This window comes from Apodemus sylvaticus, chromosome 14 (genome assembly GCF_947179515.1).
Source record: "Apodemus sylvaticus chromosome 14, mApoSyl1.1, whole genome shotgun sequence".
NCBI lineage: Eukaryota > Metazoa > Chordata > Mammalia > Rodentia > Muridae > Apodemus > Apodemus sylvaticus.
This window is the reverse complement of record NC_067485.1, coordinates 67,248,302-67,311,416: the sequence shown is the minus strand read 5'-3', so window position 1 is coordinate 67,311,416 and position 63,115 is coordinate 67,248,302. Positions and strand designations below refer to the sequence as shown.

At 38.5% G+C, this 63,115-nt stretch overlaps 1 protein-coding gene across 1 annotated transcript; it reads left to right on the top strand.

The window, feature by feature from the left end:
- Positions 1-4,963: 4,963 nt before the first annotated feature.
- Positions 4,964-57,925, top strand: Stam (signal transducing adaptor molecule). Its single transcript, XM_052156874.1, has 14 exons — positions 4,964-5,193; positions 20,540-20,624; positions 33,993-34,068; positions 34,154-34,249; positions 35,524-35,670; positions 39,992-40,082; positions 40,441-40,633; positions 42,992-43,086; positions 46,685-46,773; positions 48,520-48,607; positions 48,998-49,052; positions 49,816-49,969; positions 51,735-51,910; positions 56,589-57,925. Exons 1-14 carry the CDS (start codon positions 5,154-5,156, stop codon positions 56,863-56,865), a joined length of 1,662 nt encoding a protein of 553 aa, XP_052012834.1. The 5' UTR covers positions 4,964-5,153; the 3' UTR covers positions 56,866-57,925.
- Positions 57,926-63,115: the final 5,190 nt, after the last annotated feature.

The window sequence follows — 63,115 nt, the reverse complement described above, 5'->3', positions numbered from 1 at the left end:
ACTCCAGATACTTCTTGTCTTTTGCTATCTTACCATTGAATGTGTGATTCTGTTTTGCCACTGGCTCTTGTAAAGATATGTTATGTTAAAAGAAGATGAATGAATGGGCTGAATCTTCTAAACTGTGCACTAGTCTTTTGGCTTCCCCCAATTCTGATTTTTTTCCCTCTCTTCAGTATTACCTTAGGGTTTTAATGCTGTGAACAGACACTGTGACCAAGGCAACTCTTATAAGGATACCATTTAATTGGGGCTGACTTACAGGTTCAGAGGTTCAGTCCATTATCAAGGTGGGATCATGGCAGCATCCAAGCAGGTGTGATGCTGGAGGAACTGAGAGTTCTACATCTTTATGTGAAGTCTGCTAGGACAAGGGTATTGAAGCCCACACCCACAATGACACACCCACTCCAAGAAGGCCACATCTACTCCAACAAGGCCACTCCTCCTAATAGTGCCACTCCCCTGGTCAAGCATATTTAAACCGACCGTTTGGGCCATTTTTTGGGTTCTATGCTACAATTCAGAAACAAGCTGTGGGCCGGCCAGCAGGAAGCTCTTGGCCATTATGTGGCTCTGCATGTTTCCTGCTTTCTTGACACGTTTTATACTGCTATTGGCTCATGCTGGAAATCAATCAGACCTTGTTGTCTGACTTTTTCAACCCTAAAGGGGAAAATGTTAGTTTTAACTCATACTCTCAGAGGCCTCAGTCCATGGCTGGCTGTCTCTATGGTTTCTGGGCTGGGAGCAGCAGAGCCCAAACCTGTGCCCATGAAGCGGAGCTAGAGAGCTAAAGAAGGGATTTAGAAGATACGCTTTCTCCAACCAGACCTCACTTCCCATTCCACTATGAACATTATCCTTCGATGTTAGCATCCTCATGATCTGATCATCTTCAATATCATCACCAGTAAGGGGACCCATGAGCCTTCAAGGCAATTCTCAATCTAATCCATAACACATGAATTTCCACCGGTTTTCTTTTGCTTACAATAAAGGACAGATTTTGGTATCTCCTTATGTCCAGTAATGATAAAATGCTATTTTAATCATAGCAGACTGCATTTATTCCATTTAATAAACATCATGGAGCAAACAATGATGAAGAGCCAATACATAGAAATAATTCAAAATAAAATGTTTAAACAGAGGGTCCAACATTGTGGTAGCTTTTAAGCATGCCCCATACCCCAATTCACTGAAAGCCATTTTACCAAAAGGTAAATTTTGTTCTCTGTCCTTGACAGTAGACACTGTGGCTGAAATAGAGTTATGACTGAAGTGATGCTATCCTCACTTCCTGGTCCACATCTTAAGAATGGAATCATTCAGTATACTGGGAGAAGCCAAGCGATACATAGCATGTTCTGTGCAGTTGGTGCGGCAGACAGCCCCAGTGACTCAGCCAACTTTCAGCATCCACTGCCAGACACACTCTGAGCAACTTTGTTAAATATTGAAAACGAGCTGTAGTGATCCCAGTCACTGTAGCAGTCCTGTTGATGCTGAATGGAGGGGAGGCAAGCTGTGTGTGGTGAGGTCTGACAAAACTTTTCATTCATAAGCAAAATAAACTATTGTTCATACACTAAAAGGCTACACTAAGAACGTGTTAGGTAGAAATCAATATCTAGAACAAATGTCACCACATTGAGTAATGTGATAGAAGTGACCGATCCATTAATTAGCAAAAACGTATGATGTGTCGTTATTCATAACGTACTGAGTTAGGAAAGGCGTTTGTTGGTGTCTCCTGAGTGGAGATTGAGAGAAGGTCCAGAGATTTCTAAATACAACAAGAGTGGCAAAAGCTGTCTGTTTTAGGATATGGAAGGCATGGGACATCTGGACTGCTGTCAAAGTTCAGAAAAGAAGCTAGAGTTTATGAAGTGAAGGGGCGATCGGGGCCAATGCATTAAGGATGTAATAGTAGTATTAAGGTTAAGTATTCCTCCTTTGGAATGCCTCCCATTCTTAAACATTCTTTCTCACTTTTTCTTAATAATTCTACATTTGCTCTATTTTTAAAAATGAGTTAACTTGGAAGGCAGGAGACTCTCTCTGCACTTAAGGACTCTCTTCCTGATATGTATCCTATATTATTTCCAACATCTAGATAACTCAAAGATATAAGGAGGTAATAAATAATTGTCGAATTCTTGGCTTGCTGAGGAATCATGTAAGAGTTGTGAAGGAATGATATCACATTTATATGTTAGAAAAATCACTGACTGTAATATAGGGTGGTTTACAGATAGGTAGGTTGAGTGTGGGTTACTAGCACTAGTGTGGGTTACTTGGGTTACTAGAACAACAGAAAAATTTCCTGGAGCTACTTCATTTTACACACAGGGGTCTTTGTTTATAATATAGAACAGTTTTAAAAATAAAATTGATTAAAGGGATATAGCATTTCAAAATTAACCATGGAATTTATTAAACACATTACACAAATATTTTAATGTGAAATCAAGTCTCTAAAATGTTTTAAGAAACTGCTATTAAAAATAAAATGAGTAATTTCAGTGTTTTAGGTAATATGACAAGTTAACCCCAAACTACAAAGCCATGCCACCTTTTATATTTGGCTTTTCTTATACATATAACATTTATTTTTAAAACCTCGATTTCATAGCATATTACATCATGAGGATCCCTAATAGCAAAGGCATTCTTCTAGGTCAGAACACATGGTTAGTTTTATCCATACTAATGTATGCTATTCCTGATTTTCACATATTGATGATTACAACTTGAAAAGTAGCGTTTTGCTAGCAACATAACAATTTAATTTCATTACTGGATTATAAGCATGCCCAAATATGTTTTCATAACCATCTGGCTCTGAGTCAGGGCAATTATGATAAGGCACCTAAGGCACAGGCTCCCATCATTTTCAATGAATAAGTTGACACTTAATTCTGTCAGTGCAGTAATCAAGAGAAAGTCTATTAGGAGACAATGCTCTGCTTCCCATACCAATAGTGGGAAGACTTTATACTTGTCATAATGGCACAAAAGCACTTCAAAATGTTAAGAAAATGGTGGCTTTAATGGATGCCATTTGTTACATTTTTATATTTTAACCCCACTCTTTTGAAAGAAAAATCATGCTCATCATTCAATTACTTGAAAAATATAAAATGCAGAAACAAAACATCCAGAGAGACCCTGTCCAGAGATAAACATGTTATTCATATTTTTGTTCAGATTGTTAAAAATTGCGGAATTTATTTCACATGTATTTGTAGGCTTTTTTTTTCAGTGCTGAGGTCAGAACCCAGAACCTCTTACATTCTAAACGAGTACTCTGTCACTGACGCACATCCTTAGTCAGTCTTTACAACCTTTTAAATTCTTATGTACTCAGATGCCTATGCAAATGCAGATCTATACCGTTAGCTATTTTCAATGGCTAAATATTCTTTTTATATCACAGACACTATTTGAGCAGTATGATTTTAACTATTGATTGCAGTTGAGTGCTTACTATATGCTAGACACTATTACAGGGAATTTGCTTCTACTAATGTATTTAATCTTCAATATTTTGTCATTTCTGTTTCTTATAAATGAGGAAACAAGACACTCAGAGGAGTTTGTCCCATCTCTTTATTGTCAGACATTTTAGTGGTCATCAATGCTTTGATATTGTAAACAACGCTGCCATTAATATCTTGGTTCATGTTTTTAAAGACAGTCTTTATGTAAATTTTAAAAACCAGAATTACTGGAACCAAAGGCACATTTCCAAAAGCTCGCTATATACTCCCCATCGTTTCTCTTAAGAATGCTATGTTAATTTATACCCTATCAGGCAACTTTGTTTCCCATCCCTTGGATTCTTTTATTTTTAAGTGACTGAAAACATTGACCGATGCTTTAAGTTTGCTCCTCTCTCTTCAAAATTCGACTTTAACTGATAAGGCAGCTGTTTGTACTGTTATACAAATCTTGTTGACACGTATCTGTTTATGTGCTTCATTTTTAAGTGTCCCTAGTTGGGCACATTTTACATAATCTCACTGTGTGTGCAAGACCGGCTTGCTAACTTGACATAATATTCCCAAGAGATGATTCTTTAGATTCCACATGTTTTAGAGGGCAATGTATGTGTGTGTGTGTGTGTGTGTGTGTGTGTGAGGGGGCGTGCGTTACGCGTTACACACACATGTACACATTAAATCACCAAGTCAACATTTTAAGTCGCCAAGAGTCCTCATCAATGTCTGGCTCCATTTTTCATGGTGTTTTGTTGTATTGTTTCTGCTGCTGGGTGTGCGTGCTTATCTCAGGCTGCGAAGGTCTAACCTTACCAGTCACTCCAGGGACTCAGTGACTGCACGTTTAGTCAGTCGGAGCCGACACCCAGAAAGCTTCCCTCTGATCTCAGGCTGGGGAAGAAGCCAGCTTTACCTCAGCTTCTCCAGAGGCTGCGCGCCTCGACACTCCCCTCCGAGGGATTCAGGCCAGCTCCACCAGCTCACATGACTCCCATCCCAGCCACTTCCTTGGCACCCCCCTCCCTACCCCCTCCGCGCCCGACCAGCGCGCTCAACATTTCACTCGGATAACCCAAAGGACTGTCTGCTCTTCTAGAGGGCTCACACCATCACAACAACCCGTCGAATAAACTCAAGGAGTTAAAAATTAAGGGCTTGGTTGGACCCAAACTGAACCCTCTCCCTTTCCCAGTCTCTGATTCACTTCAGAGGCTCTTAGGCGGCCTCGGTGCGCCTGAAGGACCTCGTCCTCCCGAGACGCCTGGGGAATGGAAAAGCCGAGAACACAGCCGCTAACCCCACGGGCACGCGGGAACTTGGCAGAGGAAGCGACAGATGCGGCTCCTCGCGTGGGTCTCGGCGGAGGCGGCGGGTTCTGGTCAGACCCGGAGCAGGCAGCGTTCAGGCAGCGCTCAAGTCGCCTAGATTCCCGACACGCCCCGCGCGGGGGTCCTATTCAGCTTCTCCGCTGTTGCCGCCGCCGCCGCCTCTGTTGCTGGGGGTGGGTGAGAGGAGGGGCTGAGAAGGACCTTGCACCGGCCCTCTCCCTTGCTGTTTTTGTACCTGAGGGGCCTCCTTTCCCCGTCACTCCTAGAGTGCCGCGGTGTCGAGGGGCAGTCCCTGGGGACACCTCGGCACGCAGCGGACATGCCTCTCTTTGCCACCAACCCCTTCGACCAAGATGTTGGTAAGTGTTTTCACCGTGTCCCTTGGGGTCCCCCCGAGTCTGCGAGCCCCCGCCGCCCACCCACCCGCTACGTTCGTTCATTCTGGGTTCCCAAGGCCGAGCCCACGTTCTTCTCTCCCGGGGCCCCTTCGTTCAGAGTTGGGAGACGGCTGAGCGCTTGGCGCATCCTCTTTGAAAGAAATGGGACTTAGAACCTCTCTAATGGGCCTTGGTGAGGGACTTGGGGAGGTCGGGGGGCGGGGGGCATTGTAGGAATCGCTTAAGGGATTTGGGGTGATAGGGTTGCCTGGGGAGGAGCGGACGACGAAGCCATCTGCTGTGATGGGGCTTGGCGTCTGGGAGAAGAGCGAAGGACTGAGACTGTATCTTGGCTTGAGCAGATTGGTTATAAGCTCTATCGCCAAAGTATTAGCCTGGCCCAATGGAGAGCATCAGGAACTGACAAAATGTTTTCGGTAAGGTTACTTAAAGGTTTTTTTTTTTTTTTTTTTTTTTTTTTTTTTTTTTTTTTAATAGCCCTTATAACGGTCCCTAGAGTAGGTTACATACGTAGAGGTCTGGTTACATACGAATAGGTTGAAATGTTGGAAGAGATGAAGATGGATTACTTGGCAAGAACTGAAACGCCATTGAAGACTTGAGCCTTTGGGATGGCTTTTTCGGACTGGGCCTCTCTGCCTTTGGGGAAGTGTGGAAGAGGATTTTGATTCTAGGATGGGGTCTGACATGCTAAATTTTTGTTGTTGTCTAAATCATTGATATTAGCTACCGATAGTATCAATTTAGCAGGCTAACTCTATTTTTCTGGCCTGATTTGAATTTCTTGAAAGAATTTTGGGATGTTTTGAATGCGCTACCCTGAACTACACTGGTACCATAGTACAGAATGAAAGCGAACCAATACTATCCAGTCCCACAGGCTGGGTTTATCAGTAACTGTAGTAAAAGAATGTAAGGATAACTTGTGAGAGTTACTTTATGAATTTTGTTTATTAGAGGTGAATTTCAAGTCTTGCCAACTGGAAATCCTATTACTGCCACTTCCTGTCCGGTTCATAGTGATTTAATTGAATGTCCTGAATCTGAGCTGTGGATGGAACTTTAGAAATCATCAATAGTGCTAAATAAGTAATGAATTGGGAAATTGTGTTGAATAAGTGCTTAACACCAGCACTTCTGAACTTGGTGTTCATTGACAAGAGATGCAACCATGAAGACCATCTCATTGCGGTCCTTTGGCAGTTTTACAATTTGTTACATCAGTCTTTAGGAAAATGCTTACAATAAAACAATATTTGCTGCTTCTGTTCCCAGCACCTGTAGTGATCCTATATAATCTTGCTTTCTGCTAATCAATCACACTTATATTCTCTTGGCTTGTTCGATTTTTGTGGTGTTGGGAATGGAACCCAGGACCTGATTTTTTTGAACCCACATTTGCAGTGGATTCAGACAGATTTCTTAATGTTAAACCTGTTCTTGCTACCGACGCCACCCAGTCCAAACACAGGCCCCTTCTTGCCTTTATACTTTTGTTTCTGTTATTTCATGTGTCTTTCTTCACGTATGTCCTCATGCTTTAAGGTCAATTTAGAGTCCAACTTGTTGTACCTGAATTATTTGCTGATTCCTGCAACTCGGGGTTTATAAGTAGTAGTGTTATTGACAGTTTGGAATAGATAAAATCCTTAAAGAGGTTATGCTGTATACAGTGAAAGGTGTTAACTTTGTATTTGCTCTTCACTCACCAGATACCAATAACATCTCACAGCCAGTGATGACTTTAAAAGTCTTCAGACATGATTTAGTGTCTTGGCGGCTATTTAAATATGGTGATTTTCATCTTCTCCCATCTCCTACAAATTTTTGTCTTTACTAAATTAAACATTACATATCCATGTGTTCTTTATTTTGCTCCTTGTTTGATGGCTGCTATATAGTTAGCTTTGAATAAATGCTTGTTGAGTTGAAAATATATTAAGCCTGTTAGACATGTTTTTTTTTAATTCAATTTGAATTATAAAGATAATTTGTACCATCAAGCTCCCTACTGATTTGTATTTACCAATTCCAACAGTTCCTCATCCAGTTTTTTCTTGATGTCTTAAATTTTTCTTCTGTGCTTTATCCATAGGTTTTTAGGTCACGAGCCCTTTTCTGGTTTTCTGCTTAGCTTTTTAGTACCCCCCCCCCCTTCAGTGTCTAAATGTTGAGCAGTAATAAAATCTCTTCTCCATTGACTCTGTTCGGTTAGAGTCTTATGAGACTTAGCGTTTAGTAGAATTTGGAGTGATTTGCTTAAAATCAGGTTTCGGGCTTCCTGCTTATCAGCAATGTGGCTTTAAGCTAGTTGGTTAGATAGTCTGTGCCTTTATTTCTTTGTCTTTAAATCTTTATTTATTTATTTATTTATTTATTTATTTATTTATTTATTTAATGTATATGCATACACTGTCGCTGTCTTCGGAAACACCAGAAGATGGCATCGAATCCCATTACAGATGGTTGTGAGCCACCATGTGGGTGCTGTGAATTGAACTCAGGACCTCTGGAAGAGCAGTCAGTGATTTTAACTGCTGAGCCATCTCTTATGGAGTATAAGACTTAAAATGTTCCCTTGAAAATATATTTGCAAAAGCAAAAAAACAAAACAATTTACACTGTTTCTTAGCTTGCAGGGTTGGTAAGAGAATTGAGTCAGTGTTTTAAAAGCACTTAGAAAAATTTGTTTTATATTTGTGAAGTAAGATTTAAAACAGCTAGTCTCTTAGCTTTAAACACTGTGTATTCCAATTACTCAAAAATAGTCTCAGTCAGTACTGGAGATTTAGGCATCCATCTACTGAATATTTCCACTGGATTTTGATAGGAGTCTAGGAACAAGCATGTCAGAAACTCATTTATTCCCCTCCTACTTCTCATCTGTCCTCTTAGCTCATCTCAGGATTGAGTCATCAATCTTCCTGTTAGTCATTTCTGATGTCTTAAGAGTCGTGTTGGTTCTTTCATGCTTCTCACCCATTCATTTTTTTTTTTTAAAGATTCATTTATTTTATTTATATGAGTGTACTGTAACTATCTTCAGACTTACCAGAAGAGGGTATCTGATCCCATTACAGATGGTAGTGAGCCACCATATGGTTGCTGGAATTGAACTCAGGACCTCTGGAAGAGCAGTCAGTGTTCTTAACCACTAAGCCATCTCTCCAGCCCCCTTCCTGTCAGTAAGATCTTTTGGCTCCACCTACCTTGTATCTACCTCAGTATATACTCAGCCTTCTCAGCCCTCTCAGAGACTATGGCGGGGGCTTTGTGATAGGATTTTTTATTACTCTTTTGACCCTCTAATAAGTTTTCACTTATAAAAGCCATTAATCTTAAAAAAAATACTGGATAAGGTCACGTACTTGTTCAAAAATTTTCTTTATGTAATATCTAATTTTCTATATGTAATAGCTAAAGATATATATGATTGTGATCTTTGAATATGCTGTCATGTCAAGCTTCTTGGATTTGAACTTTGTAAGCATTTTTGCCTCTGTAGCTTTGTAGGCCATTTTCTTTGCTTATGTTAGTGTTTTCTCAGGCATTTTCAGATCTTGATGTCCATCACATCATTTGGGCGCTCTATTCAAAATTCACTTTCTAAGAGAGGCTTTCCTAGTTACTGTCTCTTAAAGCAAATCATCAGTTGTTTTCTACTCACTACTGCTTACTCATGTTCTTGATATTCAGTACTGACATCAAGTTCATCAGCTGATCGTTTTGTATGACATAAACTTCATAAAGAATGTTTCAGTCTTTTCTCTGGTACCTTGGGAGCAGTTCCTAAAATGTACTAAACCCCATAATTTATCTAGTAATGACTTACTGACAATTTTCTAAATTGTCAGTTTGGTGTTCAGTTACCACTTAAAAGTCGGTCTATTAGAAACTTGAATTTACCTTTGCTTGATGTTTTTTTCATTATTTGATTATTTTATAATGGTTTATTTATCTTGACTTTTGGTTTTAGAGACAGGGTTTCACTGTTTAACCCTGGCTGTCCCAGTACTCTGTGTTCTAGGCTGCCTTGAACTCATAGAATTCCACCTGCCTCTGCTTTCCAAGTGCTAGGATTAAAGGCTTGTTCTATCACCTGGCAAAGCATGAGCTTTTGTATGTGTCCATCTTGACTTTTGGTTTTTGATACAGGTTTCACTTTACAGCCTTGGCTGTACTAGAACTAGCTCTATAGACCAGGCTAACCTTGAATGCAGAGATCTGCCTACCTCTGCCTTCTTAACTTTTAAAATATAAAACGTGTGGGTCTCCCCTGCTCTTCAGTGCTGGAGATCTAACTCAGGGCCTTGCATTGGCTGGGGAACTCACACCCTACAGTCCCTGGTCTTGTTTTCTTGAGATGGGGGTTCTCACTGTGTAACCAAGGTTAGCCTAGAACTTGAGGTGTCCCTGCCTTTGCCTGCTAAGTGCTGCCTTTGCCTGCTAAGTGACAGTTGTGCAAAAACAAGCCTAGTGCCAACAAGAACTGTCAGTGAGTCATTCCTTTGTCTCTGATAATGCTGCTTTTAATATTCAGAGTAAATAGTAAATTAGAGGCCAGGTGTGGTGGCCTACACCGCTAATCCCAGCTCTCAGGAGGCAGAGGCAGGTAGGTGGTCCGCTACTGATTGCTACTGATTGGAGGACAGTCTGGTCTACCTAGTAAGTTCCAGGTCAGCCAAAGGTATTATATATAGCAAGAACTTGCCTAAGACCAAATAAACTAGTTAATTAATAAATTAATTAATATTTTTAAAAGTATGTATTCCTAGTCAAACTATTTGACCAGTCCATGTCATGAATATTGTTAATCTACTATATGTATTTTTTACTTATTTTTGCTTAGTCCGGCCACCTTCATAAACCACAGTCAGATTAGTTTTTCCTCTAAGCAGTGGTTCTCTAAAGCTTCCTAATGCTGCAGCCCTTTAATAAAGTTCTTTATATTGTAGTGGCCCCTACAACCATAAAAATATTTTTTTGGTTTTTTGTTTTCAAAACAGGGTTTCTCTGTGTAGCCCTGGCTGTCCTGGAACTCACTTTGTAGACTAGGCTGGCCTCGAACTCAGAAATCTGCCTGCCTCTGCCTCCCAAGTGCCTGGATTAAAGGCGTGTGCCACCACTGCCCGGACCTCCATCTCTTTCTTAAACATTTCTACTCATTATTTTTATGCAGATGTGTTTGGTCAGATACATCTCTCTTCTGGCCTTAAATAGCTTTCTTCTCCTTAGCTTGGTTCTTTGTCTTTGAATGTTAAGGATTGAGCCCAGTATCTGAAACAGCATATACTTTAACAATGAGTTGCAAGCCCCCATTGCCCAGTTTTTAAAAAAAAAAAAAATCTTGAAGCTGACAAATGACAATCCTTTTTCTACAGAATGATGGTTATGAGTAGTTATTCTGTTTTCTCACATTCAACAGACAAATTTTAGAAAATCAGAAATACCTGCAGTCTTAATTAGGGTTTCTCTTGCTGTGAAGACAGCATAGCAAAGGCTAATTGTCCTTTATAAGGACAACATTTAATTGGGTCTCACTTACAGGTTCAGAGGTTCAGTCCATTGTCATCAAGGCAGGGTGCACGGCAACATCCAGGCAGACATGGTACAGCTGGAGAAGGAGCTGAGAGTTTTATGTTTTTATCCAAAGGTAGCCAGGAGAAGATTGTGTTCCAGGCAGCTAGGAGGAGAGTCTCAAAACCCATCCCCACAGTGACAAACTTCCTCCACAAGGCCCACCTCCTAATAGTGCCATTCCCTGGGCCAAGCATATTCAAACCACCACACCTGCTTATCTGTAAAAAGTTGTATAATCTGTTAAGAGGACTTAAAATTCATTTGAAGCATTAATGTGCAATTCTACCGAATAACTTTTAGAAAATCCTTACTCTCCTCTTTATGACTGTTGTCTTAGTGTTCTGTTGCTGTGAAGGGACACCATGGCCATAGCAACTCTTAAAAAGAAAAGCATGTAATTGGGGCTGGTTTACAGTCCATTATTGTCATGGTAGGAAGCATGACAGTGTGGAGAGTAGCTGAGGGTTCTACATCTGGATTGGTGGGCAGCAGGAAGAGAGAATGAGGTTGCATATGCAACCTCAAAGCAGACCCCCAGTGACATACTTTCATCCAACAAGACCACACTTTCAATACCTATAGTATAGTACCACTTTCAGTATGCCTATGGGGCCATTTTCATTCAAATCACCACAAGTGCAGAGATAATCTAAAGATAAAGTAAGTCCACCTGTGGTGGCCTGTGCCTTTAATCACAGCACTCAGAAGTATTGGCAGAGGGATCTTTGTGAATTCAGGGCCATTGTGGTCTACAGAGCTGAGTTTCAGGCAAGGCTGATAACACAGGGAAACTCTCAGAAAAAAAAAAATTGTAAGTTTTGAATTCTTTAGAAGCAAGTATGAGTGTGTGTGTGTGTGTGTGTGTTTATGTATGTATTTGTCTTGTGTCCCCCTATGCCCTGGTTTTAGCTTAGAAATTAATAGTTTTTGGTTCATTTGCTTTATATAAAACCATGGTGAGTTCCTGTTGGTAATTTATTGTCTCCTGACTTAGAAAATAATTTGATTTTTTTCAAGCGCTAAGAAGAATTATGCCACTATTTGGTTGATCTTGAAGAAGCATCAGATTATATGATTAGTTCAGAACTGTAAAATGTATTATTGGGGTGTGTGTTTGTTTTTGAAACAAGATTTCTCAGTCTAGCCCTGGAACCCCTGGAACTTGCTCTGTAGAACAGATGGCCTCGAATTCAGAGATCTACCTAATTCTTCCTTCCAAATGGTGGGATTAAAGGCATGTACCACCATACCTGCTACATGCATTGCATGCATTTCTGATTTACATGAGCAAAAGTGAGTCAGATGCTGATCCTCTGTGTGCATGTGGAGAAGGGAATTCATAGTCTTTGGCATGTTTGCTAAGGATTATGCCATAGATTCTGGTTGGTGGGTTTCTTTTCTTTTTCCTCCCTCCCTCCCTCCCTCCCTCCCTCCCTCCCTCCCTCCCTCCCTCCCTCCCTCCCTCCCTCCAGCTTAACACAAACTTAGACTTACCTGGGGAAGAAGAAGGGAAGGAGATTTTCTCCACTGAGAAAATCTTCTCTATCCATATTGCCTGTAACCAAGTCTGTAGGGTATTATCTTGGTTAGTGATGGGGTGTGACCCCTGGGTAGGTGGTTCTGGAGTGTATAGGAAAGCATCTGAGCAAGCCGTGAAGAACAAAGCCCGTAGAAGCATTTCTCCATGGTCTCTACTTTTAGTTCCTACCTCCAGGTCCTATTGTATCTTTGCTTGATGTACTATGACCTGGGATATGTAAGCCAAATAAACCTTTTTCTCCCCAAGTTTCTTTTGGTCATGGTGTTTTATTGCAGCAATAGAACCTAACCTAAGATGCTATACATTCCTGAAAATGTCATTTTAAGAAATGTTAATTTAGGAAACATAAAGTTATAACAAGCAATATATAGTTGATCAAAAGTAGGTCTATTAGTTCCAGTTAGCATGAAACTTTCAAATAGGTGTCATTTTAATTCATTTATATGTATTCACGTAGGCATTTTTTTTAAAGAGCCTGCATGGCTACTAGTCCAAGATGAATTAATTATTTAATAATAATTAATTATTAAAATGAATTAATTATTACTAAATCAAAGTAACAACTGGTTTCCAAAGATGAAGTACATGTTAGATTGAGAGATACCTGCACAGTCTGACTCAAATCTTTTTGGGATTCAAAGCAGCTGAGGACTGGTCCAGTAGGGCTTTAGATAGTATATTAGTCAGGGTTCTAGAGTCACAGAACATATGGGTAGTCTCTATTTAGTATGGGAATTTGTTGATGACTTACAGTCTGTTGTCCATCTCCCAAACAATGGTCAGCAGCAGCTGTGGATGGAAGTCCACGGATCTACCAGTTGCTCAGCCCCACAAGGCAAGCAAGCAAAGAAGAGGGAATCTTCCTTCTTCCAATGTCCTTATGTAGGTCTCCAGCAGAAGGTGTGGCCCAGATTAAAGGTATGTGCCACTATGCCTGAAAGTGGGACTTGCTTTGTCCCAGATGACCTTGAACTCAGAGATCTCTCTGTCTTAATCTGGGATTCATAGCCACTGTGCCTCAAGATCTCCATGCCAAGATCCAGGTCAGAAATTTGTGTCTCCCATCCTCCAGATTAGGATCACAGGTGAGCCTTCCAGTTCTGGATTGTACTTCATTCCAGATATAGTCAAGTTGACAACTAGGAATAGCCACTACAGATACTTGTTTTATTTTCTTAATAAAATAAAACTTTCTTAGCATTTGTTCCACAGTTAAGCAGAGAGCATGAGTTTTGGAACACAAGGTATTATTTCAAGAATTAATTATTTCAAGAAACCTAGAATGTATTTTGGATGCCTGAGTAATTGCAGGTGTCTTTGAAACAGTTCTTCCTCATTCAGAACAAAACTGAAAGAGCATGTTGTATTTGCATGCTAAGCAAGCCACTTAGCTATGGCAGTTTTGTCAGTATTGTTTGTTTTCTTCTTTTCTCTCTTATAAGCTGCTTTTATATTGGTAGAGAATAATTCTTTTTCTAACAGGCCAGATCTGACTGTATTGTTTGCTTGTTCAAGGCTCTTGGCCTTCTGATGTTTTTTGAATCAATACAAATACCTCTAATAACGGGTTACATAGTAGTGTAGCGGTTGTGTCTTATTATTCAACTTTTTACAAAGTGGTTTCTACAGCAGCCAGCCTGGATTCATTATTATTCTTTTCTGTTTTTATTACTTTATGTTTATCCCTTAAGCAGAAAGAAAAGAGATGTTTCTATTTAAGTTTCTAAATGATTCAACATCCTTTTTGGTTTTTTTTCTTTCTCCCCCACAACTCTTTTCTTTTCTTTTAGATTGTGTTGATCATCATCATTTTGTGACACTTTTTCTATTTTATATTAGGTCTCTGTCTGTTAATTCCTTTGTTATTGTAGTTGTAAGCTGCTTCAGATGTGACCTGGAATGGGCTAGAACTCCATTTTATTTTCCTGAATATATACTTAGATTTTGTAATTTTCTGTAAAAAAAAAAAAAAGGGATAGGTGATCCTATTTCTTTTTTTTTTTTGATTTTTTTTATTTGATATATATAATTTATTTACATTTCAAATGATTTCCCCTTTTCTAGCCCCCCACTCCCCGAAAGTCCCGTAAGCCCCCTTCTCTTCCCCTGTCCTCTGGTTTTGCCGAATACTGTTTCACTGAGTCTTTCCAGAACCAGGGGCCACTCCTCCTTTCTTCTTGTACCTCATTTGATGTGTGGATTATGTTTTGGGTATTCCAGTTTTCTAGGTTAATAACCACTTATTAGTGAGTGCATACCATGATTCACCTTTTGAGCCTGGGTTACCTCACTTAGTATGATGTTCTCTAGCTCCATCCATTTGCCTAAGAATTTCATGAATTCATTGTTTCTAATGGCTGAATAGTACTCCATTGTGTAGATATACCATATTTTTTGCATCCACTCTTCTGTTGAGGGATACCTGGGTTCTTTCCAGCATCTGGCAATTATAAATAGGGCTGCTATGACCATAGTAGAGCATGTATCCTTGGGTGATCCTATTTCTAAGATAGTATCATGGTTTGTATCCCTTGTATCAAAACAGATTAAGCTGGGCATGGTGGTGCTTATGGGTCTTCCTGTCATTAGGATGGGTGAAGCAGGAAGATTATACATTCAGGGCTGGCCTGCACATTAATGAATCCAAGGGTTGCTTAAAAAGAAATCAAGGTAGGTGAACAAGAGATAAACATAATAAATTGATGTGATAATAGTTTTTCTTGACATGGGAGCCATGCTACTAAAGTCTCAGACATCTGGGGTGTTCTGTACACTTTTATACTAAAATTAGATATTTGCACAGCTATATAGAAAAGTGGTTGGGCAGAAAGATTATGAGCTTATGGTAATGGAGTGAGTGGAGAAACTTACCTATCTGGTGAGATTATTCTCCTCTCTGCTATAGCAGTTCCTCTGTAGGCAGGACACCTCTGGGATGATCGTCTTAATTGTATATGGCCAGCTCCTAGATAGAAAGGCAGAGAAAAATTAGAGTAATCCTAGTATTTACAGCTGACGGGAAAGAATGGCTTTTAGTTTCTATAATGCAGCCTTGGAAAGAAGAAATCTAGTTTTATGGCTTTGATCATGGCAGAATGAGGGATGGGAGAGACTGAGGTTCAGGAAAAAAATTTAAAAAATTACATATAAGGCCTTTGCTTTGAGGTATCATTTTCTGAGCCTAAGTGAAATAAAAAATGTTTTGAAAATTGTGTATTGTTACATATTAATGAATGACTTGCTTTTGTTATTTTCCATAGTGAAAGATTGTATAGCAGTACTGTAGTTTGAGTATTCCCCCAGGTTATGAGCTGGAAACTTGGTGCCCACTAAGGTGATGCTGAGGCGTGCTGGACCTAAAAGGTGGGGCTTAGAGGGACATCACTGGATTAGTGGAAGAGACGAACGTACTTCTTACAGAACCTGCACTTGTTCCTATAAAAAACGAGCTGCTATTAGTTTATATTTTAAAATGAGTCTGTCCTTTAAAATTCCATGGTTTCCTGTTTCATGAAATTATGTGACCAGTGTGTTAAAACCCACTGTGAAGTCTCCATTGGGCTGCTAGAGCAACCAGTCTCAGGCATTTGTTGTGACAGCCCCATACTGGTGATAGAGATAGTGAGGCAGAGGCACTATGTGTCCTATAGTGCCTGTGAGTTGATGTGCTATGACCCTGACAGCTCTGGTATAGATCGTTTTGTAAGCCTGCAAAGAATTTTCTTCTGTTAAACTTGCCAACACCGCCTTTACTTGTTGAACAGGGAATGTTCTTGAATTAGCTCAGCACTTAGAAGAAGGCAGTTGGGAGTTTCATTGTTAACCTAATTAAGACCAAGTATTACAAATAAGAATCTTAGTATTATTGGTTGATTTGTGTCAGGCTAAGAATTAAATCTGCTGTTGAAGATCTTGATGGTATTACATTGTCACAGTGTTCTAATCCGGACTAACTACTGTGTATGTATGTAGATTTGACCTTTGAACATAGCTTCTGTTTAACCTTTTATTTTCTCCCTCTCTTTTCTTTCTCCCACTTATTTGTGTTTTCCTTACTTTCATGTTAGAACACTCTCTCAGTTGATAATTCTTGGCTGACTACCCCTGGTTAATACTTAAAAAACAAACAAACAAACACACCCTGCAAATGCTCATAATACAGTTACGTCTTGACCTTGAACTTTATCCTAGTACATTTTTCTGGTGGTCAGTTTACTGTGATGTCTCTTCCTCAACCCTCCATGTTTTGTTTTACTTTTTCTATTTATTTATTTATTTGTTTGTTTATTTATTTATTTATTTAATTTTATGTGTATAAGTATACTGTGGATGTCTTCAGACACACCAGAAGAAGAGGGCATCAGATCTCATTACAGATGGTTGTAAGCCATCATGTGGTTGCTGGGAATTGAACTCATGACCTGGAAGAGCAGTCAGTTCTCTTAACTGCTGAGCCATCTTTCTTATTTTTTTATTTTTTATTTTTTAATTTTTTGAGACACAGTTTCTCTGTGTAGCCTTGGTAATCCTGGAACTCATCTGTAGACCCGGCTAGCTTCAGACTTGGGAATTTTCTTACCTCAGGGGAGTTAATCTCTGTTAAAACTAATTTGATTAGTTATTGGTAAAATGTCAGCCTTGGACGGATTGTATTTAGAACTGAATTCTCTGAGGTTTTTCAAAATGGTTTTATTTCTCCTTGTGTGCATGTGTGTGTGTTTAAATACACTCACTGTGTAATTCTTACAGTTAGAGATTACAGAGGTATGGACCCCCATGATTTTACCCCTAAAATTTAAGTACCCTGATGTGGGCCTGTATACCTGTGACTTTGCAAGAAGATCTCTGGCCCAGCCTGTGCGCTGAGTTGGGCTGGGCTGGGCTGGGCCAGTGAGAGGCCGACTAGCAAGGGAGGAGTGTCCGGAGCTTTCAGGTGGTGTTTCATGAGAGGTACCTCTTCCCAAAAGTTACAGCTCTTGTGACAAAAGTTCTCAGAGGACGGAGTAGTTCTCACACACCTTTAATCCTTCTGGATAGGATGCTTATATACAGTTTTGGAGTGGGTCAGGATCTGACAACAAGTACTTCTCATTGGCTTGGTTTGAGAGCTCAGGGATACCTTATTTGCACGTGGGATGGCTTGGTGCTGCTCCTGAGTGACTGATGGCCACACTCCTCTCTGTGGGGGGCTGTAGGAGGCTGTAGCAGGCTGTAGCTGCTACAGGAGCCTAGGGCCCAGGGGGCGTGACCAAACACCATACTTGCCTGTGACAGTCACCTGCTGGGTCTCCAGGGTTTAAAGCCTAAACCATGGACCAGGCTGCCTATGCACAGCTCACCACCCCATACCCTGATTTGGGTACTTGTCCTCACTGAGCCTCCATCATCTGTTAGATTGGGTCCTCCAGCTCGTCATTGGTTCTTATGGAGATAGATGAGTGTGCTACATTGTTTTTGCTGTCTTTATAGCTTTGGGATCAGCAATTGGCAGTAAGTTCCCTTTTCTGAAGGATCTATCTAGAAAGAGCTACATTTTCAGTTCACCCAGCTTTTTGTTTGGTGGGATGGAGGGATGGCATCTTTTCTCCTTACATGCTGGGTTAAGAATTAAAATACTTTCTCTCTTCCTTCCTTTCTTTTCTTTTCCTTCCTTCCTTCCTTCCTTCCTTCCTTCCTTCCTTCCTTCCTTCCTTCCTTCCTTCCTTTCTTTCTTTCTTTCCTTCCTTTCTCTTTCTGTCTTTCTGTCTTTCTTTCCTTCCTTCCTTCCTTCCTTCCTTCCTTCCTTCCTTCCTTCCTTCCTTCCTTCCTTCCTTCCTTCCTTCCTTCCCTCCTTCCCTCCTCTCTCTCTCTCTCTCTCTCTCTCTCTCTCTCTCTCTCTCTTTCTTTCTTTCTTTCTTTCTTTCTTTCTTTCTTTCTTTCTTTCTTTCTTTCTTTCTTTCTTTCTTTTTTCGTGTTCCCATCTCTACTATTCTGGTGACTACTAGTCCAGAAAAGCTTTCTTTGATCTCCAGAAAGCAAACTTCCTTTTTCTCTTATTGGTAGTAGCTAGCTCTCTTGCATGAGGAAGGCAAGTAGTAACCTCTGCTTCTATTCATTCTTCTTTATAGCTTAATTTTTCTTTTGAGAGAGGGTCTCTCAAAAGACCTATGTGGCTCTGGTTGTTCAGGATTTCCCTGTGTGGACCAGATTGGCCTTGAATGCTGAGATGCACCTACATCTGCCTCCTAAGTGTTTAGATTAGAGGCGTGTTACTGTAGCTGGCATCCATTCCTGTTCAGTTCTCTTTGTTCTCCTTCATTTCTAGAGTGAAGTTCCTTGTAACTTAGCAGTATAAAACAGCTTTGTTCTTAAGACTTTATTATTCCTATTTTGGTTCTCCTTTCTTGTGTCTTCTATATAGGCTACCTTATATATCTGTATTGCTAGAAAACTTTTGCCTCTAAGAAAGCTTGCTATGCTGTCACCTGGGAGGCTCTGCTAGTGCATGACAAATACAGAGGGGGACACTGTCAGCCAGCCATTGAACTGAGCACAGGGTCTCCAATGGGAGAGCTAGAGAAAGGACTCAAGGAGCTGAAGGGGTTTGCAGCACCATAGGAAGAACAACAGTATGAGCCACCCAGTACCCCAGAGCTCCCAGGGACAAAACCATCAACTAGAGAGTGCACATGGAGTTACCCATGGCCCCAGATGCATACGCAGCAGAGGATGGCCTTGTTGAACATCAAAGGGAGAAGAGGCCCTTGGTTCTGGAAAGGCTTGATGCCACAGTGTAGGGGAATACCAGGACAGGGAAGCAGGAGAGGGTTGATTGGAGGAACAGGGGGAGGGGAGATGGCTTATGGGATTTTCCGGGGGGGGGGGTGTGTGAGGGGAGGGCAGGAAAGGGGAAATCATTTGAAATGTAAATAAAGAATGTATCTAATAAAAATAATAATAAAAAGAAAGCTTGCTATGTTTATCTTGTTTTTTAAAATTCAATCTGCTTCTCCAGAAAACCAAACAACCCTATTAAAAAATGGGGTACAGAGTTAAACAAAGAATTCTCACCTGAAGAACTTCGGATGGCGGAGAAGCATCTTAAAAAATGCTCAACTTCATTAGTCATTAGGGAAATGCAAATCAAAACAACCCTAAGATTCCTTACACCAGTCAGAATGGCTAAGATTAAAAATTCAGGAGACAGCAGGTGTTGGAGAGGGTGTGGAGAAAGAGGAACACTCCTCCACTGCTGGTGGGGTTGCAAATTGGTACAACCACTCTGGAAATCAGTCTGGCGGTTCCTCAGAAAACTGGGCACCTCACTTCCAGAAGATCCTGCTATACCACTCCTGGGCATATACCCAGAGGATTCCCCACCATGTAATAAGGATACATGCTCTACTATGTTCATAGCAGCCCTATTATAATTGCCAGATGCTGGAAAGAACCCAGGTATCCCTCAACAGAAGAGTGGATGCAAAAAATGTGGTATATCTACACAATGGAGTACTATTCAGCCATTAGAAACAATGAATTCATGAAATTCTTAGGCAAATGGATGGAGCTGGAGAACATTATACTAAGTGAGGTAATCCAGACTCAAAAGGTGAATCATGGTATGCACTCACTAATAAGTGGATATTAACCTAGAAAACTGGAATACCCAAAACATAATCCACACATCAAATGAGGTACAAGAAGAAAGGAGGAGTGGCCCCTTGATTTCCTTGGGGAAATCATTTGAAATGTAAATAAAAAATATATCGAATAAAAAAAATTCAGTCTGCTTGTCTCCATTGATATCTTTAATAATATATCAAGTTTTTGATTGGTTTTAATGTGCGTGTGAATGGGTGCACATGTATGTATCAGTGCTTAGTCCATGTTCCTTTCGTTGCCAAGTAAGGCTAAGAATTTTCTGAAAATAAAAATATTTCTTTATGTAGTCTGTTTGCAGACAGAGGTAGGTTTGAATGAAGAAAGATCAATGACTTTCAAGTGAAGTAAGGAGCCACTGCAGTATGAAAAGGGAAGACTGTGATAGATTGAACCTGTCCCTTTGAAAGATTGACATAAAAATCTGATTAATAGAAGTGCTGGCAGCTATTTGGGTTTGATGTTGATATTTAATTATGTTGATATTTAATTAGCTTGGCGATTTGAATGTGATAACATTTTATAACAATATTCTTTTCTAATCTACAGAGAAAGCAACTAGTGAGTTGAATACTGCCGAGGACTGGGGCCTCATCTTGGATATTTGTGATAAGGTTGGCCAGTCTCGCACAGGGTGAGTGTTCAAAGATTCAAGAGTTTTTGTTCATTCTTCTTATAATTAAAAATTAGAAAAGTAAAGTATGTTACAGTTCTAAATTAGTTTAAAAAAGAGAATGTTTTTACTAGAAAGAATTATCCTGTTTGAGAGTACCCTCTGTGATCTGGATGTGAGATAACCCCTTAGACTCCTGTGTCTGAGCACTTAGGCTCCAGAGGCGGTGCTGTTGGGGCTGCTGAAGAACCTTTGGGAGGGGTGGGTCCCTGGGAATGACCCTTGAAGGATTATCTCTGGCCCTGCATCCTGTTCCCTATGGCTTCCTGAGTCCAGATACAGTGCAATCAGCTGCCTCATTCATTCCTGTCACTATATCTTCCACACCATAAGAATGGTATCCCTTCTTGAACTGTAGCCAGAATAAGCCCTTAAGCTGCTTCTAGTCAGAATCTGTCTTGGTCCTTAGAAAAACAACTACTATAACCACTGTGGCCTTGAGGGTGGTAGGACTGTTAGAAAGTGGGAGCTTTAATACTCACTTGTTGCCTCATTTTCTTTTTGATCTTTTCTATCTTTTCACTCACGTCAGAGTCACTAATGATTTCTCAGTTACCAACTTTTTCATTGTTATATTTGAATTTTTTTCACATTTTTCAAATGATTGATGATGATTAAAAGGTGAGCAAAATATAATCTTAGGCTTTCCAAACAGCTAGAGTGGATTAACTGATGTGTCAATAAGTGATTTCTTCAGCTTCTGGTCTAATAACATTCAGCTCAGATCAGTATCATTTACTACATGGTTTGAAACACAGATAGTATTGTCTTACTCAGGAATCGTTCAGAAGCACTGTCAGGTTTGTGCTTCACTCTTCAGTGGTAGTCCTACAGTCTTGCCATTACTCTGTTCTGCCATGCAGTCTCTTTCAAAATGTCTGAGATACAAGATTTCCATAATCCATAAGCCTGGCTAGACAGGAAGTTTATGGCTAGGGCCAGTCTGCCTTCACTCTAGAGCTTCAGCCTCTGGTTTGCCGTTTTTATTTGATTCCCCAAGATTGTCTGAAATATGTCCTCTGTCGAATCACTTAAAAATTTTTTTAAATTAAAATTTAATTTTAGTCGTGTGTGTCTATGCATGTGTACACATGTGTACATGGGTACATGCATGCCACAACTTACACATGCACTTACATTCAGAAGACAACTTTGAGGAGTCAGTTCTCTCCCTTCCAGGGATTGAACTCAGAACCTCAGGCTTGCATGGCAATACTTTTACCCATGGAAACATCTCCTGGGCTCTCTGCCACTTTGATTTTTTATCTTTGTATTAAGACTGTGTTCTCTGGTCTAGCTCATTAATTTCAGTGAAATTTGAGTAACTACTGTGTGTCAGTTAGACATTCCTTATTCACTTTTCATTTGACCCACTTTATTTGGGACAGTCCTCACTGTGATGAATGGTTAGCTTTAATTGTTAGCATGACACAGTGTAGACTCACCTGAGAAGAGAGGCTCAATGAGGATTGTCTACATTGGTTGGCCTGTGGGCATTCTATGGGGATTGTCTGAATTAACATGGGAAGAGTTGGGCCACTCAGGGGGAGGCTGGAGGGCTGGGGTCCTGAACTATTTTAAGGAGCAGTTGAGCTGAACAGCAAGCAGACGGCCTACAGAGCATGCACAAATTAATTCTTTCTCTGTTTACCTTTGATGTCTGTCTCTCTGATGATGGACTGTGACCTGGACTTGTAAACCAAATAAACCTGTTCCCTTTAAGTTGATTTTGGGAGGGCAGGTATTTTGTTATAGCAGTAGAAATGTGAGAAGAACGTGTGTTGTCTGCAGTGGTACATTAGCCTGTTTTCTCTTTTGTGTCTACATCAGTTGCCATATAAAACTGTTCATGTCATTCTTGCCTTCTGTAGTATTTTCCAGATCATTTAACTTCGTTTATTTCTTTCCTACATGACATTGATTTCAGTGCAGTTAATTGCTGGGGTTCCAGTGAATGTTGTTGGTTTTAACAGGGTTAAACCCTATTGATTTGTTTCTTTATTCCTTAAATGTAGAACATTTTCTTCTCTCATTTCACCCCTTTGACCTTTCTTGCCAGACTCACTTTACCTATCAGTTTTCTCAAAGCTCTTTTTTTTTTAAATCCTCTTCATTGACAATAGTATAATAGTTCTTTGGCTCCTCAAATTACTGTCAAAAATATCCTTATGGCTGAGGATATAGCTTAGTGGTAAACTGTGGGCTTGGCCTATAGAATTCCATGCATTTAACCCCAGCACAAAACAAAGAGGGAAAAAAACTAAAAAAACAACAACAAAAAAATGTCTTATTTGTGTATTTGAGTAATTTATGTAGTAAATTTACTTAGTACATTTGGTGTGTGTGTGTGTGTGTGTGTGTGTGTGTGTGTGTTTGAGACAGTTTCTCTGCATAGCCATAGGAGTCCTGAAACTCAGTATAGACTAGGCTGACCTTGAACTCACAAAGATCCACCTGCTCCTGCCTCTAAGTGCTGGGAATAAAGGCATGTACCACCACTACCCATCTTATTTAGTTTGTTTGTAGACTAAATTATTGTTGTTGTTGTTGTTGTTGTTGTTGATGATGTTGTTTTAAACCGTGTAGCTTAGTGGTTGGAAGCATGGTCTCTGGAAGGATGCTGGGTTCAGATTCTGGCTTTGTGGGTGCTGTGATACATTGAGAAATAACTTCTCTTACTGGGATTTCTGAACTTTTCTAGTCTTCCACAAGGGAATAAAACCCCCTCCTTTTCATAGGTTTTAGGACGTTAGGATTTGTTCCTAGTATTACAGTTAGGAAGTCTGTCCTCCTCACTGCTTTTATTTCTTCTTCGCTTTGGTGGGTTTACTGTTATAGTTTTCCTATAAGGACCTTTTATAATAATTTGGTCGAATGCTTAAAATCACAACATACATTCCCTTTCATTATTAGAAACTTCCCTATTTTTCTAATTAAAAGTCAAATTGGAATTTCGTGTGGTATGTAATTATGTAGAAGTTACTTTGTTATTGTTTTTTCCAGTATATTAATACTGTACCAGTTGTATTCATTAGACAGTTTTTCTTATATATTTGAAATTTACTCATTTTAGCTGTCAGAGTGCTTTTGTCTACATTGTGTTTTATTCAGTACCGTTTGGTTTAGGTTCATTTAAAAAGAAAAACAATTGATCCACATGCTTTTTCACATGGAACATTTGAAATGTTAACTCAGTTAACATTTGAGTTGCTGGTTGGAAATTTGAATTGGTTATACTAAATGTAGGGATCTACTTAGGAAATCATTCTACCGTGATGTGGGCTGGCTCTCTTACTCACTTGGTCTTATTCATTTGTATTTTCTATTTTTCTTTCCTTCCTTTCCTTTTGTTCCCTTTTCCTCCTTTTTCCTCCCTGAAGAGGTAGTGGTCCCTAGTCCTTCTAAACTAGTGCTTCTCAACCTTCCTAATGCCGCCTCCCTTACGATGGTTCTTTATGTTGTGGTGACCCCAACTCTAAAAGTACTTTCATTTCTATTTCATAACTGTAATTTTGCTGCTGTTATGAATTAAATATCTGATATACAATCCCCAAATAGGTTCAACACCACAAGTTGAGAACCATTGTAAACCATTATTTTCCAAGCATTTATTTGCTTGTATACATGAGACTTCTTGTTAGAGCCCTTGTTAATGGTTTGGAAATCTAAATAATACTCGAGGTACTGGTCCAGTATTATTGAGGTTTAAAAGTCGTGTGTGTGTTTCTCTCTCTGGCCCAAGTAAGACTGTTTTCAGAGCCAGAGTTGGTTGCTCCTATGAGTAGTCCCAGTACTCAAAAGGCAGAGGCAGGAAGAACGCTGGCATTCAAAGCCAGACTACATTACACAGAGTGCCGGGTCTGCCCCGGTTACTCAATGATAAATGAATGAGTCAATTTGTGAATGCATATGTGTGTGAGTGTGTGTGCTTGTTTTGTGTTTATGTGTGTACATGTGTTTCTGCTTTATTACAGTACTTTAATATTCTAATTACAGAAATTGGTAAGGATAAGGTCCCACCCTGACTTCCCTAGCCCTAAGGCAATTTGCTTTTATGAGATATTTTCCCCATTTAAAAAATGTATATAAATGCAATATTTTATCATTGAATTGTTATAAAGAAACACGTATGCTAAACCATTTTAGGGTTTAACATTTTTGTGTGAGCCAGACACATGCCAAAAGGATTAATTAAAATTATAGGAACAGTATATAGGATGCCAGATCAGGTCATCAGAAAATTATTAAGCTCTTTTCAATGAAAGTTTTACTTGTGTGTGTGTGTGTGTGTGTGTGTGTGTGTGTATGTCTGTGTCTTATGTGGAGTGTATACCTGCTCACATGCAGAAACCCGAGGAGGATGTCACATGTCCTGCTCTCTCTCTATCGTGGTTATCTTATTCTATTGCCACAGTGTCTTGCATAGCAGGGGCTCTTACCTGCTGAGCTGCCTCTCTATCCCTTTAAGTTTCTTCTTAGGAAAATAATAAATTGGGATACAGAATGGCCTTCTACTCTTCATCTTCCTGCCTCAGCTTCAAGTGCTGGGATTGTTGAGTATATACCAGAATACTTGTCTACAAAAGAAAAACTGACAAATCTTTACTCCTGTCCCTGTCTCTTAAACCCACCTCATTTAGGTAAAATGCAGCAGTTTCCTCTACATTTCTTCACTGTGTCTTTACACAAATATGAATGTCTGATCTTCATTCTTATACTCTAAGCATATTGTGCACTGTTTTGTAAATGTACTCTATGCTTAGTCCCTAATATAGCCAGTCACTCTTGGAAATGTGTTTTTTAAGATGTCTATTAGTATTGGACTAATTAAAAATATTTTCTAATTTAGTATAATTATAAACATAACATTTGACAAAGTTTATATACTAATGAATAGAAATTAATAACTTTAAATAACCATCAGTCTTGAAAAACTTCTTATGTACTCCCCCCTATTTGCTTCCATAGGTTATGTGATTTTTTTTTATAAAGATAAATCAAATTATTTGATTATATTAAATTTAAAACTTGATGTTTTGGAGAATACTTCGGAATTCCCGTTACTCACATGATTTTTTTTGGCTGCAGCTCCAGTGTATGAGTCAGTATTGAAGAATGCCAACTAGGTCATGTGATGAACTGAACAGCCTTTATTTAGAAATCAAGAGACGCTTTAGAGTAGTTTCTTTTGTGTGTTAGATTTATTAGTTGCTCATTTAATACACGTGACAGTAGGTATTTGTCTTAATTAGGGTTTCTATTCCTTCAATGAAGCACAATGACCAAAAATATATCTGGAAGGAACGTGTTTATTTTCTTATACTTCCACATCGCAGTCAACTTGGCACTGAGACTGATGCCATGGAGGAGAGCTCCTTATTGGCTTGCTTTCTATGGTTTGCTCAGCCCACTTTCCTATAGTATCAAGGGCCACCTGCCCCGGGGCAGCCCTTTGGGGATCGTAAGCTGGGCTCTTCCACATTAACCATTGTCTTAGTTAGAATTCCTAATTTAGTGAAGAAACACCCCGACCACAGCAACTCTTACAAAGCAAAACTATCAACCTACCTTCCTTCCTTCCTTTCTTCCTTCCTTCCTTCCTTCCTTCCTTCCTTCCTTCCTTCCTTCCTTCCTTCCTTCCATGTATGAGTGTTCTATCTGCATGTATACTTGCATGCCAGAAGAGGGCATCAGTTTTCATTACAGGTGATTGTGACATGCTGTGTAGTTAGTTGTTGGGAATTGAACTCAGGACCTCTGGAAGAGCAGATGGGGATTAACCCCTGAGCCATCTCTCCAGTCCAAGGAAAGCATTTAATTGGGGTTGGTTTATAGTTTAGTCCATTGTTATCATGGAGGGAAACATGGCTGCATACAGAATGACATGGTGAGGAGAAGAAGCTGAGAATTCTACACAGCTGGCAGGAAGTAAACTCAAAGCCCAGTCTCTAGTGACACACTCCTCCAACAAAGCTATACTTACTCCATCAAGGCCACACCTAGTAGCACCACTCCATGTGGGCCAAGTGTTCAAACCCATGCTTCTATGGGGGCCAATCCTATTCAAACCAACACAATCAGGCTTGCCCACAGACCAATTTGGTGGACACATTTCAATGATTGATCATCCACATTAATTGAAGTTTTATAATTGATATGAACTAATTGCTGCTGTTTGGTTAATCAGTTGTTTTGCTTTTGTCTTTGAGGAGCTGGAAAACATGTCATTCTTTAGTTGGCTAATGATATATTTAGCTAGTAAGTCAATCTTAACATTTCTGAAACATAAGATGATAGTCATTTTATCTGATATTTTGTCAAAAATAAAAATGTAACTTCTTGGAACCTTTATTGAGTAAATGCCTAGGAATCTGAGTGTGTTCTTATAATAGGACTGTATTTAGCTTTGTAAGAAGTCACCACACTATATTGTTTTACTATATTGTTTCATCTTTTACATTGAGGTCTTTGGTCTGGTTTGGTATTTATTAAGCACTATGAGGACTCATTCCAACTTTTTTCTACTCAGCATCAATAGTTCTGATAGTCAATTACCTGTTACCAAACACTACAGTGCCATATACTGAATAGTCCTTTTTTACTTTTTTCTGATTTGAGATACTACCATTCTATAGTACATTGTGATCTGGATTTGAATATTTTTGAATTTTCTCTCTAATCTCATTGATACTATGTCTGCTACGTGTGTATTACTTAGGGATATAATTAATAAAGCTTTGTAATGTGTTTTAATATTTGGTAAGACTAGTCTTCCTCATTGCTTTCTTTTCTTAAATTTTTAAATTGAATTAAAATATAATTATATCACTTTCATCCTTCCCATTTCTTCTTCTAACCCCTCTCATGTTCCTGCCTTTCTCCTTCGCAAACAGACCAAAACCACCACAGTCTCTTTTTCTTTGATTATTGTTGTTTTACTTACACACACACACACAACCTGCTTACTGTTTAGTGTTGCTTATATGCATATGATTTCGGGGCTGAGCACTTGGTATTGGATAATCAGTTAAAGAGCTCTTAGCTGGAAAAAGCTAATTCTGCACCCCTCCTCCCCCCCCCCCCCCGAATTCCTTAGTCGCCTATAGTATTTTTGAACTAGGAGTTGGATCATGTGAAGTTTCCTCCTTCCATGTTAGTATGTTTTTGGTGCTTTCATTGTTTGGGTCTTGTTTAGGCAACCATATTGTTAAGATAGGGGTATAAGGAACTGCCTTTTCTAAGAGACACAGCCTCACAGCAGCCTTCCTGGTCCTCTGATTTCTCTTTTAAACAATCTTTTCTCCTCTCCCTCAAGGTTTCCTGAACTTTGAGTTGATGGTTTGTACCCATCAGCTGGGGCTAGGCAACCCACGACAAGTTCTTCTCTGCATTTTCACCAGTTATGGTTTTCTTTGATGGTCTCTGTTGCAAAGAGAAGCTTTCATAAGGAAGGAGAGCTATATTTAGCTATATGCATAAGATAAGTGTTTGGAATGTAGTTAGGAATTATGTTGGTCTAGTAAAGTAGTGGTAGTGGGTCCTCTAAGATGCATCATCTAATTACCATATGTATTTGTTTAGGTTTCCAGTAATAAGCATAATTTTCTAATTGAGTGGGTTTTAAATCCAATTAGAGGGCTTTTGGTTTACATTTACTGAGTGCCACTCTTGCACCTTTAGGATATCTTGTCATACTGGTTATTGTTGTGGTTCATAGACATCACAGCTGGGTTATTGATTGCTTCCCTCCGGTGGTAGTTCACATAGAACCTTCTAGTACTGTGAAAGTTATTCCTCAAGGAGGTTTTTAGGCAAGATCCAGATTGAATCTTCTAGGTCCTGTGTCCAAAGTGCAAGGTATCTTCAGCAATAATAGTGAATCACCTTCAACCTCTGGGAGTCAACCAAGAGCAACTACAGCGTCCTCTGTTGTTTTAGGAGTCTCTTGGACACCCTGACCAACAACTCAAAAGGGGGTTTCTCATGCTGGGTGGTGGGATTTTGTTAGGTGGTACATGGTTCTTGGGGGAGAACATTGTTGCTCAAGTGGCATAACTTCATTTAAGACACATACAAACACACACTCAAATAAATATAAAATGTTTTCTTAAGGTATTTTCAAATTTGTACCCTTCCTCCCTCTCCTGTAGTCTGCTCCCCCCCCCCCCACTTCCCAATTAAAATCTTCCTTTTCACCTCCCCCTCTATCTATAAACCCTCCTGTTTGGACTCTTTTCTTCTGCCCCTATATACATTTTAGAATTGACTTTATTACTTTAAAGGCAAAACTTTCCACCATTTTTTTATTCATTAAAATTTTTCTTTGATAATTTCATGCATGTATATAATGTATTCTGATTGCTCTCACCTCCACATCCCCACACCCCGCTTTGTCATTCTGTTTTGTTTGACCAGGCTTTGGATAGGATTGTCTCTATGGACGTGAGATTAGAACTATCCATAGAGCCTGGTGGTTCTATACAACTGAAGACACTGACTTTCCTAGAGTCTGATTAATAGCCTACAGTTGAGCAGTAAGGGTCATAGTCCCGTGATTCTAGCCTCCATTCACAACAGAGTATTGAGAAGGCTTTTCATGCAGTCCAGTGCAATTAACTGTGTGCTGTGAGTTCATGATTTTATTTGTGTCCAGAAGATGAGAAATGAATTGTTAAGGGCTGAGCCCTCCTCAGTTACTTACCCTCAGAGTCTTGAGTCTCTGCATTCACTGCTAAGACATTCATTACCGGAAAGATAAGCTTCTCTCATTAGGGTTGAGAGTAGCCTTTGTCTAAGGGTATAATTCAGATATTTAGAAGGCAATTTAACATTATGTCTATCTAACTTAAATTAACATCAGTGGTAATTTCCCTCATGAGTTTTCTCTTCTGTGGAGTGGGCCTCAGACCCAGTCCATCCCACATAACAGCTGTGCTGCTCACTCTTGCACACGTGGGCACATTTTGCTTGACAGCTTTGTTTTGTAGTATATGGAGTTAACTGCTGAGTGAGATTGTTGATAGTTTTCGTCTTTACCCAGTAGCCTTATAGTGCCCTCCTGCAGTTTGAAAGATCAAAAGCAGGGAAGGTTTTCAGCACAGTTTTATTTCTCTACATCTTGCACCCAAGATATATAATGTCAGTAAGTCCTGCTCTGGTGGGCAACCAGTTGGAAAGAAAGGAGATTATATTGTTTTGAAGCCTCTGGGTCCTCACTGACCAACTGACCAATTTACGGAGATTTCCCACACTAGCACTAGGATTTTTGTTTATTATCTTGCCATGCAAGGTATCCCCCTTCAAACATTTATTTTTTAATTGGGTTAGAAGATTGTAGTTTTTATATGACCTTTTTCATACCCCTGTATGTTTTTATTTGTTCCTGTCCCCATTTTCTCCATCCTTTCCCTCCATCTTTAACTTTCTGCCTCAATTAATTCCCCTCTGACCTTTTATTTTTACCTGTTTTACACTCCTTCGCCCTAAGATCCTTTCTGTACACTAAACCTGACCTCTTTCTAGTTTCATGACTTCCACAAGTACTCTTAAGTTAAACATAAAACCCTTAAAATTGAAGCTGGGATCCTTTAGCAAAGAGAACATGTGACATCTGCCTTTCTGGGTGAGGATTACTTTACTCAGTTACCCGCACCCCCCACCCCAAATGCTAGTTTCATCCATATTCCTGGAAAATTCAGATTTTATTTTCCTTTACAACTGAATAGAACTCACTGCGTATGTACTACATTTCCTGCTCACTAATTGATGTCCTGCTCACTAATTGATGTGCGTCTAGGCTGACACCAATGCCTTGCTTGACAAGAGGGTCGTGATGAATGTGTATGTACAAGTGTCTCTGAAAATAGAGCATAGATTTTTTTGGTTATATGCCTAGGAGTGGTATAGATGAGTCATGCTAATGTTATTTCTAGTTTAATGAGGACCCTCCAGGTTGTTTTTTGAAGTGGCTGCACTACTTTACATTTTTACCAGCAGTGTAAAAGGATGCTCCATGATGCACAAACATTTGTTGCCATTGTTCTTGGTGGCCATTCTGACTGGGGTGAAATGGAATTTTAAGGTAATTGAAATATGCATTTCCTTCATTGCTAAGGATATTTTAAAAATTATGAAACGTTTAATAGTCACCTATATTTCTTCTCTTGAGCACTCTTTATTTAGTTCCATACCCGATTTTTAATCAGCTTGTTTTCATAATGTTTAGTTTTTTTTAACTTCTTGGGTATTCTGTTTATTAATCCTGTGCCAGATGTATAACTAGAAAACATTTTCTCCCATTTAGTGGTAAGCCCCACCCCCATGACCTTTGCTTTTCTGCTTCTGTGGTCTCTCTCGGGTTGACTCCACTTACTGCATGTGACTTAACCTTGACTTTCATCCCACATTCTTGGCATCACTGACTTCCTAGGATCTGCATTGCTGTCGTTCAGGTCCCATTGTCACAGATGCACAAATTACAGTCTTTAGGGATCTTGACCCTTTCCCTGGCTTCCCAAGCATTCCTTTGAAATCTGGAGAGAAGCTTTTATGACCATAAAATTCTCAGATTTAGTTTCTTTGCAAAACCATCACCAAGGAATTTTGCCATCTTGAAGAGTGTTTGGCTCCCCTTGGACTATAGGCATAGAGTGTCCATATGCACGATGAGGTTCCTGGGCTGCCTTCTGTGCCTGGATGCCCTAGAACTCTTCTTAAAGCAGAGTCAAATGTAGGGTATGGTGCGACTAATTCAGAGTGCTTTAAGTATTTTTCCTATTGTACTGATGTAGAGTATGTGTCCAATTTTTCAGTAGTTTCAGTCTCTTAAGTAACCATAATTTTCTGACCTCAACTTTGTCCAGTTTCTTTCTGAGCAAACTGCAAACTTTCTGGGCCTTTCTGTTGTGTTTTCTATTGTGATTCTATGTAAATTTGGCTAAAGGTAGCAGTAATCATGTTACAGCCTGAATGGTGGCCTGGCTTGAAATATCCTCAAGCAGATTAAGTACTCCACCCCTTTGAAGTTCAACCTTCCATAAAGCCTAAGGATAAGACTAAATGTAGCAAGGTCCTTGCCAGAATGTAACACAAATGGCCTCTGACCCCATACCCTGTGGAGTCCTTCCTTCTTGTGTGAAGCCTCTTGAGCACAGCCTCTACTGTCTATATTCTGTAGCAGTCTAAGCTCACATCAGGGCTTCCCATTGAGCTCTGCTTACAGCCTTGCAGAACTCTTAACTTGTATCTTGAAGCTTTTTCAAATTTCTCCCACAGCTTTGTAATGAGTTCTAAATCGTATCATGACAACTCATAGCAGCAACCCCGCTTCTAACTGTATAGGTTCATAATTTCATGGGTTTCAGTTCGTCAGGGTAGGGACAGAGTGAAACAGCTCACATTGTAGCAGATTGAGAAATCTAGTTTATTTAAATTAATTCTCTAACTTTTTATAATTTGTGTGTGTGTTTGGTACATATGTATTCACATGTATATGATGTATATGTGTGGGTGTGCTTGTGGAGGCCAGAAGATGGTGTCAGGTGTCTTCTCTAGGCACTTTCTACCTTGTTTTTAGGACAGGTCCTTAGTGAATCCAGACTTCAGCACATTTGCTAGGCTGGCTGGGTCATTTGAGCTCAGGGCTTCATGCACATGTGACAGGTGCTCTGTGGACTAGATCATCTCTCAGATTCTGGAATTCTCTCTTGATGCAGTCAGTACCTTCTTTTCCATCCTATGATTTCTAGATTTCATAGGCTTCCTGGTTTTTAATGTTTCTGCTTGATTCAGTGACACTATTTTCAGAATCACCTTCCTTGTTCTGTGATCTAGAAACTGTGTTTAAGTAAAAGTATGTGCTAAAGAATAGAAAGCGTCTGGAGGTAGAAAGTTGCATCAAACTTGGGGCTTATCTGACTTGTTTCCTTCTTGTGAATTATTATTCATTACTGCCAAACCTGATGTCCCCAAACACCTTATATTAAGGAACTATGGCGACTCCTGCACTGTCCTTGTCTACGCCATGATTATTGTCCTTGCCTGATTGTATTATTTCATCAGTTCTTGTTGCATCTCTGGACCTGTGTGCTTTGGATTGCTCATAGCCGTGCAAGCCAGGGAAAGCGGAGCAGGCTGGCTCTGCTCAGGGCGGGACAGGGAGGAGCTCCATCACTACCAACACTCCAGGGCAGCATTTCTCAGTACATACTTCATATGCATTCTCTAATTTTATAATTAGTTTGCAGTGATGGGGGTCACTCAGACCATGCTAGGCACTCTGTCGCTGACCTACCTGCACATCTGCTTGGGTTTCATTTACAGTAGTTTTAAAATAATGGATTGAGAGAAAAAATGAAGCAGAGAAATATAGAATAAAAAGTAATACAAATGTAGATTGGGGGTGTATCTCAGTTATAGAGTGCTTCTCTCTATCATAAAAGTACTATGATCAGTCCCTAGCACCTCAGAAACAGAAGACAAAGGCCAACTGTTTCCTTCATTGCTTTACATAACCAGAACTGCTGCCCATAATAAAAATTTCAAGAATTAAATGTTGGTCTGGATGCCTAATGGTGTCTGTCTCTGTTATCTTTCTAGTAGTTAGCCCAAAAAATTTTTTTTGGTAGGTCACTGAGTTTGTAACACAGTTATTTTCAGCAGCTTTGAGCAGAAAATTGGACATTTATCCCTGGTACAAAGGGTGTGGTATGTGTTTCTATGTCACAGCTCCTGAGCTTCTTTCCATGACACAGGCTTTTTTACCATGGGTGGGTTACACCTCTGATCCCTCTGCACTTGTTCCTCATTAGGAACTATGGCGACTCCTGCACTGTCCTTGTCTACGCCATGATTATTGTCCTTGCCTGATTGTATTATTTCATCAGTTCTTGTTGCATCTCTGGACCTGTGTGCTTTGGATTGCTCATAGCCGTGCAAGCCAGGGAAAGCGGAGCAGGCTGGCTCTGCTCAGGGCGGGACAGGGAGGAGCTCCATCACTACCAACACTCCAGGGCAGCATTTCTCAGTACATACTTCATATGCATTCTCTAATTTTATAATTGTGTATAGTAGGAATATGAATCTTGTTGCATTTATTCTGTCAGACTTAAACTTCCATTTTACCCACAGTTCTTAATGCAGAATTAGATCGAAATGCCTCATCTATGTCTACTAAGCAAGAAAATGTGTTCCCTTTGGAAAGCTTATAGGAGCTAGCATATTGTTTGCAGATGTCGTTAATAATCAAACCCTTGTATAGTATCTTCTGTTTTATACACTAATTAAAGGGAGCTAGATGTATTATTAATTGTTAAACTTCTCATTTTTTAGACCTAAAGATTGTCTTCGTTCTATTATGAGAAGAGTGAACCATAAAGACCCCCATGTTGCTATGCAAGCTTTAACCGTAAGTAGCTTCCTTATAAGTAAGTATGCAGCACTGCTTACTTATCTTTTAGCACTGAACCCTTTTAATCTCTCTATCCTTACAGCTTCTAGGAGCATGTGTATCAAACTGTGGCAAAATATTTCACTTAGAAGTGTGTTCAAGAGACTTTGCTAGTGAAGTAAGCAACGTATTAAATAAGGTAAGGAGCATTATGTCCAGAATCAGGAAGTCTTCTTTCTTTGTGTTTTTTATTATTAAGTTCTTCCCATTTTGAATTCCAAAGAGAATGTGTGTGTGTGTGTGTGTGTGTGTGTGTGTGTGTGTGTGTGTGTGTGTGTATGTTCCTAGATTGTAGGAACTGTGTTTCCTTAAAAAGACTATAGATCCACATAAATTTTTATATTGATTCTTCTTCTGTAAGCCACATTGTAGTAGGTTTAGGATTTTTCTATATTTTCATTTGATAAGAAAAGATACATTTCTGGCTAGAGTAACCCAAGATATTTTATAGTATTTGTGACTATTGTGAAGGGAGTTGTTTCCCTATTTTCCTTCTCAGCCTGTTTATCATTTGTATAAAGGAAGGCTACTTATTTGTTTGAGCAGCTATAGAAGCTCTCTGGTAGAATTTTTGGGGTCATTTATATATACTATCATATCATTTGTAAATAGTGCTACATTGACTTCTTCTTTGCCAGTTTGTATCCCCTTGATCTCCTTTTGTTGTCTTAATTGCTCTAGCTAGAATAGATTCTGGGAGACTGGGCAGCCTTGTCTTGTCCCTGATTTTAGTGGGATTGCTTCAAGTAGCTCTCCATTGTTTAATGGAATACCAGTGTACCTCAAGGTCTTTTTTTTTTTTTAAAGTACCATTTTTGTACCCACGATGGCATTTCCCTAATGTAGAATCCATCAAAGGAAACTGCTAGAATTTAAGGTCCTATTAAATCTTCATCTTATGTAATCAGGGATACTGCATGACTGGCTATCCTACTGTATTATTATTACTTTGGGCCAGACTTTTAGATGGAGTTGCCCCTGATATTGTGGCAGTATCTGGGAACTGCCCCCAAGCCAAGACTGGGCTGGTTGTGATTCTAAACTAAGAAGCACTCAGTTTCAGGGATATCAGCTCATGTTAATACTTGTTAGTGTAAACTCACCTTGCAGTTTTTTAAAAATATAAATAGCAAAAGAAATACAAATAGCAATGGAAATACGTAATTTTTCTTCATTGTGCTGATGCATAAAATTATACTGAAAAATCCTGTCATTCTGATCTCCAAAATAAGTTGTTACACATTTAATGTACCAGTTAAGTGAGATATAGGCAATAATATTTTTCTTATTTTTTATGGTAAGAAAGTTAATTTATAGATGTTTTATTTTCACATGTATAGTCTATTGCAATAGAAAATTAACTGTATCAGAAAACTGGTGTTTTATCATTATTTTTTCTTTCTTGTTCCTTAGGGTCATCCTAAAGTATGTGAAAAATTGAAGGCTCTTATGGTTGAATGGACAGATGAATTTAAGAATGATCCACAGCTTAGTCTTATATCGGCAATGATCAAGAACCTTAAGGAACAAGGTGTAACATTCCCAGCTATTGGCTCTCAGGTATTTCATGAAGTTATGTATGTTACAGTTTAATTTTGCTTCTAAAGTAGCTATGTCTGTTTAAATTTCCCCTCCTTTCTTTTAAATTTATAGTTAGTGCTATAGCATGGTTTGCTGATAACATTTTATTTAGAGGATCCTCCCATCCTCCCACCCGCTCTCCCTTCCTCCCTCGAGCACGCGTGCGCACACACACACACAAACTAGCTGTAGAATACTAGTGTGCCTTTCCTAGCCCTTCCCCTTCAGAAAGCAATTGCTTTAATGTTTCGTAGTTGAAATTCTTTATTCAGTTTGACTATAACAAAATTGCATTGGCTCAGGTAACAAAGGACATTCTTGTTAAATGCTTTTAATGCTATTACTTTATCTACAAAGAACGATAGCTTAAAATTAGTCTGTCTTTTTATTGAGAAATTTATGAATACCTTTATTTAAATTGAGGAAATATGAGTGGCCAGTGGAAAAAGAAGCAATGAAATGACCCATTTGTTAAGTAGAGCCCCAGCCTTCTTTCCCCATAAAAGACTGACTGTGTTAGGCTAGCTTTCCTCTTGCACACACCGCTGTGGATTTCTGATTTGTGTCAGATAGGAAAAAAATCAAGGGGCATCTTTTACAGTCTTTTCTATTCTGGGTAACCATCCTTAGAGGGTATTTAACCAATGTGGGCTGGCTAAAGAGTAGGTATGGTACTTGAGTATGTTCTCATTTCCTGCTGAGTGGATTGGACAGGTTCTAGCAAGTTATGTGAGACTACGAACGAGCTACCTCTTCTGTGAAGAGCATACCTTCTGACTGTTGACCACTTTATATTAAATTGTAAACATTTGTCTAGATGTAAAGACTTAGAAAGATACCGAAGAGAGAAGGAAGCGATTGGATTATTAGCTCTTTGCTTTAAAAAGAATGGTTTTTAAACTAAGTCTATGGTGATACATCTTTACTCATTCATAAGTAATATCTGGATTTTATTAGTAATTTTGAAAATTTAAAAGTAATGATTGATTTTATGTTGAACAATCCAAGGTACTATAAATTGATACCAGAAACAATGTCTATCAAAGAGTAGACGCACTGGAGGGAAATGCAGAGCAGACTTGCATTTTCTATACCTGTTCTAGAACTTTTGTTACTTAGCATGTGATTTGTTGACCATTATCATCAGGATGACTGGAAGGATTATCAGGGCTGTAGCCTCTGAGGTACCACTCCACTTCTGTGGACTCGCTGTCTGCATTACCAAGATGCCCAGATGCTTTCCATGTGCACAGAAGTTGAGAAGTCTGCTCTTGGGGCACAGCCTAGTGCAAGTGTAAACAGTTCTCCACCACACATGGAATTGCCCTGGAAGGGAAGGAAACACTAATGATGTGTTGACATGGAGTCTTTGTCGTTAGTGTAGAATCTTAGATATTTAAGGGAGCAACTTCAGAGGTTCCCCAATGTAACCCCTTCTTTTTACATGTGAAGGAACTGATTCTGAGAGTCACTGGAGGAGGAACACCACACTCTGGATAATTCAGCCAAGCGTTTTTACACCATTTGCTCTTGCCTGCTTTAGTGGATGCACTTGTGTTTAGAACAGGCTTCATGGGTCAGCAAGTGTAATGGACAGTGGCAAAACATTTATTGTTGATTGGTATAGAAATTACATTGATCTTTTGCTCAAGTTATTTCAAATATAGAAAACCTAGACTGAAGGTTTTCCTATAGATACATAGGAGAACCATTCTTATTTTAATTATTCTTTCAGCTAATTGCATAGAAAGTAGAATCTGAAAGACTAGTGACTGTGTTTTATTATTTCTGAAAAACTTATCATTAGAAGCTATAAAGATGTGTTTAATGAAAAACAAATAAATAATAAAGGTCCAACTACAGAGTCTCCTTAGTTTAGCTGCTGAGGTCCTTGCTATAGTTTGATTAGACTAGATTTTTATTAGAGCACACTTAGCAACAGCTTCTGAAGATAGAGATTTTTCTAAATACATATTTTTATTCAAAGATAGAAGATTGCATAAACCTGTTGTGGAATCGTACTTCCCACTGACTCACGCTGCAGTTCTGTTAGCGCACGATGCTGTTTGTGGTAGAGGACAAGCATGGCCAACCTAGTTAGTGATAGGTATCTTGGTTAGCCAATGGCTCTCATGAGAGAAACTGAATTGCACAGAGCTTATGTGACTTCTTTCTGAGCTTGCCTCTCAGCTGGTAGAGAGTTTCTTTAAAGAATGTAAAGCATCCATTTCCCTGTGTGTTATGTTCTAACAAGTAATGAAAAAATCATATAAATAGTAAAGGCTGTCTCTGACCAAGTTTCTTATAACTCGCAAGACATGTATAGTAAACATCTAAGATCTAAGTAGGAATGGGTCAGAATTAAAAGATTTTAAACTTACATTTAAATGAGCATATGGAACTAAAGAAAACCTTCCTGGGAATCTGATAATGGATAATACAGTAAGTAACAAGTCACAACTATATTTTGTTGACAGTTGGTTGTTTGCCATGCAGTACACTCAACACACATTTTATTCATTGCTTATAATAGACACATTCCCTTAAGGAACATATGCTCTGATGGGAAAGACAGAAACTCAAGTTACAATAGAAGCTGAAATTTATGGCCTTCATCAGCCGTTGTCCTGAGTAGTAAATATGTGATTCTTATAATTTTACATTTCGCTTCATTTCTTTTCTTTTCTTTCTTTTCTTTCTTTTTCTTTCTTTCTTTGTTTCTTTCGTTTCTTTTTTCTCTTTCTTTCTTTCTTTCTTTCTTTCTTTCTTTCTTTCTTTCTTTCTCTATCTCTCTCTTTCTCTCTCTATCTCTCTCTCTATCTCTCTCTTTCTTTCTTTCTTTCTTTCTTTCTTTCTTTCTTTCTTTCTTTCTTTCTTTCTTTCTTTCTTTCTTTCTTTCTTTCTTTCTTTCTTTCTTTCTTTCTTTCTTTTTTCTGTGTAACCCCAGTGCTTACTCTGTTAATTTCACTTTAATTGATTGGAATATTTTTTTAATGATTTGAAATCAAATCAGTGTTATATCATTTGCTATTTCATTTACTCTGTCCCTCAACATGCCTTGTATTGTAGTTGTCATATGAATTACCTCTATATACATTATTGATATGAATGTTATACTTCTGCTTTGAACCAAGGATGATCCTCCTCATCTGGCTTTAGAAGCTGCACATGTTAACCCAGGACCTTAGCTAACTAACATAGCTAAGATATGAAAACTAATGACAGTAAGATATGAAAACCAAGTGCTCTTAAGTATCCTGACTTTATTGGGAAGTTGAGGCATGAAGCGTGTCACATGGCTAAGGACACCTGATAGCCTATGGTTAGTTTGTGTGATGTGGAATTCGAAGCCATGTTTTCCTGATCCTTAACTTATAATTTTAGTTACCTATCTTATACTACCTTGTTCCAAATCCTTCTTTAAGTACCAGAGGTTGACAAGTACTGGACTAAGGGCATAGGGATGTTTCATGGAGAGAGTGATTTGTCAGCTACTTATTGACTGGCTGTTCAAACTCAGCAGGGATCAACCACAAAGTGATGGGGCAGAATGAACCAAGCGGAGCACTGTAACTAGAACACATGTGGGCCGCAGATATACTGGTTGTAGTGTGTAGTCTGCTCAGCAACCACTGTCAGCTTCTGGGCTGGACACTGAAAAGGAAATTGGCAAAATAGGCTGCATTCTGATCCGCATTGACAGTATCAAATTCTGAGGCCATGAAGGCTTTAGAAGCTTCTAATTCCTGACATAGGAATTAGCCCACATTTTTATCTGCACATTGTTTTGTTTATAATATAATTAACGGTAAGCGTTAACACACTGCCAAAGGTGCTTGTATTTGAGTTTACAAATTAGTTTTTACTATATTGTTATTTATAAATATTAGCACATGTATATTACTTTCTGCCTTTTGATCTGAAAAGAAACAGTAAGATACAACTATTAAATTTGTATTAAAAAATTTCTGATTTTCTCTTACCATTCCTTTCCTTTTTTGATTCTGGAATTTTTCTAAAATTATAAAATACTGTTTTTGTTTTTCTTTCTGTCTTGCATGTTGTTTTTAGTTTATTGGTTTTATATCAGTCTGGAGAAGTGCAGGTGGTCTAGCTACCTGTCCAGTGGTTTTTTTACTTTTCATTTCTGATGCTCCTTCTTCTTTCAAGTGGAAAGCCTTCCAGATTGGGCGTCTTTTCTTCTTGAGAAATCTGTAGCAGAGGAATAGGAGATTTTAGGTTAGATATACACATAAGACATTTTGAGAATGACCCTCACACCCTTTTCTCTGTGTGATAGGCTGCAGAGCAAGCTAAAGCAAGCCCAGCTCTGGTCGCCAAAGACCCTGGTACTGTGGCTACCAAAAAGGAAGAAGAAGATTTAGCAAAAGGTGAGTTTGTGAATCCTGGAAGGGGAGGGAAGAAGACAGGTCTCTGACTGAATAATATATTTTAGCTATTTACAGATAAAGGAAATATCTTCAGATAAAGCAGAGCTTCTTTATTTTTTTTAAATGGAGTCTATTACCTATGAATAACTTTAATTGTACTTTTTTCAATTAAAATGCCATACATTTTTAAAAGTTCTTTTTATTTTTTTCAGTAATGAGTGAGCGTATATAACTGCTAACCATTTGTTATTGTATGAGGATATGCCCTCCTCTCCTGTTACACTATTGGAAAATAATCCTTTCAGTGTATTGTTGACCGCATTAACATTTGAGGTCTTTAAAATCTCACTGTTTGCAGCTATCGAGTTGTCCCTCAAGGAACAGAGGCAGCAGTCAGCCTCCCTCTCCACGTTGTACCCCAGTACCTCTACTCTCCTCGCTAACCACCAGCACGAAGGCAGAAAGGTTCGTGCCGTGTATGATTTTGAAGCTGCTGAGGATAATGAGCTTACTTTTAAAGCTGGAGAAATTATTACAGTCCTTGATGACAGGTAATAGTTAATTACACATTGAACGCTCTTGTAAAAATATATTCCCTAATACCCTTGCTTTAATATTTTACTGAATGTAATTACCAAACATAATCCAAATATTGACTAGATCTTTTAGGTGACATTAACTTGCTGCCTCATACTATATAGACTCATTTTTTATTTTAATAATTTATTTTTTTTTAAGGTGTCAGGTGAGAAATGTATCAGTGAGTGAGTAAAAGTCCTTGTCTCACCAGTTTGAAGGCCTGAGTTTGTATACTTGGAAGCAATGCCGCTGTCATTCTCCCTCCCCCCAAATTCATGTGTTTGAAAACTTGGTCCCTAGTTAGTGGATTGTTGTGGGAAGGATTGGGAGATGAGCAGCCATGTGGACACTGGAACTGAGCCTGGGTCCTCTGGGAGAGTGACATGCACTCTTAACCACAGAGCCATCTCACCAGCCTATTTTGCTATTGTTTTTTAGATTTATTTATTTATTTTATGTGAGTAAGTACACTGTTGCTGTATTCAGACTCACCAGAAGAGGGCAGCTGATCCCATTACAGATGGTTGTGAGACACCATGTGGTTGCTGGGAATTAAACTCAGGACGTCTGGAAGAACACTCAGTGCTCTTAACCACTGAGCCATCTCTCCAGCCCTACAGACACATTTTGTAGTATAATTTCCCCCTAATTTATGGTACTTAAATAACTTTTGTTTTAGAAACCTGTTTTGTTTTGCTACATCCAATAATTTAAATTGTTAATTTTTTAAAAGGTTAAAGTTTTAAAGATATGGTGGATTTATTTGAAGAAGTTTATGATCCTTTGATAGTATCCATAGAGAACCATATATCCATATAAAACTTAATAAGTTTATGCTTATGATATCATGGGAGAACTACACAATTTCAGTTTCTTAGAGTTTACCCATATGATTTTTTAGGTGAAGTGAATCATAAAGCATTAGAATTTGTAACTGCTTTTTAAAAAAGAATTTGGATTGATAAAGGTTATTTTTAAAGGCTTTTTGTTTTAAATTTTATTGCTGTAGTCTTTTTAAACAAAAGAAATTTACTTCTCCAAGTTCTGAGATTGAAAAAGTCCAAGCTCTGGCCTATTTGGCCCTTGGTGAGGCCCCTTCTGGTTCAGACACAGCTGTGTGTGTTCACCAAGCTGTCACATGTAGCAGCAGGGGCAAAGAAGAGACCAGGAATCTCTTATGTCATCAGTCCATTCAGAAAATTCTGCCTTCATGACTTAATCACCTTCCAAATGCCCCTCTTCTGACACTGACAAGATTTCAGCACGTGGATTTTAGGAAGATAGACATTCAGATCATTAATATTATCATTGGTCTGAATGAAGCCAAACTAGTGTAAAACTTAAGTAGGTTAGCTAGCATTGCAACTTGGTCATTCCTTCTTTGGAAAAGTGTTTATTATTAAACACCTGCTGGCTTTTTCTACAGTAGGCACTGGGGACAGTTTTGTTATCCATTTTGTACTACAGGTAGCATCAAAGATTTCTTACATAGATACTCAAATGACTCCCTGACACTCTTGACTACAAGCCCAGGGCCTCTTTTGGGGGGAAAGAGTTCATAGCTTTGTTTTTTGTTTGTTTGTTCTGTTTTTAGTGGGTTTTGAAGTTGAGAATGATGCAGGCTTTGTTTACTTTTGAAAGATAAATGCATCTGATCCACACTACTTAAAACATTCTGAAGGAAATAAGCAGTATTAAACATTTCTCATTTAAAATAAATAATACCCTGATTGACTTCCTCTGTTAACCAGCGTCAAAGCTAGAAATGAGAAAAGTGTATAATGTCCATGGCATTAAAGGCTAAAATAGAGTATCTGATTGCAAGAAAATGAAATCCCATAGGAGGGAAACTGCCTATAGCCAGGAGCTCAGTAGAGACTGACATGTGAAGGTTTACATATAAGCATTACATGTGAGGATTGACAAACTGAAGCATTTTTTAGGTCCGTCCTTATGAGGAGAACAGTTACAAAATGTAAGACAATTAAAATCCAGCATTCGAGTCTCTGCTATACTGTTAGGAATCCATGCAAGGCCATAATAGTACCAGGAAAGCATGGCAGATTCTGATCACTACACTGTTCATAGCTTTTTATTGGCTTCTCAGGAGTCTTCTGAGGGAAAGAACTGTGGCTTCTCTTGACGGGGCTCATTTCCTGTTTGTGTTCGAACTTCACACTAACTGATGGTGCCGCTGGAGATCCTCACTTCCTGTTTGTGAGGATAGACTGCTCATTCTTTATTGGATTGTGGTGATAATGCAGGACAAATACTAGGAATACAGGAATAAGTCCTTCTTAATGATGAAACATTCTTTCTTTTTGTTACAGTGATCCCAACTGGTGGAAAGGTGAAACCCATCAAGGCATGGGGCTTTTTCCTTCTAATTTTGTAACTGCAGATCTTACTGCTGAACCAGAAATGAGTAAGTACTTTTCAGACTTTTGGTGTATGATAGATAACCCATAATCTTGATGAAAGCTGAGTTAGCTCAGCTTTATAGACAAATGACTTAAGTGTTTTGCCTCTAGGTATTTTTAACAGTGAAATTCCAAGGTGCGCATTATGGTGCATGCTTGTAATCCCAACACTCCTGCAGTTCTAGGACGTGAAGGAGTGCTGCTACACAGCCAAGTGAGGGCTACTCAGAGCTACTTAATCACACCTTGTTTTAAAAATCAAATAAATAAAATAGAAATTCTTACAAGAAATAATCTAAGAATTAAAATCCTATGTCTGCCAGGCATTATTATCTGTCCTTCTGAACCGGTGCCATAAAAGGACAAATCCAAATCCATGAGGTTCGTGCGCGATGTGAAGTCTTTTCCTGTTACCTGAACTTTATAGATTCTGTTTCCTAGCAGAATCCTAGATTTTTCAGTACAGCCTGTAAGTCACATAATGGCCACACCCTGTCATTATTTGCAGAAAGTAGGTAAAATCTATTTAATCAATTACATAAAGCTTTTTTTTTTTTTTTTGGTTTTTGTTTTTTTTTGAGACAGGGTTTCTCTGTGTAGCCCTGGCTGTCCTGGAACTCACTCTGTAGACCAGGCTGGCCTCGAACTCAGAAATCCACCTGCCTCTGCCTCCCAAGTGCTGGGATTAAAGGCGTGCACCACCACTGCCCGGCTCACATAAAGACTTTTTATGTTTGACTTCAAATCCTTGCTAAATTGAAAACAAAACAAGTGTGATCATAGAGAAAAACTATAGTACTGGCAGCTGTAATGTAAGTAGGAGATAACATTGCCAGGGACCTTTAACAATGCTGTGTCCTGTCTATAGAGTCTGGAGGAATCACCAGAGAAATGGGAAAGTCAAAATACTCTTTTTCTTAAGAGAGCAGAAAAATATGTTAAATATTGAAAGACTTACTAATAGAAATCTTTAACTTAATAGAACTTAAAGGTTCAGGATCTTAAAAGATCTTTTATATATAAATTGCTAAGCTATGTTTATCTGCCAGGATATCTCACTTTTTCTTTCTGTAATCATAGGTAGAAGGATTCAAAATTAGTTAAATGCCACAGGTCTGTCGTTCCTCTTTAGTTGACAGAAAAATTAAGGATCTTTGTCTTAGCTTTTCTGCACCTGGTACTGAATCTTAACTACAATATATACTATATGCATATTCCTAGAATATATGGCATGGACACGCATGTTAACAGTAAAGAAAAGCCTTTACTAGCAAGTCTGAAATTGCAGACCTTTAAAATGGTTCTCTCTCATAGTTACTGAGACATAGTTATTTTCAGTTTTATAGAGGTAGATCTTGATATCTATCTTTTAATTCAGTTCTCCATTGATAGAACTAAAAAGTCATTGAAACTAAAAATTGCATAAACTTGGGGACTGGAGAGATGCGTCGGTAGGTAAAACATGTTGTTCCAGACAACCCATGTTTGTTTGCCAGGGCCCACATTGAATGGTTTACCACTACCTCTAACTCCACGAGATCTAATACCTCTGCCCTTCTGGGGTACCACACTTACATGCACACACACTGACACACAACACAGACAGACATGTATGCATAGTATTTTAGTATTTAAAAGCCTGTATAACCATATTTGAATGGCTTTGCATAATGTGTCATGTTTTTTAATAATCTGGTCTTCTGGAGTTTTGTTTTGTTTTTTTATAATGGGCTCTTTTCACTGTCAGCTGTTGGCAAGTTTAGAACTTCTTTGGACTTCTTTTCAAGATAGAGCCAAGATCATATGTCCGATATGTGGCCAGTTAGTCTTTGTCTTTATCTGACAGTGCTGCTTTACAGTGAGCCTCCTGGACAGTGTAAAAGTGACGGGAAAATCAGAACTTAGATAACTCAGTCGTCATCCTCAGCTTTAGACAACGTGCTAGCAGAATGTGTGTAGCATTGTTCTTTTATAGGGAACAGAAGCCAGTCTCACTTGACCTGTCACATGCACACATATGCCTCACTTATGTGATTTTAGAGACATACGTGGTGAAAATATGTCACTATATATATGTGAGTAACATATCATAAACATTTAGTATCAGTTCCTACGAGTAAGGGGGCTGCAACTTGTGTCTCATTAGTTCTGCGAAGTCTGCCATGTGTTTTCTTTTGGGTAACAGCAACGAATGCAGAGCTGTCCCAGGTTTCTGCTTGTTAATAGTGCAGGATGGCAAGCAGAATGTCTGTCGCAGATGTCTGCTTTCCCTGTGGGAAATGAATCAACCTTTTTTTTTTTTTTTTTTTTTTTTAACTTTATGGGGCTAGAGAGATGGCTCTGCGGTTAAGAGCATGACTGCTCTTTCAGGGCTCGTGGTTCGCAACCATCTGTAATAAGATCTGATGATAGCTTCTGGTGTGTCTGAAGGATAAATAAATAAATAAATAAATAAATAAATAAATAAATCTTTTAAAAAAAGAATTTTACTTTATGGTGACTTGAATGTCATGAATGTGTTCCTTACCTTTGCAATTAAAGAAACAATACCAAAACCCATAACATACAACAACTTTTCAAAGCCACAAGCTAGATTCCAGGAGTAGGGCTCTAAGACAAGAGGAGCTGACATTCAGATCCAGCATTCCGATTGTTAGCTTTCTTTTGTACAAGAGATTTTAATCTTTCTAAACTTTTTAAGCCTTTCTTAAAATAGGTTACTTTTTAGAATTGTTTTGGAAATTCATCAGAGCAAATTTACTATTTCATTGAGCACATTGAGGTGTATAATATCTATTATTTCTGTCCATCGTTCCTCCTACTGTGGCATCTTCATTTTTATCTTTATTCCTAATATTTTTATGTATAATTGACCTCACTGATACAAGGACCAAAAATCCAAAACAGGTGATCCTTCTCGAGAACTTGTCTGTGTTTTGTGTTACTTGGAGGGTGCCATATGAACCTTAGCCTTACGTTTTAGTTACATTAAGTGGCCTTCAAAGATTGCTTTGGTGAGCAAGAGAAATATGTGCATATGGCCAGTTCGCTAAATCTTACTTACTGTCGTGTATCACTAGTAAGTACAATGAACCTAGAAAGCCAGGCTCATGTGCTGGCCAGTGCAGATTTCTCCTGAGGTGTCACGTACATGGTTTTTTCATGAGCCTTGATGCTACTCTCTGGGTAGAAAGTCCAGTGCCTCGCCAGGGGACATGATAATTTTCCAGTTAATTATATTGCAGTGACATGGTATTTCTATCAAAGACAATTTTTCTTTTGAATTGTCTGGTCATTTAGAAACAGTTGCTTTAAGTTAGAGAACTTACTTACATTTGCCAGTATTAAACTTCTAATTCTGAAGTAGGTAATTTTTAATTTAAGAAACATAACTTAGTTTTAGTAATATTTCTTATAGAAAACAGAGTTTTGCAAGAGAGAATTAGAAAATCTAAACAGCTTTATCAAGTAATGTTCTCTGTTGTCTAAGCTGTCTACTTCTCAGTTATTTCTTATATAGTCTCTAAATTCCATATTCTCTATTAAGGACTTAAACTTTTAGATCTATTTTGAGGAAAATATGATTTTTATATATTTTTTCAGTTAAAACAGAGAAGAAGACGGTACAATTTAGTGATGATGTTCAGATAGAGACAATAGAACCAGAACCAGAACCGGCCTTTATTGATGAGGTGAGTGAGTTCCCTGTTAATAGTAATGATGGACACTGTGTGCCGGATTACTTGTTTTCTTGTTCTGAGAACGTTAGCAATCTAGACAAAGCATATATCTTTGTTACAGCTTCTTTGACTTCATTTCTACCTTACTAAAAATCTTAATTTTGATTCTGCTGAGGGTTGAGGACATAGCTCAGTAGTAGGCCATTTGTACAGCATGTGTGAGACTTAACCAATCTCCAGTGCTAGAGAGAGGAAGAAGGGATAATAAGATAAGAATGAACTTGAATTCCTGTCTAGTGTTTTACAGATTGGATTTATATTGCTGCATTTAATTATTAGGCACCTAGGCAATTTCTAATTTTAATTGCTATCACAAAGAATATTACAGTGAGGGTTTTTTGTTTGTTTCCTTTTTAACATTTAGTTTAATTTTCTTAGCTTAGATATTCAGGAATTGTACTTCCAAATTGAAGGATCTGTGTGTTTTTCATGTTAATAACTACTGTGAAATTTTTGAACAGATGGTAGATTTTATAGATTTGTTGGTGCGCTGTGAAAATACCTGTTTTTCCATGTACTCAATAACTATTAAATTATATTCACACCTATTAATAGTATTGTTGTGATAAGCAGAATCAATATTATATTGAATTGATAAAACTAAATAATTAATCCACTAAAATTTACTTTATAGTAAAAGTATTGAATGATGGAATTAGCAAGCCATACAGGATGCTGGCCAAACTTCAAGTACCACTACATCCAGTTATGTATTTTCTAGCTGCCTTTGTGCTTAAGTTACCAAAGAGATTGTGCAGTCTGATGCTTAATTTCTGGCTCCTGGTATAGACCAGTGCACAACACTCTTTTCAGGACTTCATTTCTTGTAATAATTCCTGAATTTGGTGTATGTGAGAACACTTCCCTGCCATTTTAAAATACAGAATTAATTTGCCTTGACAGGAACTTTCCTCTGCTTCCAATATAACAATTAATTCATCTCTTAAACAGTCTTTGTTTGCCATAACAATTTTACCTTGAATTTGTAGTTTTTAATGTACCTATGTATAGTAGCATTACTGCATAGAAAGTATATATGAGAAGTTTGTAATAATTTTTATAGAATTTGATAAATCTTTTTTTTATATGCAATTGCCTTTTTTAGTTCCTTCCATTCTAAGTATTAAAGGATTTTGAAATAGACCCAAGTAAGTGGCTATGATCTATCATTTCCCACAAAAAAGGAATAAAGGACAAGATTCTTTCTTTTATGACAAACTGAAATGCTGATGGAAAGAGAACAACAGAGTTAATCCTTTGAGCTACACTTAGAAGAACAGCTGTGGAAGGCCTGGGCTCTGTGTGTAGAGCAGCTGTCATAATCTCTGCCAGAGAGAAGTAATGACCGAGTTGTTAGTCAAAGCAGGCTGTCTTGAGAGGGATGTTCCAACTGTTGTGTGGCTAAGCTACAGCTGCTCTAAAACCAAGGGAAATTCTCGAACATGATAGAAGAGATGGCGGAGATTATGCCCTGTGAGTTTAAATGGATGGTCCTGTTCTGATCTGAACATTTTGAGAAATACCTAAGGATAGCATGAAAGGGTCAGATTTCTCATGGTGCTAAAAGGAATCCATAAGATGCTAAAATATAAATGGAAAATTAACCTAATCTTCTATCCATGATTGAGTTATCAAAGTGAGAACATAATGTTTCATAGAGATTGGTTGCTTTTGATATTAACTATTCCATTTCTGTAGGATAAAATGGACCAGTTGTTACAGATGTTGCAAAGTACAGATCCCAGTGATAATCAGCCAGACTTACCAGAGCTGCTTCATCTTGAAGGTAACCTAATTTTCTGTTTACCTTACAAGCAAAGAATCAGCTGAGAGCTTTCTTAACCTACTGTTCCACGATGGGTTTGGAGAGTAATCCTAGAAATGTAACGTTACACATTCTTCCTGTGCCTTTCTCACCTTTCATGTGCTGATTGAATCTTGAGTAGAAGTTCAAATCACAAACCTTACTATACAAATTATTTTATTTAACTTTTTAATCTTGTATAATAGGAAAAATATTTTGAAGTCAGTATTTTAAATTGTCACTATTATATTTTAAGAAAATCTATTTTAGGTTTTATTGATAGAAAGATAATAATTTTATTATTTCACATTAAACTTTTCATTTCTCTAATTATATGAATATTTTCAAAAGTTTACTTTCTTGTCATCTTAGCAATGTGTCACCAGATGGGACCTCTCATTGATGAAAAGCTGGAAGATATTGATAGGTAAAGAACTTGAACTATTATTTAAATTGTGTATCTTTCTCTCTGGAACCATTTCAGTAAACTGCCTTTTAAAAAGGTACTGCAGACTGCAGAGGTGGCTCAGATGGTAAAGAGCTTGCCACACAACTGCCAGGACCTGAGTTTGGATCCTTAAAGCCCAGAGAAGCAGGGTGTGGTGGTGCGTGCCTATAAACCCAGCAGAGAAAGAAGAGTCTGGTGCTGATAGGTCCCTGAGGTCCTCTGCCCAGCCAGCCACGGTGACTGGACAGGCTTCAGCTTCAACTTCAGTCTGTCTCAGAACTAAAGGTGGAGAGCATAGAGGAAAGACACCTGTGTGTGTCTCAGGCCTCTCTCTACAGGTGCATGCAACTAGTGCACTTACATCCTACGCAGATAGTACCTCATATTATTCTTTAGGCACGGTTTTTACCTTGCCCTGAGTGAGGATTGGGCTCATTTGCCCTTTCTTGAAAAGCAGGCTTCCCTGGGCCTCCACTGCCTTCCTCTTTCTTATATAGTTGTGCTCACTAGGCAGCATTACCAGAGCACACAGGCTGGCCGTCTGTTGATAAATGAGGAAATCTAGACAGTTTCAGGTAAAGTCAAGGGCTCCAGCATGGGATCATGACCTGAAATAGTTTTTGTTGCCTCAGGGCCAACAGAAGGCCTTTCTATCCTCTCTGTTAATCACTTTTGTTATTTTGATGAGTCATAGTTTAGAGCAATACATCATTTAACAACCAAATTATGTGTAATGTTTCAGAAAACATTCAGAACTCTCAGAGCTAAATGTGAAGGTGATGGAAGCTCTTTCATTGTATACGAAGTTAATGAATGAAGATCCAATGTATTCTATGTATGCAAAATTACAGAATCAGCAGTATTACATGCAGTCATCTGGTGTCTCTGCTTCCCAGGTATGTGTCGTAAAGCTCAGGGGTGTTGAGTGTACTTGAGAGTATTTGGAATGTCTTGAGTTTTTGTAAAATGCATGCCTGTGTATCTGTGTGCTTGGGAATGTATATTGCATGTGTATGCTATGCCCTTGGTTGTCAGAAGAGGGTGCTGGATCCCCTGCAGCTGGGTTTGCAAGTGGTTTTGAACTGCATGAAATAATAAAATGTAGCTGTGAGAACTTGTGTATTTATTCTTGTAATGAAGACTATTGGAATTTGGATGTGAATCTGTTGCATTTGATGAAATGGAAGGTGCTAGGTTTTTTTGGTTATTGTGCGACTGTTCTTAGCACATGAACACAATTTTGCTATCTACAGATAGTAGAATGTCTTTTCAAATATATAAACAGACTTTCACAATAAATAATTTTTTTAAGATGAAAAGTTTAAGATTTTAGTGAGCCATGATGGCTCGTAATGGTAGGATAATGCTGAGCAGGTTGGCTTATGGAAGTGCCCATCATCAGGAGGAAGTGGAGGCAGGAAGATTGCCTCCTGTTTAAGCTTGGACCACATAGTGAGGCTATGTACAGCCTCTATAAGGACTTCTGTCTCTAAATTTAAATACAACAACAAGGAGCAGCTTTGAGGTATAGGAATTGGTAAACAAATCCAGCCTGCTGCCTGTTTTTATCAAAATAGGCACAGCCACTCCATTTGCCTCACAGCCACCCCATTTATTTCTGATTTACATACACTTGCATTCTAAACCTATAGAATTGAGTACTTACAACAGAGTTTGTGCACCTTAATCTTAGGAAGTTTGTGTATTCTCCATTCATTTAGTGCAGTTTAGAAATGTAAATTGTAATATTCTAGGGCTATATAACAATAAATTCAAATACATTTCCAAAGTTTTGGGATTAATTTCAATACATACATGCATACATGCATGCATGCATACATACATACATACATACATACATACATGTATATATTGAAGAAACTATTTTTCATACAATTTGATCATGATTTCCCTTCCCCTAACTCCTCCTAGATCCTCTCATCTCCATACTCTCCAACTACAACTCCCCCTTAAATAAACAGGCAGACAAACAAGTTGGAAGTTTTTTTAGAAAAAACCCTCTTAAAAGATCAACATGGAAAGTATATAATATCATAAATTCAATATAGAGATTATGTTAGTATAAGATATATTTCAACAACAACAGAAAGAACAGCTTTTGGTTATAGGAATTGGCAATAGAAATGCTTCTATATGAAAGTAAAAAATCTGCTCATATAATGTTTAAAATAAAAATTTGGACTAGGAAGATTGTAAAGTGCATAAAGTGCTTGCCAGATTGGAGTTTGGATTCCCAGCTCTCTTGTAAATGCCAGTTGGTCATGGTAGCTTGCCTGTAATCCCAGCACAGGGAGATACAGAAGGGATCCCCAGAGCAAGTTGGCTAGCTATAGTGGCCAAATAGATGAGCTTTCAACCCTGGTTGAAATAATCCAGGAAGATACTTGACCTACATCAACCTTTGGCCCACATACTGCATACATGCACACACATCATACAAACGTACATATACTAAAAGATTAAAAATCATCAGACTATTAAAATATGCCTTTTATGAAATTCCAGTTGATAGAAGTAACATTTAAAGGAAGATATAAAGGAACAGTGTTTCCTGTCTTTGTAACTGAATGCCTCTGTTGAGTAACTTTGGAATATGCATTACATTTGTTTAATGGAGTGCTTCCATATCATTTCTTGTAGGTATATCCAGGGCCTGCTCAGAGTGGAACCTACCTGGTTGCAGGGAGTGCACAGATGACCCATCTGCAGACCTACAGTCTTCCCCCAGAGCAACTGTCTTCTATCAGCCAAGGAGCAGTTCCGCCATCTGCAAACCCAGCTCTTCCTAGTCAGCAGACCCAGGCTTCTTACCCAAAGTAATTTGATTATCGATGGTTGTTGGGATTTAATTTGTTACAGTGGTCAGTCAGTAAGCATAAATCTAGATAAGAAAAGCAGGAGTTATGCATCACTGTTCAGACTGCCCTGTTTGTGTATAGAGTGGATTTTGTAAGAATGCAGGCTAAGTCTTTTCATTGCAGCAACTAAAGGTAGGCTTTTAAGAGTTTACCAACACAGTTCTGGGTCGCACAGGCACACGTCCAGAAAGCAGCACAGGCACATGTCTGTAAATGTCCTGTGTGTACCTCATTATTGCAGTGTCTGCCCACAAAGAGTAGGTGAGCTTTTAAAGACATTGTTATGTTGTCATATCTCAGATGTTAACGTGACTTCAAGGAAGATAGTGAAGAAGCACAATCTGGGCTGCAGGATGCGGACCAAGTGCTGAGATTATGTTTAACACATACTGACCTACTGACTCCCTATATTACATATGAGAGGCAACTCCATTTTGTTAATGGGAACCAGATGCAGACTAAGGTTCCTCTTAGCTAATATCCAAAAGCAGGCATTGAGGTCAGAACACTGAAATTTAACTTCCTTTCTCACACTGCAGCACATTTGGAATGATGGTGAATGGTTGTGTAGCATTAATATGCTCTGGGCACATACTAAATATTCTCTTAAATGCTAGCTATCTCCCTTTGTTACACGCCTTGTCTCTTTTCAGAGTTCTGCTACTATCTACTTGGTAGTTGAGGCTAACAACTGCAGTTCACACAAACTACTTTCTCTTATCTCTTCCTCTGCATTGTCTGTCATGACAACTAATATATAATTATTTACAATGTCCAAAATAAATCCTTCACATTAATATCCTGACACATTACAGTTGGATGCTAATCATTTCTTACCTAATCACCATGGCTGAACAGCTTTTGGTCTATATAAATGAGTTTATCCAATTACTGCATAAAGATGAGTTTCTCTTCAACTCAGAGTGGTCCATTTATTCTTCAGTCGTCCCCATTGTATATGTGGTGTATCTCTCTGATCCCATCTACTTTAACCCCTCAGTAACTGCACTAACAGTGTGTCCTAGCATATCCCGGGCCTTCTGCCTTCCCTTCTGCTCCTGCCACAGGGGCCACACCATGCCACACTACTGTATCTTTGCTGGTTGTAGAACATCTTTATATTTTAACCTCTTCTTGGAAAGATACAAGTTGGATATATATTCTTGGAGAACTTCCTCAAAGCTCTTGAGACACTTTACTACACTGGGTTCATACCTGTATTATTTCTAATTTATTGTACAATAAATTGTACATTTTATAGATGACCCCAGCTAGACAGCATCTTGAAACATAAGAAACTAAATCTTATTTGTATAGCAAGTATTTAGCATATGTTCACTAAGTTTTCTTTTTAATTTTTGATTGATTTTGCTTTTCTCCTTGATCAATGTTACCATGTTTGTGAATTTATCACTCATTTCAAGGACTAATATCATTGAAGACTTTTTGTTGAATTGTTGCTTTTTAAAGTTCATTTCTCTTTATTTCCACCTTTCTATTATTTTTTAATCTATCATTTTTTCTGACTTTGGAAGTACATACCTATATCAAATATTCTCTTTTCTCAGAGAGACCTTTCTCGACTACTCCATTTCAAATAGAAAAGCACGTTCAGTTATTTTAAAGAAATTGCTTTTGTCTGTGTCTACCCACTAACCTCACATTCTTCATTGTTCTGGGATCAAACGTAGGACCTTATATATGTCAGCCAATGTTCTGCCACCAGTTTATATCTTATTTCTCATTAAATTCTTAAACATCTGTTTAACAGATAAAAAGTGATAAATAGACCAGTAAGTTAAGGTGGCTTCATCCTTTCTTCTCAAAGTACTGTTATCACTGGGGGTAGCTGCAGACACTGCGTGAGGACCACCTCCCAAATGTCCTGAGGGCAAATGGCTGAGAAATTTGTAAGTCTAAAATTAAAGCTGTAGGGAAAGAAAGAAGAAAAGGCCTCGTGTGCATTCCCTGTTAGTTCTTTAGTACAGAGGTGTCAGCCCTGAAGCCATGTACAAAGAATAAATACACACACACACACACACACACACACACACACACCAATAATCAGAGAAAAGAAGCTATCAACCTGAGAATAGGACTCCATGGGAGGGACTGGCGGGAGGAAGGAGGGACAGTAATGTAATTTTATTTTAATTAAAACATATAAATAAAATTTAAAAAGAGAAAAACTTAGGCTTCCAGATGTGTGCTGAAGAGGGTTGGAAAAGCCTACCAGTGAAACCGCATGACTTTGATTTAGGGCTGAAAACGCAGTCAGCAACACAGCTCTCCTGACTCACCCCAGGCCTTGCTTTCCCTTCCATTTTCCTTTTTCAGATCCTTCATTTCCTCTGCTAGTGGTTGCCTTGTTTCTCCTCCTAAGCAGACACCTGCATTTATACACGTACAGATGTGTATCAATTCTTGCATTACCTCAGAGTCCCTGTAATACCCTTTCAAGGAGCTAAAAGCCATCTCCTCACCTCTGTCTTAATGTAGAATTTGGAATTGTGGGCACTGACACTTTCACATTTAGGTATTACTTAGTCACTGAGTTCCTAGTATAAAATTGTGTCCTAAGAGATGGCTGGAAAAGGGGAAAGAAACTCAATCCCAGCTGTTGAAGCTGCTATAGTTTTACAGATGTAGACACAGAAAGGAAGCCACCCAGGGAAACAGTGTCAGGAGCATACAGGGTCTGATGGTGCCAGGAGCAACAGAGATGAAGGACGGACGCCAGAGGCGTCCTAGGGAAATGAAGCCAAGAACTAACTAGAGAACAGCTAGGGGACCAGCCAAGAAGGCCAGATGTGTAAAGGACACGCCCACAGAAAGTACTGTGGGACGCACAGGGGTTCCCGTAGAGGTGACCACACTGGATACAGGTGCCAACATGATCAGCTACATTTACAGGTGTGGTGGGAGTTGGGGTGTGTGGGATGTCCTTGTCCTGAACTTGTAGGGAAATAGGGAAGGCGGTTGTGCCTCCATCTCACTAGTCCATTGAGATGGTCTTGTTAGGATGTGCTGACGTCCTGGCCCTGTGCTCATTTCCCAAGCCCATGTCCCTTACACTTCAGTGCCTTTCCAGCTTTTAATGCATGATACTGGGTCAGGCCCTTGTCACTTGTTTTCCTTTTTGTTTACTGCTCTTCACTTGCTGTTGCCAAACACGCCTTTATATTCCTGACCTCGGAAAGTGTAGGACATGCACTGCTGTCTGGTCACTCAGTTCCTAAGGACTTCATTCTGAATGAGGACTCTGAGTATCCATTTCAACTCCTGCTCTCCCCGGGACTCCAGGCTGCATGTGCATTCTTGTCTATGTGTCTTCTGGACATCTTTCTTGCGGTGTCCAAAACCATTGGTTCTTCCAGCCCATGCTTCTCTTGTTCCAGGCAGCTGTAGTCCCGTGTAGTTTTCTCCTTTTAGTAAGTGGTCACTCCAGTTATTTTTATCAGTTATAAAACCAGACATACTAAACTACTTGGTCCATTATCAAATTTCAGTGGCACTTTTTTTCAAAGTAGGGTGTGACCCTTCTCTCCTGTCTCCACTATGGCTCTGGGCACTTTCCAGCTCTCACATCTGTTCCTGTTCCCATGTGAGCCTGTCAAAAATATGTCGTATCTCATTACCTTTCTCTTCAAAAACCACCAAGTGTTTATTCACTTGACTCAAGCATAGCTCAGTGGCGTCTAAGGAACGCGTTGGATCTTCCGTAGCCCTCGTGACTGCTACTTTATCTCTTCCACCACATGTGTCTTCTGCTCACTTTGCTACGGTTGCCTTGGCCTCTTTTTTGTTCTTTGAACACATCTGGTATTATAAAGCTCACAGGCTTCTTTATCTTAGCCTAATGTGTGCCTTTCCTAGACTGTGGATGGAGTGAGTTCCTCTGCCTTCTTAACATCTTACCCTTGAATGAAGCCTTATTTACATAACAAGAATCCTTGGTGTCTGTACTTCTGGTATTTGCCATTCCCCATTTTTCTTCACTGAGATTTTTAAGCATTGATGTACTTTAAATTTTTTTAGAATGACTTTTCTTTACTGGTTTCAAATTACATAAACCATACAGAAAACACTAAATCAAACCAGCAAATGAAAAGTATCAGCTGTTTTGTACTTAAGCATCCCATAAAGTCAGAAAACATAACAGAAACAATCTTATAATAGAGATACTAAATAAAGTTAAAATTCTCAGTAAAGTTTTGTACATGATAGCATATGATTATTTTCCTAGCACTTTTGACAGAGAAGCCAGGAGACAAGTTGCAATTTCGATACCAGCCTGCACTGTATCCATGTAAAGTTATTAATATATATTTTTTCATGGCTGACTGTTTGACACTGCAATAGTCAATTAGTGTGCTCTTTCCTGGGAAGAATCACTCTGGCCTGTAAACTTATTAACCATCTTTTTTCTCCCACCAAATGTAAGCTCTGTAATGATACTTTTCTTTCTTCATAGCCTCAGTACTTACATAACAGGGCTTGATATATATCAGGGCATATATCTAATAAATTGTCAGATGAATTGCTTATTCATCTGTTCCTTATTCATCTTATTCCTGTTCAGCTCTGAATGGGTGTATAATTCAGTATTTAGCTAATTGTTTTTCTCCCTCCACAGTGCAATGGTTAGTTCTGTTCAAGGAAATTCATATCCCAGCCAGGCTTCAATATACAGTCCTCCTCCTGCTGCTGCTGCTGCTGCCGCCGCCGCCGTGCCTGTTCCTGTACCTGCTGCTGTACCTGTACCTGCTGATGTCACCATATACCAGAATGCAGGACCTAATATGTCCCAGGTGCCAAACTATACATTAACATCATCAACCCTGCCTCAAACAGGAGGCAGCCAACAGCCACCTCAGCCACAGCAAGCATATTCTCAGAAGGCTCTGCTATAGGACTTGATGTTCCTCTTGGTGGCATTTTTCTGCTGAATGCCATTGACAATTATTAGGAGAGTCATTAACATCTTAAGATTTGTTTTTCCTCAGCTTATAAGAGTCTATCCTGGTCAAGTTCAAATACTCAAGAAGGTAGAACTGTCTTCAATTTGCACTGACTTTTTAGAGGAATGTCCCTCCCCCTGAGGAATGAAACTACTTACAACATTTATTTCCTTTCATAATATGAAGAATTGTTACAAGATTATTATCTTGTAAAATTATCTGGTCTGCAACGCTCAAAAGATCAAAAACTGTTGTGTCATATGTTATGTACATATATTGACATGTAACTTCATTAGTGACCATTTGAATTGCAATGGTGATCATGTGAATATATTTAACACTGTGTTAAATTAATTTACATTGTTTTATTTTAATCATGAACAAGTATGTTTGCTAATGTTTTGTGTAAATTTATGATAAGTACACTATCTTTTTAAGCTACAAGAGAACCAAGTTGTAGCACTCTGATCTAAAGACATTGTCCTGTTATAGTGTCACATTAAATTGAACCTTTCTTTTACTAATTGTGAGCAAAACATGTATGTTATATCTTCTGTAGCTCCTGCCCACTACTGGTTGTCATCACACCAGCATACAGTAGCCACGTTTTTGGTGCAATTAGAGGAGAATGATGTTCCCTTTAAACTTTTAGTTTTGGCATGATGTTCCAGGTATTGTGGACCATGAGACAAAATTTGTCTGTGTATTTTATTTTGAAAGAAGTAACGGCATTGATTTGCTTTGTCATAGTTGACCGTGGTGACCAGGGGTTAAGGCTGTGCACTGTGTTTCTTGGCAGCAGTGACACTGAGATAGAGGCGATCCACAGGGGGAGTTTTCAGCTGGAAAACAATGAGCCGACACTACATTTTCAGTCTCTTATAAATTTTAGAATATAAATGAAATTTGATCTACTTGTCTTCCCCACTAGTTTTTTTTTAAATGTCGTCGACACATTGTATCTTTTAATTCTCATTAAAATGGATAAAAATAGGTGTTTCAAAGTAATTTATATTCTGATTTTGTTTAATAGTTTATGTATTTATTGTTAAGTTTCAAACTGGAGTTTAAGTTTTTCCCTCTTTGTCTGTCTCATTTGAAGGTCTAATAGAATTATTTTTTCTTATTTGGGAGTAATTTTAATGAATTCCTTTAATCCATACAAAAATTCCACTGACATTTTAGTCATAAATATTTATAATTCCCCTGATTGTACTATACTATTATTTAAATAGCCTAAAACTTGAGTATCATGTTTACTAGACCTAAGTTTCCCTCCTATGAATGCATATTAGATTTGCATTTCTGAGACTTGTCTGTTTTCTTTTTGACAAATGACTTCAGCTTTGGCAAATAGCATTGGGGGTGATTAACTCACAGGTTCATATTTATAGCTCTTTCACTCTTAAGTTTACTTGAGTTTAAAGTATGTTACTATCAAATAGTAATGTTAAGATTTTAATTCAGGAGTAACATTTTAAGTATTTTTTTAATAAAACCTCATAAGCAGTTAGATTATAATCTATTCCAATTTAAATATTATGGTATACATGATATACTTTTCTTCAAGTCATACTGTATTTTCCTTGTATTTTTATAAGTTTCTGTTTACAACTATATTCCCATTTTAATTTTGATACCCTCATGTTAAAAAAAACAAAATATTCTCCAGTATGCGTCTTATCCTTTAAGTCTGTCAGTAGTGAAATGAAAAAACAAAAAGCTACCCATTTTACAATGCATATATATTTTTTTATTATGTACTAGATTACCAAGCATATAAAGAGATGAATGACTGACTGGCATGGATTCTACCTTAATGTCTTCTCTTGGGTAACCGGGCAGAAAAGTTCAGTGGTAACGAAGCACCGGCCTTTCAGCTTTGAAGTGGCATGACTAGGGAAGGAAATGGGGCTAGCGGGGATCGCAGATAGCTCTGCTTTAAATCCTATGCAAGTTGTACTTCAAGAAAATCTTTGTTGAGTGTGATGTTGGTGATGGTGATCATGATGATGCAGCAACAGCAGCACACCTTTAATCCCAGCACTCAGGAGGTAGAGGCAAGCCTGGCCTGCTGAGTAAGTTCTAAGCCTGCCAGGCTACATAGTGAGACTCTGACTCAAAAACCAAGTAGCAGCAACAACAGCAACGAATGTTCACTTGACAGCCGTCCATAATTTGATAAATAGACTGGTTTAAAAATTTTCTATAGAGTAAACGTCTCTGAAGGAAACGTTTGGTTTATTACTTTTTAAGGTTTGAGAAATGTTTTTATTAAAATGATCCCTAAAGGAGACAGAATGCAGCCATGCCCTGTGCTACAGGTCCCCATACAGTGTTGGGTGTGATAATGTCTGCCTGAGATGAGTAGTTGTAGCCTGTGCTGTATGTTAAGAGGATTTTATAGACATGTCTGACCCTTTGACTTTCTATCACTGTTACCTATCACCCCTACTTAGCTAGGGACATTTTTCTAGTATGTGCCCAGACATACCCTTCTTACTTTTTCCTTAGTTCTGAAACATTTCTTTCTTCTTTCCCTTTAATACTCAGTGTTCAATAAATCCGCATCATTCATTTCTAATATAGAGGGCTTTTGTGTGTGACATTTGTCTCATGGAACTTGAAAGTAGTCTTTGTCCAGTGCTTACGTTTGTGTTAGATGAGTGTCCTGTATAATAAACTGCAGCTCTAATAGATTGTAGGAATTGTTTTCTAATAAGAGGCTCATTGGTATGATTGGGCACATTTTCACGCAGCATACATTAAAGTCAATATTTTAGTTTTGTACTTAATACCTTGTTTTACTTACCTGTTGTATTATAATAATAATAATAATGGTGATAATAATAATAACAACTTTCTGCACATCTCCTTTTTAATGATAATAACAAAACTTAGGGTTAAAATGTTGATGTATTTGTCATTTTCCAACAATTTTGTTAGGTTTTAATTTTTGTTTCTTTGGTTTGTTTGGGCTTGATACTGGCTTGTATCTCTTAGTATAAAGAATATACTAAGAATATAAAGATATAAGAATATAAGAATATAAAGATATAAAAGGAGCTATCTTTGCTTATTTTTTCTAAGGTCTTAATGTTCAGTCATCTTTCCTTGGAAGGGAAACTGCCAAGTTTGCTGCCAGTGTGGCGGTGCCTTACCCAGCGCTGTCTGCCTAGGGAAGTCTCAAGCCTGCAAAGCACTGACTGCGCAAATATTCTTCCTCTAGAGACACTAAGTACTCACGTTTTGCTTCTCTCTGTGTGTATATTTATGTACATGTGTACTTGTATGTAGATTTACATGTGTACACACATACCTACTTTTGAATGGCTAAGCATGCTGTAGACAGAAACTGTATGCAGATGCTTCCTGTAAAAGACCCATGTAACCTTATCCACTGTCATGTTCAGGAAACCGGCAGTGATTCTTAAGATAAGACTGTCCCCAAACTGTCTCAAATATGTGTATTTACATATAAATCTATATATTCTTAAATCTAGGATTCATTCCAGGTAAACATGCCACCTACATAATGTCCCTTTACTCTGCAGGATTAACCTAGAGTAATCCCTGTTACTGCCTTTCGTATGTTGACTTTTTAAGATTCACAATATATCATAGAATTTCCTGCATTTGGGGTCTTTGATTGTTTGTTTGTTTGTTCCTTTCCTTCCTTCCTTCCTTCCTTCCCACTTTCCTTTCTTTGCAGTATCCTTTAACTTAATTTTTTATGTCCCATGAACATTCTTACTTATTTTATTTTTATCCAAAAATATGTAAATAAAAAGCACATACTAAGATTAGCCAGAAGAAAAGGTTATGCAATCAAATTATTTCTATACAGTTAAAATGGACATTCATAACAGAAGCTGTGGAGCTTTTCTTAGGTTTTACATTTTCACTTTCATAGATATTTTTATCAATTTATCTGCCACCCAAATCTGAATATCCATTCTCATTAAAGTGACTCTTATTCCTAAAAAGATAAGTAAATCAGAACTCACATGACTGTTTTTAGAAGTAATGAAACTACAGGCTAGAAGATGTCTCAGCAAGTAAGAGCATTTTTCATTGTCATACAAGCTTCAGGACCTGAGTTCAAATCGCTAGCACCAACATAAAAAACTAGATGTAGCAGTACTGTGAGCCACTGCCTCAGCAGGATCAAACCTGCTTATCTCCACTTCCAGGGTGAGGGCAGGTCTCAAGGGTATAAGGCAGCCAGTGCATGCTAAAGCAGTCCACCTGATGTTCTCTGGCTTCTCCTGAGTGTGCGTACAAGAGTGTGTGTGTGTGTGTGTGTGTGTGTGTGTGTGTAGACTGCATGTAGATTACACAAACATGCATGAAAGCAGTGAGACTTATTTTTTTTTTTCAGGCTTATTTCAGAAACTGCACATACAAATAAACTTGGTTAACCTTGCAGGTTCTGTCTTTAATCTGTGGTCACTGAGGCCAGAAGAGGGCACTGCAGTTTTGTTTTAAGAAACTGTTAAAAACAATTAGCTTCTTTCCCCTATTCTCACCAGAGTGAACTTTTCTCAGTGATTCACACACCCAATCAGGGTGGGTAGCTTCAAGGTAATTCCATAAGTGTTATAGTGTAGAAGGGCTATTTGTATTTTCAGTTACACACATTTGGTTTGCTTGTAAAGATTTCTCCTTACCCTCTTGTCAATACAAAGAGGCTGAGAGGACAAGAAGTTCTTTCTTTTTAAAAATCTGATTTGTTAGTTTTCTCCATCTGATTACCAAATTGGGAGTTGGATTGAGTAAAGAATACTTTTAAGTTAGAAATATGCAAGATCAGCAGTAAACACTGTTAGGTTGTTCCGGTTCAGGATCCAAGTCCTATTTCAGTTGGTTAATGGATTTTATAAAAAGACTACTAATATATTGTTTCTTAGAAGAATGGATGGGTTCTTTATCATAGACCATTGTGTATCTTAAAGACAAACATGATAGATACTAGAGATAGTATATAGTATCTGCAAGGTAGGTTACATTCCAGATGGAAAATTTATACAAAACATATATAAGATATGGCTACTTATTCTCCAAACCAGAATTACTGAAAAACTAATAATGAACACATATTCAAAGGAGTTGCTAAAACTGAAGAAGTAAACAGATACAAATATACTTGCTTTTACGAAGCTTCTTAATAACATGTTAATATATAATTGCATAGCACAAGATAAAATCAACTTTCATTATAAATGTCTCAGTTTGTTGTCATAAAGTTTCTTGGAAAAGAAGTACTTGATGGTAGTAATAGTATTTTGCATTGGAGATATGAATAAGATTGAAAAAAATATATATATGTGTATATACATATATAATCATACTTTATACATACATCCTTAAATAGGAATTTCAGTTTCTTGTTCTAGAAATTCAGGGGACTATCACACAGATACAGCTTTTCTTAAAAGAGCATTCTTGGTCAGTAAATGATTATGGGCAACTCTGTGGTTCATCCCAGACCTGCCTTCTACTTCTTTGGGAATTAGAGTGCTGCTGGTGAACCAACAGAGCCAGCGGTAGCTTTGCTTTCCCTCTTGTGGTTCTGTCTGAAGTGTCCAGCCACTCGGCCTGAGTAGCTTACTCAGGACATACTAACCTGTACTGGCATAGATGGGGAAGGAGGGTGGGATAGAGCTGGGTACTGTGGCCCTGGGCTGCATGTGTCTAGCATAGCTGTAGAGCTTGCCTTCTGGACATACTTTGGGGATACTGAAGCTGTCAGCAAGCCAGTGAGCCTTTTCCCATGAGCTTACCCTTGCCAGGGAATATGCTCTCTGTCAGAAGTGCTGTCCTTTGTAGTCATTCTTGTTTTATTGGTTCTGGACTGACAGTAATTGTCATGCTCAGCCTTGCAATGCTGGGGCATACAGAGCATTTGAATACTTAACAAAAGAAAGGTAGCATGAGACTGAGGTTTTACTGTTTTCAGCGTTCTAGTGCATGGTGTAGTATTTTGGTCCTCAAGCAAAATGGAGGCAGTGCATCATCTGGTTGACTCTGTCGTGTCTTCTCCTTAGCAATCAAATTGCTCAGGTACTACAGCACCGTGACATTGTAATTTCTGTCCTTGGTGCTGGTTAAGAATGTCTTGAAAATATTCTAAATGAAGTGAAAGGTCACCATCCTAAATAGTCAAGAAAAAAAATGCCAGTCTGTCCCAAGTTACCAATAC

What these genes read in the sequence shown, in the direction of transcription:
- Stam (XM_052156874.1), top strand. Translation starts at nt 5,154, where the DNA reads ATGCCTCTCTTTGCCACCAACCCCTTCGACCAAGATGTTG. An exon ending in CCCCTTCGACCAAGATGTTG is followed by an intron (nt 5,194 to 20,539) that starts GTAAGTGTTTTC and finishes TCTAATCTACAG; the next exon opens with AGAAAGCAACTAGTGAGTTG. An exon ending in AGAAGAAGATTTAGCAAAAG is followed by an intron (nt 40,083 to 40,440) that starts GTGAGTTTGTGA and finishes CACTGTTTGCAG; the next exon opens with CTATCGAGTTGTCCCTCAAG.